The sequence below is a fragment of the Aquarana catesbeiana genome, linkage group LG01, assembly GCF_042186555.1.
Source record: "Aquarana catesbeiana isolate 2022-GZ linkage group LG01, ASM4218655v1, whole genome shotgun sequence".
NCBI classification, from domain to species: domain Eukaryota; kingdom Metazoa; phylum Chordata; class Amphibia; order Anura; family Ranidae; genus Aquarana; species Aquarana catesbeiana.
Window position 1 is genome coordinate 108,291,648 of NC_133324.1, and position 60,948 is coordinate 108,352,595.

The 60,948-nt window shown below is 42.5% G+C and overlaps 2 protein-coding genes across 2 annotated transcripts; both read left to right on the forward strand.

The window, feature by feature from the left end:
• The first annotated feature begins 21,431 nt into the window (after positions 1-21,431).
• LOC141145652 (glandular kallikrein-like) lies at positions 21,432-33,583 on the forward strand. The gene is made up of 4 exons (XM_073632525.1): positions 21,432-21,437; positions 24,346-24,606; positions 25,035-25,071; positions 32,836-33,583. Exons 1-4 carry the CDS (start codon positions 21,432-21,434, stop codon positions 32,982-32,984), a joined length of 453 nt encoding a protein of 150 aa, XP_073488626.1. The 3' UTR covers positions 32,985-33,583.
• Positions 33,584-42,159: 8,576 nt separating this feature from the next.
• Positions 42,160-60,648, forward strand: LOC141133385 (granzyme A-like). Its single transcript, XM_073622748.1, has 5 exons — positions 42,160-42,286; positions 45,330-45,483; positions 48,420-48,564; positions 55,082-55,345; positions 58,455-60,648. Exons 1-5 carry the CDS (start codon positions 42,232-42,234, stop codon positions 58,605-58,607), a joined length of 771 nt encoding a protein of 256 aa, XP_073478849.1. The 5' UTR covers positions 42,160-42,231; the 3' UTR covers positions 58,608-60,648.
• The last annotated feature ends 300 nt before the right edge of the window (positions 60,649-60,948 follow it).

The window sequence follows — 60,948 nt, forward strand, 5'->3', positions numbered from 1 at the left end:
TAAAAAATAATAAAAAACCTTCATAAACTCAAGTCTGTGGGTTTCATTACTCTAACATGTTTGATTTGATTTTCTCCAAAGTATTCATCAGTTCTCATATTGTTGAGTGCAAATGTCGTCAGATACTGTAACTAATGAAGAATGAAAAATTTGTGCTGAGGGAGTTGAGTAATTTTCTCAGTAGTTGAAATCGCTCTTCTCGGTGTGTTATAGATGTTTGTCGAGATTGCATTGCAGTGGAGATCAGGGGCGGATCCAGGGGGGGGGGGCAATGGGGAAATTGCCACCCCCGAGAAATCTGTTGCAGGCCGGGCAGGTGAGCTCCGCGGGCGGCTCCGAGAGCGGGCGGCTCCGAGAGCGGGCGGCTCCGAGAGCGGGCGGCTCCGCCGCGGGCAGATAAAAGAGCGGGCGGCTCCACGGGAGGGCCGGGCAACTCTGTTTGAGGGCGGGCAGGCGAGTGAGAGAGCAGATTGGCTGGGCTGCCGGGTGGCTCCATGTGTGGATGGACAGGTGAGACTGAGCAGGTTAGGTGTGTGTGTGGGGGCGGCTGGCCAATCAGCGAGCCAACGGGCAGGGGAGCAGAGAGATGACATCATCTCTCACTGCCCCCACATCTCTGCAGTAACTTCCGCCCTCACTGTGCAGGTAGCGTGGGCACCAGGGAGATTACATTATCTCTCTGCTGCCTGTCTCTGGGACAAAGAAACAAGAGACAAGCAAAACACCACCTTACCTGGCACGTGACAATCCACATCTGGTGGCAAGTGACAATCCGCATCTAGTGGCAGATGACGTGGCAAGTGACAATCCGCATCTAGTGCCAGGTGACGTGGCAAGTGACAATCCGCATCTAGTGGCACATGACATGGCAAATGACAATCTGCAATGCGTGGCATATGACGTGGCAAGTGACAATCTGCATCTAGTGGCAGATGACGTGGCAAGTGACAATCTGCAATGTGTGGCATATGACGTGGCAAGTGACAATCTGCAATGTGTGGCATATGACGTGACAATCCGCATCTAGTAGCAGGTGACGTGGCAAGTGACAATCCGCAATGTGTGACATATGACGTGGCAAGTGACAATCTGCATCTAGTGCCAGGTGACGTGGCAAGTGACAATCCGCATCTAGTGGCACATGACATGGCAAGTGACAATCCGCATCTAGTGGCAGGTGATGTGGCAAGTGAAAATCCGCATCTAGTGGCAGATGACATGGCAAGTGACAATCTGCATCTAGTGGCAGATGACGTTGCAAGTGACAATCTGCAATGTGTGGCATATGACGAGACAATCCGCATCTAGTAGCAGGTGACGTGGCAAGTGACAATCCGCAATGTGTGACATATGACGTGGCAAGTGACAATCTGCATCTAGTGGCATATGACGTGGCAAGTGACAATCTGCATCTAGTGGCAGGTGACGTGGCAAGTGACAATCCACAAGTTGTGGGAAGTGACAATCCGCATCTAGTGGCAGCTGACGTAGCAAGTGACAATCTGCAACATGTGGCAGGTGACGGTGGCAAGTGACACGCTCGGGGTTCCCACTGATTCTGCATTATGGTGAGTTGAATGATTTAATTTTATATTACAATGTATTAATAGAAATAATGCGCTTCAATCATCCTGACACCATAACAACCATGGTGCCGGGATGATTAAAGCACCAACAACAGCCATTTCCCTGATAAATTGTCCGCAAAAAAAAAGTATTTTCTGGCAGTGCCCCTCCCGAGACTAGACTCTGGATCCGCCCCTGGTGGAGATGTGGGCTATATAAACCTTCCCTTCCCAAAATTTTCAAAAAGGGAAGTATCTATACTGATGAAAACATGAAACTGCTCCTCCTGCTTCTTTCAGCAATGTGCTTCCTTCTCTGCGAAGGTAAGAGAAATGACAACATTTGAAATATTATAAAGAAAACATAAAGCCTTGCAACCAATCACATGGGGGTTGATTTACTAAAAGTGGAGAGTGCAAAATCTGGCGCAGCTGTGCATGGTAGCCAATCAGGTTCCAACTTTAGCTTGTTTAAGCTTTGACAAAAAAAAAATTGAAAGCTGAATGGTTTCTTTGTGGAGCTGCACCAGATTTTGCACATTCCAGTTTTAGTAAAGCAAACTTATCAGTTCAGAGCAGCCAGAACACAGAGAAGATTGCTGATTGGTTGCTTAAGTCTAAAATGCTTGCCTTTCTTGACTGGTCTATCAGTGGCAGGGCTTTCAAGGCCCACAAAGGAGTCGTCTATAAGTGTCCCAGATAAAGTTGTTGCAATTACAAAACTGTGGTACACTTATTTTGGAATTGCACCCACGCACAGGAAGTTTAGAAATGTATCCATTATAGAAAGGGATCTGTGACCTTAAAGATTTCAATTATGAGTAAATTTTTGATGACCTTTTAACCTATCTGACTGCTAACCAGCAAAACCGATGCTGGATGATTAATAATTGTTTAAAACATGCCATCTGGAAAGTTTGAAATATTTTATTATTTAAACATGATTTTATTGATGTTAACAATTTAAATTAAAATGACTTTTTCAGAAATGTATAGTTATTTTTTAGGGGACAAAAAAGCACAAGGGTAATAAAGAAGCAAAATCCACTTGGGACTTATCTGTGGAATATAATTGTAATGTAATTTAACCTTTCAAATGCTTTGCTTTTATGCCTTTTTATTTTTAAGGATTTAGATTCCCTTTTATGTTGTCTCCTAATATTTGAGTCATTTTGTTATGTACAGTAGATTGTTTGGATGTTTTTATCCTGTTATTATTACATTTTATTGTATGGTTTTAACTTTTATCTTGATGTTCAACAAAATTCACCTAACCTATGAGTCATGAAACCCCTCCGATTGCTGAGCAATCATGACCAACTCCTAAAACAATAGGAACCACTCTGCCTTTTCTTGGGTGACCTCCTACTTTTAATATACTCCTTACCCAGGACATTTATTGTGCAGTAAAAGGCAGAGTTGCTCCAAGTACTTTAAAGCTTTAAAAGTTGGAAAACTGAAAACAGGTTACGTTTTTTTTTTTTTACAACTGTCACATTATGGCCTCATTCACACGAGGCGGACTCCGTTTCCACGGAGCCCGCCTCGGTCCGCCGGCTCAGCGGGAGATCTCACTGTTGATCTCCGCTGAGCCGGCGGATGACAGGTCCCTCTCTGCTCACTGAGCGGGGAGGGGCTTGTCTGGCGCAGCTGCTGCCTATGGAGGGATCAGATGAAAACAGCATGTCCGTTTTCATCAGATCTCACCCGATCTGCCAGCGACGGATCTGGACGTAGGGCCATCCATCTGCTTTTTGCGTATCGGACCGGGTCGGATGTCAGCGGACATGTCTCCGCTGACATCCGTCGCTGCATAGGCTAACATGGAGCGCCCGTTCAGGTCCGCCGTCGAAACTGACAGACGGACCTGAACGGTCTGATTGTGTGAAAGGGGCATAGACCTCTTTTACAGCACAAACATATATTTATATTCTTGTGAAAATATCTAGTAAATTCTCATCAAATCAACACTTTAACAGCATAGAAAAACCATTGTATATATTACTTGACTTAACTTTTTACATTGTTGTCTATATGTTACAATATGTAGTACTAGGTTTTCACAAGGTTTCTCTAGGAAAAATAAAACAAAATTCAATAAAAAAAAACATAAATAAATATTTTACAACTTGCTGTTCCACAGATCTATCTAAAAGAGTTTACTTTTTTTGCAAGCCAAACTGCATCAAGGGTTTTTTTTTCCCATCCTGCGCATAATTTGAATTTTTTTTAAAACATGTAATAATCACAACGTTTAGGTTTGGATTCAATTGACATTTGTAATCTCTATATGTAACCTAATCAGTTATCTAAAACAATGCCAGTCTTCTGATCAGGCAGTCACAATTGAGTGACAATATCCTTCTGATGTAGACACCTTAAGCTGGCAATAAATGGCCTGCATCTCAGCCAGTTCAGCAGTGACCAGCCAAGATTAGAACCAACTATGGGCAGACTGAAGGTACCCAAGTCAATTGATGGATCGACTTGGGTACAACCAGCAAGTTAGATTTTCAGCATGCAATTATTGTTAGTGACTAGGGATGGGCCCGAACAAACGAACATATGGGGCCCTCACGAGATGTTTCCCCACCGCAATGCGCCCCATAATGCACTGCAAGATCGCAGTGCATTGAAGGCTGCTGATTGGCCAAAGCATGCACCTGACCTGTATGCTTTGGCCAATCATGGCTCAGGGGCTAAGTCCACGCCCCACACTATATAAGGCTGCTTACACGGCGGCCATGTATACTATTTATGAATGGAGAGAGATTAGGCAGATTAGTTTGTGGATTGAGCGTGTAGTGTATATAATCACACAGTGCAGAGTATATAGTGCAGTCAGTGTAGTGTATATAATGCAGTGCAGAGTATATAGTACAGTCAGGGTAGTGTATATAACGCAGTGCAGAGTATATAGTGCAGTCAGTGTAGTGTACCGGAAGCCCCCCGCCCGCAGGCCTCGACAACCACCAGCAACAGTTGTCGGGAACAGGCCCTTGTTCCCATCAACATGGGGACAAGGTGCTTTGAGGGGGCAATCCAAAGTACCCTCCCCATGTTGAGAGCAAGCGGCTTGGTATGGTTCAGATGGCGGGGTGCTCGCTAGTCACCCCCCTTTCCTGGCCTGCCAGACTGCCTGCTCGAAACGGGTCTGGTATGGATTTTGGGGGGGACCCTATGCCAATTTGTGTTTTCATTTTGGCATGGGGTTCTCCTTAAAATCCATACCAGACCCGAAGGCCTGCAATACATTACAGCAGCGACCAAGTTTAAATGGCATTTTTTCCTTTAGAAATGTCATTATTGCTTCATCATGTTCTATACATTGTACAGATGTGCCACTTTACAGGCAGACTAAGGGGACACCCAGGCACAATATTTAAAGGAATATTTCATTTTTATTGTTTCACTTTACGCATCATTAAAATCACTGCTCCTTTAAAAACGATAGTTTTAAAAACGTTTTTTTGCATTGATACATGTCTCCTAGGGCAGTACCCGGGTCCCCATACTTTTTATGGCAATAACTTACATATAAGCCTTTAAAATTAGGATTTTTGATTTTTCATGTTTGTGTCCCATAGACTTTAATAGGGTTCGCATGTTCGCTATAACTTTTTGCCTGTTGGAGGTGTTCTGGTACAAACCGAACCAGGGAGTGTTCGGCCCATCCCTTTTAGTGGCTATAGCTGCTAGCAATAATTGAAAACGGCCTTTGATACTGTTGACCACCCGCTCCTTCTCTATCCTGGTTCTCTGCCTATTTATCACAGCGCTCCTTCAGTGTCACCTACAACTCTGTCTCCTCCTCTCCATTGCCCCTTTCTGTGGGGGTCCCCCAAGGCTCGGTTCTTGGACCCCTTCTCTTCTCTATCTACACCTCCTCCCTCGGTCACTTAATAACTGCCCATGGCTTCCAATACCACTTATACGCTGATGACACCCAAAACTATCTGTCTACTCCTCACCTCACTCCTTCAGTCTCCTCTTGCATTACTAACTTACTAACTGACATATCAGCATGGATGTCGCACCACTTCCTTAATCTAAATCTCTCCAAAACTGAGCTATTAATATTCCCCCCCGCCCGTGCCCCCCTCCATGACTTTTCCATCAAAATCAACAATGCAACAATCAGTCCCTCCCCTCACGCCAGGGTACTAGGTGTAATCCTAGACTCTGACTTGTCATTTCAGCCTCAAATCCAATCGTTGTCAAAAGTTTGTAGAATTCACCTCCTTAACATCTCTAAAATTCGCCCCTTTTTAACAAATGAAACCACCAAGCTCCTCATTCACTCACTTGTTATCTCTCGCCTTGACTATAGCAACTCCCTTCTCATTGGCTTACCTCTCCATAGGCTATCCCCTCTTCAGTCTATCATGAATGCTGCTGCCAGACTTATCCACCTTACCAACCGCTCAGTGTCTGCCAACCCTCTACTCCAATCCCTACACTGGCTCCCAATCACCCAGCGAATTAATTTCAAAATACTAACCACAACATACAAAGCCATTCACAACTCTGCCCCGAGCTACATCGCTAATCTTGTCTCCAAATATCATCCAAATCGACCTCTCCACTCCTCTCAAGACCTCCTGCTTTCAAGCTCTCTCATCTCCTCCTGCCATGCTCGTCTCCAGGATTTCTCCAGAGCCTCTCCCATCCTCTGGAACTCGCTACCTCCATCTATCCGGCTTATCCCCTACTCTTGCTACCTTCAGGCGATCCCTGAAAACTCATCTCTTCAGGAAAGCCTATCATGTCTCCAACTAATCTCCTACCACTTCCACCAGCTCATTCCCCACAGTTACAACCTTTTGTACCACCTGCCCCACCCTATTAGATTGTAAGCTCTTCTGAGCAGGGCCCTCTTAATCCTCTTGTATTTTATTGTATTATAACTGTATTGTCTCCCTTTTATATTGTAAATCGCTGCGTAAACTGTTGGCGCTATATAAATCTTGAATAATAATAATAATAATAATAATTGTGTTCTCCCAGCAGGGACAGATTCCACTGCCCCCTAGTCTGGAAAACTTAATAGCTCTGCGAGAGGGATTCCCCTATCAACACTAGCTGTGTTGATGGGGGAAATCAAAGGATTTTCTTTCTTACAACCTGTGATTGCAGGAAAGAAAATCACACCATTTATGACCTGCCAGTTAGAGTGATATGTTAAATGTACCCCTTTTCTGTTCCTACTATTTATGAATTGAATTAGTTTAAGGGTCCACCATGTCCAGCTCCTAATTCCATTCATAAAGAGTAGGAGCACTTTGTGTTTAACTAATCATTCTAGAGACTGCACTGGGAAGAACTATGGAGGACAGCGTGATGAGAGGATGGGTGCTGAGGGGAGTGCCATCTTGAGGAGGGAGAGACTGAGCCTGAGAGGAGCCACTACTTTAAGGGAGAGAGCCCGGAGTATCGCACTGTGACCTGTGAGCCAGAGAACAGAGAGTGAAAGGACATCTAGTTAGAGGAACCGTTGTTGCTGTGTCACTGGGATTGATAAGAGGCCCTTACCTGTGACTCATACCTCCCAATGTTTTGAGATGGGAATAAGGAACACCTATTAGCAAAAGTATGTAGGCATAGCACACACCCCCTGCCATGCCCCCTTAACCACTTCCCACCCACTATATAGCAAAATGACAGCCAGGTGATGGTTCCGTTATCCTGACTGAACGCATGACGTCTTTCGGGATAACAGCCGGGTGGGGGGCACGCAGCGCGGCGATTGGTGATGCGGCGTGTCAGTCTGACACACCGCAACACCGATCTCAGTAAAGAGTCTCTGTCCAATCACAGCTCATCATGGTGTAAACAGGAAGAGCCGTGTATCGGCTTTTCCTCACTCGCGGCTGACAGATGCGAGTAGAGGAGAGCTGATCGGCTGCTCTCCTAACAGGGGGAGTCTGCGGTGATTATCAGCGCAGTCCCCCCCCCACGGATGCCCAACCAGGACCACCAGGGATGCCACCAGTACCACCAGGGATAGCCACCACTGATGACCACCAGGTATGCCACCCATGGCCACCAGAGATGCCAATTCTTGCCCAAAAATTATGCCAATCAGCGCCCATCAGTAGCCTGCCAGTGCCTCCTTTACAGTGATGCCCACCAGTGCCACCCATCAGTGTCCATCAGTGCCACCTACCAGTGCCTATCAGTGCCGCCTATCAATGCCCATCAATGCCGCATATTAGTGGCACCTTTTAGTGCCCATCAGACTTGCCTATCAGAGCCCATCAGTGTTGCATATTAGTGCCCATCATCAGTGCCTATCAGTGCCACCTCATTGGTGCCAACTCTTCAGGGCCCATCAGTGCCACCTTATCAGTGCCCATCAGTGCAGCCTCTCATCAGTGTCCATCAGTGAAGGAGAAAACTTACTTATTTACAAATATTTATAACAGAAACGAAAAAAGAAAAAAAAATTTAATTTTTGGTCTTTTTTTATTTGTTTAGCAAAAAATAAAAACCCAAGAGGTGATGAAATACCACCAAAAGAAAGCTCTATTTGTGGGGAAAAAATTATAAAAATTTAGTTTGTGTACAGTGTTGCATGGCCGTGCAATTATCATTTAAAAAGCGACAGAGGTGAAAGCTGAAAATTGGCCTGGGCAGAAAGGGGGGAAAGTGGCTGGTATTGAAGTGGTTAAAGGAGAATTATACAAAAAAAAATGAAAAAATACTTAAACCCACAAGTGCTTTTATTCCCACCACTATTCATTATACTGGCTTTTGAAATTTACAAATGCAGCAATTTAGACATTGGATAAAAGGTTTAGCACTGGGAAACACTTTTTAAAAGATAAATAGTGAATTTTTTATACAACTACATAGATCAGACCAAAATGAGGGAGAAACAAGGAGGAACGAGGGACAGAGGTTCTAAATCAGGAATGGTCTCTCGAAATCAGGGACATTTGGGAGTTATGTGTTACTGTCACTGTCATCTGTCACTGTCATCAGAGACTGAGCCACTAAGGTCTACACAGTCAGCCACATATTGGCTCTAACACTGCCTGCAGTCCTTGGAGACTGCCTCAAAGCATGCCAGCGGTAAAAGAACTCCAACATCTTAGCCGGCTGAAGAGTCAGGACTTTGCCTGTTTACTTGTTTTAAAGAAGGACCACACTTTGGACCCCCTTCCTTAAGCACTCTAAGGTAGTGTAGTGTATTATACGTCATATTGCTTATAAGGTTTAATTACATTACACTTATTGCCATTTCACTCATTGACTCTAGTTGAAGACACAGAGCTGGTTATTCTTTACTTGGGTATAGTTTTCATTCTGCATAGCTGATTGTGTTTTAATTTACTGGAGTGATTCTATGTTATCTCAGACTGTCTTTATTTAACGTGGTTTCAATACTGCAACTTGCTTATCACTAGATGGGTGTGTGTGCATTTACTATAGTAACATACAGCCAGGTGCAGGGTATTTTCCAATTGTGTCTATATCTGGGGTTGCAGAGGTTTCTCAATTTAACCAGGTGTGTCAAAGGGGCTCTGTTTGTTCCTGGAGTCAAGGACAGAGGACCCAACACTTAATCAGCGGCTCCTTCGGGGGCGGTGCTACAACAGGCACTGTGTTTTGCTACCTTTGTGAGTTGTTTATTGTCTTTTTATCCTTAAAGTCTTTTTAATTCTACACTTAGACAGCCTCTGGTGTTCCTTTCTTATCAGTACTTGAACAGGGAACTTCCTGGCAGGATTGTCAGGTATTATATTGATGAGATCTGAAGAATTACTAGACTTGTGCACGACGAAAAAATGTGTGTTTTGTTTTTATTCGTAAAATACATAATTTTGTTCTGTTATTTTCATTATGTTAATTTGTTTTCGGATAATTCGTTATTTCTGTAGAGTATAGATATTCGTTATAACAAATTGATTTGTTTTATTGTTTAATTGTTGCATTTTCGGATAATTCGTTATTTATGTATGTATATATATTCGTGATAATGATTCGTAGTTCAGAAAGTGGTTTGTTTATTGAACCCATTAACACACACGATGACAATATGCTATCTATAATAGCTATAATAATAGATAATAATAGATATATTAATCTATTATAGCTATATAATAGCTATAATAGCTATAATATGCTATATCTCCTATGCTCAAATACAATACAACACTTCTCACTCAGTTCTCAGGAATGCACTTTGCCAGTAATCCAACCTCCAGCACAAAATTAATCAGCTGATTGGACTGTAAGATTTACTCCGAGTTAACCTTTTGTTTCATTAGACCTTTAACGAATTAGTGAATCATGTCAAATTCATTTGTTATTTTCGTTATAATTTCTTTCACATTGTTGAAATTCGTTATTTTTTCTTCGGACTTCGGATGCATCTGAATGTCTGAAAGATGCAAAATTCGGTCGAATTTCGATTTGTTACGAAATGGGTTGCACTTCTAAGAATTACCAATATTGCAAATGGTTTTTGAAATTACATTAAAGTATACCTTTTAAAACAACCCATTTAGAGCAGTATGCTGATTTTGCCAGTGAGGAGCTGTGCACGAGGTTATGTTAGCTTAAAGTGGTTGTAAAGTCTTAAGGTTTTTCACCTTAATGCATTAATGCATTTTGCTGCAGCGCCCCCCCAGAGCCCTGCTTTTACTTACCTGCGCCCGATCCGTTCCATCGATGGGCACAAGCCCAACAGCTTCAGCCGCTGTCTCTCTCATCATTGGACAGATTGATAGCAGCAGGAGCCATTGGCTCCCGCTGCTGTCAATCAAATCCAGTGATGCGGGGGGCAGGGCCGAGTCCCGCTGTCTGTGTCAATGGATGCAGCAGTGGGACTCAGAAGCGCGCCCGCACGGTTGCCCCAGAGAAAGCGGAGGGGTGAGTGCAGACCTGGGGGGGAGGGGTTTGTTTGCCGCCTCCCCCCAAAAAGTTTAGCACCAGCCGTCACTGGGCATAAACAATGGTAATTATTGTCCAGGAATATCCAACTATGCAAATTATCTCTCTGTTTGCACTTGGACAAGACCTACAGAAATAATATCCTTGTCCAATTATAACTAGCCTAATCTGTCAAATGTTCTCTTCATGCTGTGGGCAAGTTTAGAATTTCATAAAGTTACTTCTGTATATACTTTATATGCTTGATGAAACCCTTGTCTTAATTCACATAGGTGCCAGGATGAAAATAATAAATGGACATGAAGCTGCCCGCTTCTCCAGACCTTACATGGCTCTCATAAGGCTTGAAAGAGAAGATGAAGAAATAATCTGCGGAGGAAGTTTAATAAGAGAAAGATGGGTGTTAACTGCTGGTCACTGCGATGAGTAAGTACACCTACTGAGTCTGACTGCATGGAGACAGTTCTGCCATCAATAGGAGGAAGGGGAGTATACTCCCTATTCATCCCATCTACTCAATTGTTTTAGAACTCTGTTATACAAATAACATAGCTCCCAACTGTCCCTGATTTCGAGGGACTGTCCCTGATATGGAACAAAGTCCCTCTGCCCCTCTTTCCTTCTCATTTGTCTCTCATTTTGGTCTGATCTATATAGTTGTATATAAAAATGCACTACTTATCTACAGCAAATCACGTGATTTAAAGTGAGACGTTTCATTTGCCTGCTTTAGCAAGTCCTTGTGGCGCAAAGCAATGCGACCGATCACTCCCACTATAAGATCATTCACTGCATGTCTCCAACCTCTGTGGTAACGTTGAGCTGTTACAGTTCATTACTCTGGTGTAGTATAATATAAGCATCCATCAGCCCTGTAGCATCACAATCTGCTGTTCCTGGGATTCTTTCATCTTACTACAGTACAGGTGGAACGTAGATATGGTCCACTGCCCTGTGGATGAATGCATAATTGTATAATGATAGGAAGTGCTTACTGGTTTAGCTCCAAGTCCAGGATAAGCTCTTTCCTTGCATCGCAAAGCAATGTGCCCAAACTCTCCCACTGTAAAATTATTCTCCCTGTTGTGGGGTGTGTGATTGGGACTGCCGTAGGACATGGGCAGGGCTTTCTGCGGAGCTGCGGCGTCACTTCTGGTTTTTGTGCCAGTGGGAAACCGGAAGTCACGCAGCGGCTCAGTGTATGGAACGCATGGCCCAAACAGTGCCTTCTCTCTGAAACTTGGCCGGATTGGTAGGTTGGGATCTGTAATGCTGAGCTATATACCCTGATCGGTAATGCTGACCTATATACCCTGATTGGTAATGCTGAGCTATATACCCTGATCGGTAATGCTGAGCTATATACCCTGATCTGTAATGCTGAGCTATATACCCGGATCTGTGAGGCTGAGCTATATACCCTGATCTGTGAGGCTGAGCTATATACCCTGATCTGTGAGGCTGAGGTATATACCCTGATCTGTAATGCTGAGCTATATATCCTAGGTTTTAGGTTTCTTCACAGTAAGAGCTGTGAAAATGTGGAATACACTCCAGCCCCAGAGGTGGTTCTGGCCAGCTCAGTAGATTGTTTTAAGAAAGGCCTGGATACTTTCCTAAATGTACATAATATAACTGGGTACTGACATTTATAGGTAAAGTTGATCCAGGGAAAATCCGATTGCTTCTTGGGGGATCAGGAAGGAATTTTTTCCCCTGCCGTAGCAAATTGGAGACTGCTCTGCTGGGGTTTTTTGCCTTCCTCTGGATCAACTGTGGGTATAAAATTGGGTATATTGGATTGTACGATATTTTTTAATTTTATTTATTGTTTTTGAGGTTGAACTGGATGGACTTGTGTCTTTTTTTCAATCTAACTATGTACTATGTAACTATGTAACCCTGATCTGTGAGGCTGAGCTATATACCCTGATCTGTGAGGCTGAGCTATATACCCTGATCTGTGAGGCTGAGCTATATACCCTAATCTGTAAGGCTGAGCTATATACCCTGATCTGTGAGGCTGAGCAATATATCCTGATCTGTGAGGCTGAGCTATATACTCTGTCCTGTGATGCTGGGGCTGTATACTCCTATCCTTTTATGCTGGGGCTGTATACTTCTATTCTGTGATGCTGAGCTGTATACTTCTGACACTATGGGTGGAAGCAAGTGGAATACAGGGGACAAAGTGGGTGTATTCTGTAAGGGGTGGGGCTTATGATAAGTGGGAGTGGTCAAAAAGGAAGGGTGAGGTCTGGAGCCCCCCCCATCCTAAAACTTCACCCGCCCGCCACTGCTTGTCTATCAAAAAGTGTTTTTCAGTGCTAAACCTTTCATCCAGTTTCTAAAATGCTGCATTTTAAATTCCAAAAGCCAGTATAAAGAAATAGTAGTCATAAAAAGCACTTGTGGGCTTAATTAATCTTTTTTTGTACAATTCTCCTTTTAAGGGGGCGTGGCAGGGGTGTGTCTTATGCTTACATATTTTTGCTAATAGATGTCCCTCATTCCCATCTCAGAAAGTTGGGAGGTATGCAAAAAACTGTAGATATTGTCTGTGACTGTTCTCAGTTAGCATTGTTTCCAGTACTCCTCTGTGAACTACCGGACACCCCGATATTATGTAGAACAAGAGCGGGAGGAGGTGTTCTGTAGGAAAGGAAATAAACGAATGCAGCCACCTCATCTAAAGACTGGTAAACTACAATATAGTACATATTTGTTCTTGAAGTGGGTCCTATTATTACAGCTCACTCTGGCAGGTTCCCTCAATCTGTATGACCAGTCTAGTAATGCCTCCTTGTGCCTCTGACCAGGTCATATGCCTGCCTCCTCTACATACAATGCAAAATAGCCCCCACTCGGCTCTATGCTCTTAGAGGACCAGAGCGATCTCCGACATCACTTCCGGTTCTCGTTTTTTTTTCTTAATGTCAAAATGCAATTTTTTTCCTTTTTTTTTTGCCTTTAAAGGTAAATAAGAGATATGGGGACCTGTCATGCTGTATTATATTACAAGGGATGTTTACAATCCTTGTACTAGGAATACAATTTATCAATAAATAAATAAATAAAGGAACAAAATTTTAAAAAAAAAGTTCAATTTAAAAAAAAATTAAAGCACCTCATCCCCCCCTGCTCACGCACAGAAACAAATGCATACTGTACATAAGTCACGCCTGCATATGCAAGCGGCGTTTAAACCACATATGTCAGGTATCGCCGTGATTGTTAAAGCGAGAGCAATAATTCTAGGACCTCCTCTGTAACTCTAAACAGTTAATCTGTAAAAAAAATTAAAGCGTCGGCTATGGGGATTTTTTCATTTTGGTGCGGAGTTCCCCTTAATATCGATACCAGACCTGAAGGGCCTGGTAATGGAATTTTGGGGGACCCCCATGCATTTTTTTTTTTCCAATGACTTTCAATGACTTTTATGTGTATTGTCGGGACCGACAATTCATTAATAGCTGGCACTAGTGCTAGCACTTTTAAATTACTTTTTTCTTTAGAAATGTCATTTTGCTCTCGGACTGTTATAAACACGGGAAACATGCGCTACTTTACAGGCATACTATAGACAACCCCCAGGTTTGAAATTTAAAGGAATATTTTACTTTTATTGTTTCACTTTAAGCATTATTAAAATCACTGCTCCCGAAAAACGGCCGTTTTTAAAACTTTTTTTGCATTGATAAATTTCCCCTGGGGCAGGTCCCCAAACACTTTTTATGACAATAACTTGCATATTATTCTTTAAAATTAGCACTTTAGATTTCTCCCATAGGATTTTTAAGGGTGTTTCGCGGCTTTTCAAATTTGCCGCGAACACCCCAAATTGTTCGCTGTTCAGCGAACAGCCAAAGTTCGAGTCGAACTCATGTTCGACTCGAACAGATAGCCCATCCCTACTTAAAAGTGGGGTATGCCTGTATAGTGTTTGGGGGTTCTGAGTAATTTTCTAGCAAAAAAAAAAACAGATTTTTACTTGTAAACAACAAATGTCAGAAAAAGGTTTGGTCTTTAAGTGGTTAATTGATTTTTGCAAAAGTTATAGCTTTCTACAAACTATGGTGTGTGTGTGTGTGTATGTATGTATGTATGTATGTATGTGTGTATATATATGTATATATATATATATATATATATATATATATAGTGGAATTTACGCAGCTATAGACACTATACTGTAATCGTGGTAATCAGTGACTTATAGTGGAACTGTGATAGTGTGGGGGGGGGCAATCTGGTGCTAACAGACACTATCTAGGAGAGTCATTAACAGACATTGACGTCGCTAGTGACACTAATACAGTGATCAGCGATAAAACTGTACACTGACATTGTACTAATGTCACTGGCTGGGAAGGGGTTAACATCTAGGGGCAATCAAGGGGTTAACTGTGTGCCTAACAATGTGTAATGTGTGCTGATTTTACTTTACTATCTGCCTGTTTTTTTCTCCCTGCTTAGCAGCAGATGCGTCTGATTGCCAGCAGAAAACTGGTTTCGTCATTCTGCCAAAATGTCCAGGTCAAGGCACAGTCACCTAAGTGGAATTCAAGGACTGCTCTTCAACCACTTGCCAACCCACCACAGTACATATACTGCGGCGGGGCGGCACGTGCAAGCACAATCACATACAGTATCACGTAGAGGGGGGGTGTTGCCCACTGGGGAGCGCAGCTCAGCCCCCCCCTCACCTGATGTGTCCGCCGGACACAGCAGATTGCAGCTCACAGTAGCGGGCCACTTTGAGTGGACCGAGGATTACGTGGTCGCTATGCGATCACATGAACATAATGTCAACAAAGCTGTTATGAATATATCTCATAACTCTGCTTCCGATACTAGTCAGTTGTGACTGGCCCACAGATACACATGGTACTGGCCCAATCACAGCACACTGTACCATGTGATTAGCTGTAGCCAATCAGAAATCACTAGTAATCGCAGCAGACATGAATGAAACTCATTCATGACAGTTCAAAGCATTGCTGGTACAATGATCTTCATTGTATCAGCAATCAAATAAAAAATAAAAAAATCCCTGATCACCCCCGCCTCAGAGTAGAGAGCGCAGCCAACACACTTAGTAAGATGAATGGATGGATGGATGCAAGCCAAGGAACAACCTCCTCCAATGGGGTCCTTTAATACATCTTTCTTTAGGGGACACCTTGCAGTCGGCTCCCAGGCAATGCTGCCTGTAGAATGGTCTCAGCTGCTGCGGCTGCTCCTATAGAGTGCAGGAGAAGAAATTAATAGAGGAGCCCCTTCTGTTCTTTCCACTAAATCCAGCAGTCAAGCACCATGGAAACTCTAGAAGTGTTGACTGCTGGATTCAGTGATTCAGGGATCACTGTCAATTACTTTCTTATATCACTTGATATAGACACCACCCCGAGGATCATGGTGATTGGTTACATTCTCACAGCCACTTAACCCGATAATTAATCAGAAATAACCAGTCAGCTGCTCCCATATATCGCTGTCCTGAAGCACTTAATCACTACTGACATCTTGTGGGCAAATTAAAATTTTAACATCCACAGATACTGTGAAATACAAAAAACTAATAGATGTAATAAAATTAAATTGCAAAACTGAATCCAGTCAGTATATCAATTTGTGCATAAGTAAAATTAACTTTAATTAAGGTCAATCGCTTCATAATCAAGGATCCGATCCTGCCAATACCTAGATCATTTCCCGGCTTATCTATGCTGGTGAGCTGGAATAACCCCAAGCGCAGACTCTAATGCCCCGTACACACGGTCGGACTTTGTTCAGACATTCCGACAACAAAATCCTAGGATTTTTTCCGACGGATGTTGGCTCAAACTTGTCTTGCATACACACGGTCACACAAAGTTGTCGGAAAATCCGATCATTCTGAACGCGGTGACGTAAAACACGTACGTCGGGACTATAAACGGGGCAGTGGCCAATAGCTTTCATCTCTTTATTTATTCTGAGCATGCGTGGCACTTTGTCCGTCAGATTTGTGTACACACGATCGGAATTTCCGACAACGGATTTTGTTGTCGGAAAATTTTATAGCCTGCTCTCAAACTTTGTGTGTCGGAAAATCCGATGGAAAATGTGTGATGGAGCCTACACACGGTCGGAATTTCCGACAACAGGGTCCTATCACACATTTTCCGTCGGAAAATCCGACCGTGTGTACGGGGCATAACAGAGGGTCACTGGCTTTCTGGTAAGAAGGATCTGAGCATGTGAGGTGTCACCAGGTTCCTATAGGATTTCTACTAATCAACACGACTGTGGGATCACTGCGCTATTTTACAATTTTTCTTGTTTTTTGGGACTTTTTTTAATATATTTGCTCATTTAAGTGATATTACTTGTGTAGCGGGGACACATAGTTGATGTAATGTTAATGTTATATCTTATCCTCTGGCGCCATCTAGCGGCCAAAGTGCAAAAGGACTGAATCTTTATTTTCTTTTCGCTTTTCAAGTTGACCTGGAAGTTTTTGTTTGTTTATATCTGGACATTAACTTAACCTGCCCACAATGCACAGTGACTCCCATGATCCTTGGGGAGCAGAACTGCATTGTGGGAAGCCTATAAAAAGGCTGGGAGCGCCCATCTTAAGTCTCTTGGAGACGCATGGCCAGCCTGGGAGGATCTGTGTGAGGTCCCCAGCCTAGTGCGGCCTACCCTGTGCGGAGCGGAACAGCAGCCAGCGATCCTGCCTTACATCACTGCATGCTGGAGCAGCAGAGTGATCATCCAGAGACCCTTGAAGGAGGTAACCGAGGACTCCCTGGTCGTCTGTGAAGTGGCACAGCGTGACGGCGCGGCCGCAGCGAACGAACTGAGATATTGCAGAGACAGAACCCTGTTCATCAGAACGGAGTCTTCTGACATCACTGTCCCGGTTGGGTGAGAGGGCTGTTGCCCACAAGTTTCTTTTTTTTTTTTCAAATATAAAATTTTCTTTATTGAAAGTTACAAAGAAGGAGTACAAAGAAGTACAACAATGGTCAAATTTGACAATTTTAACAAATATAGAGGTCTTCAGTAAAGATTCGCAGTTAGTCTCCAGGGAGAGTAACACATCTTAGTGCAGACAAGAGAAAGGGACGTGGTAACTCATCATATCAACATATTATATGTCCCATACAGGCCACAGTCCTTACTATCGATACAACCGACTATTCGAAGACCTTAATAAAATAGGAGGGGAGGAATGGCCTCCCTTACCTACTGAAAATAGGACCAATGGTTGAAGAAAGAGGGGGGGTGAAAAGATAAGGAGTGGAAAAGAAGAAGGGGGGGGGAGAGAAAATAGCTGTTCGACACGAGCGCAATAGACCTACCAAAAGGGGCACCTCACTGCTGTTCCACCGCAACGCCGTCCCTAAGAACCCAGTAAAGACTGTCCTTCGTCAGAAAAGATGAACATATTCCATAGTGACCACATTTTGGAATGTTTGTCTTGTTTGTGTTGGGCCGTAAGTACCAGATCTTCCAGTGATTTAATTTCCTCCACTTAGACCAAAAGGGGCACCTCACTGCTGTTCCACCGCAACGCCGTCCCTAAGAACCCAGTAAAGACTGTCCTTCGTCAGAAAAGATGAACATATTCCATAGTGACCACATTTTGGAATGTTTGTCTTGTTTGTGTTGGGCTGTAAGTACCAGATCTTCCAGTGATTTAATTTCCTCCACTTTGCGCAACCACAGCCCCACTGAGGGAGGCGTAGTTTGCTTCCAAGTAGCTGGGATACACGACTTTGCGGCATTGAGCAAATGTCTAATCACTGACTTGCCCACAAGTTTCTTGACGCACTTTCATACATCAGTTTATTCAAGACAGAGTTGCTGGGACCCATAGTCCTACAAGCAAAGTCAAGAGGATTTAATACTGAGTCCCTGGCATCAAAGCTAGTTATAGTGCGGCTGTACTAGTACCTTACTTCCACGTTTTCAGTCCACTTTAATCAGGAATCATTAACCCTTGATTTACAAAATTACCTTGTTGCTAGCAGAAGAAAAGAAGATAAAGAAGGACTGTTCAGTAACACATAAGGCCTTGGGTTATTTTACTATATCAGGGCGGTGTGATATTAAAGGAGGGAGCTCCCTAGTGTTGTATTATACTTAATCAAGTTAGACATTTGATTTAGTACAGCGATAAGCGCGCAGGAATTAGGACAGTGCTTAGAGTGAGATACACTCACTCTGACGGTATCCTATTTACTTTGTTATACCTCTCATATATTATTTCAGACATTATACACCTGTATTGTACCTTTGTAAAGTTTAGTTGTCTGTCAGACTATGCTGGTCTGACAGTACAACCATTGTAGTTTAACCCTTCTAATACAACTACAGTAAATACGGTTATTATTCAAGTACAACTGTGTGAGTGTTTTCCTCTTCATCACCAGCCAAGAGGAGGGTAAGGTAAGTACAGACAGGTATATAATATTGAGTATTGGGAACTTGCATTTATGATTTCGTTTTGACTGCACACTATCACACCACAGTTGTGCCAGGGGGATTGAGATATTTAAAGGAGATATAAAGCAGAGTACAGGCCCAAATAAATCAGCAGCTCCTTCGGGGGTCCGTGCTACACTTGAGTCATTCACTTCTGCACTTTATATATAAGATTGTTTGTGTTGTTGTATCTCGGCACAGTGTACAGCAGCTTTTTGTTCTTTAATACTATATCTGGCACAGATGTATGAACTTTTTTTTCACTGTTGATTACTGCTTGGACTATTTGTTTTTTGAGCGCTGCAAAAAATTTGTATTTTAGAAACTAGAAAAGATAGTATATATATGTATATATATATGCTCATCAAATACCACCAAAAGAAAGCTCTATTTGTGTGAAAAGAAATGGTATAAATTTAATTTGTGTACAGTATTGCATTACGACGCAATTGTCAGTTAAAGTAGCGCAGTGCCAAATAGCAAAAAATGCTCTGGTCATGAAGGGGGTTAATGATAAAAGGGCACATAATGTTGCTGTATATGGTAATACAGTGCCTTGAAAAAGTATTCATAACCCTTGAAATTTTTTCACATTTTGTCATGTTACAACCAAAATTTATTTTATTGAGATTTTATGTGATAGACCAACACAAAGTGGCACATAATTCTGAAGTTGAAGGAAAAGTATTGACTCAGGGGGGCTGAATACAAATGCACGTCACACTTTTCACATATTTATTTGTAAAAAAAATTGAAAACCATTTATCATTTTTCTTCCACTTTTATATCCATTTCTATCACATAAACGCCCAATAAAATACATTTACGCTTTTAGTTGTAACATGACAAAATGTGAAAAGTTTCACTGAAGGGAGGGTCTGCACTGAAGGGGGGGTCTATACTGAAGGGGGGGTCTGTACTGAAGGGGGAGTGTGTACTGAAGGGGGGATCTGCACTGAAGGGGGCATCTGCACTGAAGGGGGGATCTGCACTGAAGGGGGGTCTGCACTGAAGGGGGGGTCTGCACTGAAGGGGGTGTGTACTGAAGGGGGAGTGTGTACTGAAGGGGGGATCTGCACTGAAGGGGGCATCTGCACTGAAGGGGGCATCTGCACTGAAGGGGGAGTATGTATTGAAGGGGGGTCTGCACTGAAGGGGGAGTAGGCACTGCATGGAGGGGTATGTACCAGTGTTAATTTTGGCAGCAAATTTCAATTTAGTTTTAGTCTTAGTCTTAGGACTCAAATGCATTTTAGTTTTAGTCCCATTTTAGTCTTCTGCAGTTGTTTAAGTTTTAGTCATATTTAGTCGACTAAATCTCAAGTACATTTTAGTCGACTAAAACTCATTTTAGTCGTCTAAAACCTAATGGGTGTAATTAAATTGTAATGCATTAGTTAACATTTCTCTACAATTTCCAAACTCATTATATACTGCTGGAGTGAAAAATCTAATATGTTATTTATTATGGTATTGAGATATGAACATGCACTACAGACCAGTGTTAATTTTGAAGTCAAATTTCTATTTAGTTTTAGTCTTAGTCTTTTGACTAAAATGCCATTTTAGTTTTAGTCCCATTTTAGTCTTTTGACTAAAATGCCATTTTAGTTTTAGTCGTATTTTAGTCATCTCAGTTGTTTTAGTTTTAGCTGTATTTTAGTCGACTAAAATAATATTCATTTAGTCGACTAAAATGTTAGTCATTTTAGTCGACGAAATCAACACTGGTCTGTATTGAAGGGGGGGTCTGTACTGAAGGGGGGGTCTGTACTAAAGGGGGGGTCTGTACTAAAGGGGGGGTCTGTACTAAAGGGGGGATCTGTACTGAAGGGGGGCGTCTGCACTGAAGGGGGGCGTCTGCACTGAAGGGGGGCGTCTGCACTGAAAGGGGGATATGCACTGAAGGGAGGGTGTATGCATTGAATGGGGGGATCTGCACTGAACTGAGGGGTCTGCACTGAAGGAGGAGTGTATGCATTGAATGGGGGGGGTCTGCACTGAATGGGGGCTCTGTACTGAAGGAGGGAGTTCTGCACTGAGAGAGGGGGGTGTCTATTCTGAGGTGGGGGGGTCTGAACTGATGGGGGGAATCTGTACTGAGGGAGGGGGATCTGTACTAATGAGAGGGGTTTGTACTGATCGGGGGGATCTGTACTAATGAGAGGGGTCTGTACTGAGGGAGGGGGATCTGTTCTAATGAGAGGGGTCTGTACTGAGGGAGGGGGGTCTGTACTGATGAGGGGTGTCTGTATTGAGGGGGGACTATAGTTGGTGGAGGGGGGGTGACACCATGTTTTTCCGCACCGGGTGACACCAACCCTAGTGACGCCACTGTTATTCTCTTTCAGGTTTGGATGGAGAAAAACAATAATTCTTGGAGTTCATTCCAGAGAAGAACCAGACAGGTGGTGGCAAGAAATTAGTGTGGAAAAGTCTATTGTGCATCCAAGTTATAACAAAAAGACAAAAGATGGTGACCTTCGGCTAATGAAAGTAAGAGCATTGTAGATAAATCCCTCTCCAACCAGGCAGTCCTAGGTTGGTGGGGGGGATGCCATTACTACCTGGGATGAATGATGCTGGACATCATTTAACCTGGAAGACTGGCGGCTTCTAGTGGTAGAGATGTATTACTGCATGAGAAGCTTTGGATATGAATATGAGTATTGCAGCAAGTAGGGATGGGCATAGGCGTGTTCAGGTCCTAGCCCCAACCCATCTGAGCAACCCCGCCAGGAAGCCATCACTGCACACCACCAATCATGAACAGCGTGTGTATGTGTAGCTGTGGGCCGGGAAACGTCTCACTGCCTATGATTGCCAATGTGTAGTGACGGCTTCCTGGTGGGGTTTCTCAGGTGGGTTGGGACTAGGGTCCAAACATGCCTAGGCCCACCCCTAGCAGCAAGAGCTGTTTGCTTGTTTTTTTGTTTTGTTTTTGTTTGTTTTTCTTCTAATCTACATTTTTTTCTTGCTGGAATTTTGCATTTTTTAAATCTTATCCAAAAAACAAATCTCTACACATTTCCCATAAAGTCAAAACCTGATGTTTGGTAAAGCAGATAGTTTATAAATTATATGTGCCTTCACCATTAGTACCACTACCATTACCCGCTGCAATGCTCTATAACCAATGGTATTCCCCAATTGCATTGTTTATTCTTCATCCTATTCTAGGCACTTTTCCAAGGCTGCAGAATGTTTGTAGTTAGGGCTGTCTTTAATATTGACTGGACCCTGGGCAAACATTTTATTGGGCCCTCTCTTCCATGCAATTTTGCTCTCTACATGCTTTGAGACATACAATAAATAGCTGCTAGACTCAAAATCTGTTTACTGAATCAGACCAGGCAGCGATTGCAATTGGTTGCCAGAAGTTACAGTGTATCATTGGCTCCTAGAGGTTACAGCACACATTATGGCTCACTGTTTATTTGGTAGAGGTTACAGCACATGACTTTTGATTGTTGATTGGTTGCTAGAGATTACTGTACATCAATACTGCTCACTGATTGATTGCTAGAGGTTATTGGACATCTATACCACTCACTTATTGGTTGCTAGAGGTTATTGCACATTATTACTGCTCACTGATTGGTTCCTAGAGGTTACTGCATATCCTTACCGCTCAATGGTTGGTTTCAAGAGGTTAGTGCACAGCATTACTGCTCACTGATTGGTTGCTAATGGTTACAGCCCATCATCTCTTCACTGCCTGCACACCATGGACTGGGGAGGTGAGGGAACCCATCAATAGACAGAAAACTCCTAGGAATCCTGGGATCAGTAGCAATGCTGAGGGAGGGGGTGTGATCAGTGGCAATGCTGGGGGGTTGATAAGATCAGTGGCAGTGTTGGGGGGATGGGATTAGTTAGGAGGCAGTACACTGTGACAAATTCTGAATCATGTAGAGCAAAGGTAGAAATCTTTGGTAAGTGTAAATTCCCTATTGTAATGGGGAATTTACAATGACCATCAATGTGAGGGGGGATTTGCACTGACCACCATGTAACAGGGGATTTTACACCACCCACCAATAGAAAAGAGGGATTTCTTCACTGACGCCAATGTAATAAGAGCATTTACACCAACCACCAGTGTAAGGGGGGAATATACAATGAGCTCCATGTAAAGGGGAATTTACACTGACAACCATTGTCGAGGAGATTTGTACTGACCACCAATGTAAGGTGACACTTCTACACAAATCACCAATGTTAGGGGGGGATTTACACTGACCACCAATGTAAAGGGGATTTACACTGACCACCAGTGTAAGGACAATTCTGCACTTGCTACCAATGTGAAGGGAAATGTACACTGATCACCAATGTTATGAAGAATTTACACTGACAACCAATTTAATGGGGAATTTTACATCAACAGCCAATAAATGGGGATTTCTACACTGGCCACCAATGTAAGGGGGATTTACACTCACCACCAATTTAAAGGGGGCTTCTACATGGACCACCAATGTAAGGGAGGATTTGAAACTGACAACGATTACCAATATAAAGAGGAGTTTCTACACTGCCCACCAATGTAATAGGGATTTACACTGACCACTAATGTAATAGAAGCATTCACAGTAACCACCAATGTAATGAGAAGATTTACACTGACCACCAATGTAACTCCCACCAACCACCAATTTAGCCTGCGCTCACATTTGTGTGTTGGGAAAACATGCAAAATTGCTGTCCTGACACCACAGAAACGTGCTTTCCTTTAGAAGATACACAGAAGTGCCATTAATTGTTAGTGACACCCTCATGCATTGGCTGAGATGTGTGTGTTCACATGCATCAAAAATTCAGTGTGCTGTGGCACTATGTTCTTTTGCAGAATGGATCCACCTCCAATTTGCTTATCTATGCAGAACAGGTTGATGTTAGGCTTAATGACTATTTGTAGGCAGGACTTTCAAGCATGCTCCTTTACCTCCCCAGTGGGCAGCATTCAGCAGAAGTGAGGGTAGACATGACCTCAGGGGGACATGATATACATATGAATGCCACCTCTATTTACATATCAATGTCACGGTCCGCGACTATTTACATATTAATGTTGCCGTTATTTACATATCAATGCAGGCTATTTACATGTAAACACAGGGTCTGCAGGTGAGTCATCTGTACATGTCAACAGGGCAGAGCTAGGAGCAGCCATTAAACTTTACACTGAGATATCGGGACACAGCACAGGACTAAAACTTCAAGGGATAAGGGAATTTAAACTGGGATAGTTGGCAGCTGCTTTGGGCCCCATAATAATAATGGAGCCCAGGGCAGCTGCCCCTTTTGCCCTGCCTTAAAAACAGTCCTGTTTGTAGTGTAGTGTGCTCTATATCATATTGTATATTTAGTATTTTGTCATTATTGTTTATTTTTATTTCAGTTAAGTAAAAGAGCAATTCTAACAAAAGCCGTTAAACTTTTACCATTGCCAACAACATTTGAGGACCCTAAAGAAGGAAGTACATGTGAAACAGCTGGATGGGGAATAACAGAAAAGGCTCATGCATCAGATATATTGTTGGAAACGAATGTCACCATTTTTAATAGAGAACAATGTGCCAAGCACTGGAAGCACAGAAATAATATAACAGAAAACATGGTTTGCACCATTGTGAGGCATGGAGGTGGGAGCACATGTATAGTAAGTTTGAACCTCTGCCATCTTTCTCTTCAATTATGAAGGTTACAAATTATAGCCAGAAACTGTATTCATGGTTTGCTGTCTGTCGATCTATTGTCCCCTGTTTGTTGTACGTGTACATATTACCAAGTGATCATAAGATTTCTGTTTCAATTTTCAGTTTTTATAATAAGATCATTCAACGGCAGTGTAGTATATGACAGCCACGTATCCTCCCAATGGTGGTCAACTTAGTCTACAAGAAATTGTCAACAATCATTTTTCCCCTTTAGCATAGGCCAAGAATTTAGACAGGCAACGTCCTGGAGTTTGTCTAGATGTCACTGTCTGTTAGTGTGGGACACCCTCAGTACTGTGCAGCAGCCCTTTATTTATTCATCTCACCCCCAGGTTACTAGTAGACCTCCTGCCAGTCAAATATGTTATAGAAGGAGCATAAAAGGTCAGAAGATTGGTGCATAGGAGGTTTGGTCATGGGTGCATTCCATACATTTCCCTCCTGGGGAAGCCTGGACTTCTCCTTTACTGAAAGGTAAGATTAGGGCATGTCCCATGCTTGGGATGTCTGATCTCTATTTCTCTAAGCTAAAGATCACAGCATTCACTCAGTGGATCCCCACTCTGTAGTTTCTATGTAACTGTGTTTGCTTCATGTTATGTTGGGATGCCACCTGGAGAGATTGGCTGCACGTACAGAACCTAGTTTAGTTGAATTGTTCACAACAGTCTGGAACAGTCTAGACATTTTAGACTTTCAAAATAATGGGAACTTCACCTGGTAGGGTGCCTTTAGGGGCTTCTAGAGGGGAAAGAGCAAATATGGACCATCCCAAGAGCAGCACTCCTATGTTAAAGCATTTATGTGTTCCATTGGGGCACCACCCACTGTATGTATGGTGTGCTTGCAGTCTGTTCAGTTACCCTTTATAATGTGTTTATTTTGGTTTTGTTTGGGATATTTAACAAAAAAACTAAAGAAAAAAAAAATAGGCAGACTCGATGGACTATTTGGTCTTTTTCTGCCTTAGTTTTGCTATGTTTCTATTCAATTTAAATTTATTTAACTGCTTAAAATAAAATTCAAACTTTTTCATACAGAATCAGTTTTTTAGAGGCAGTTGAGCAGCAGATTTCAGGTGTTCAAGAGGCGATACTACAGACTTCTGAATGCCTGTTTTTTTAATTCCAATCCAATAATGGGGGTTTTTGCATTGCAATTCTGCACTACAACCACATACCAGCTGTTGTTGGTGCAGTCTCATTGACTTAATTGGTTGAGTTTGGCAAGCAGCACTTCCTGCCAAATGTGACAAGGCAAGGTAAATTTGATGGACTGTGAAGCAATGTGTATAGGCTTGAGTGTCCGCAATATTATTTTGTAGGTGTGTGGCCAGGGAGAGGGATAAAAATGCCTGTTTTTACTGCCTCTTTGTTGCCCATGTGGACTCAGCTTTAAAAAGAGGGCAAAGCATGCCTGTATGCCTGCAATGCAAAATATAGTAATTGAAAATGATATCCAGGTTGAGTAGTGATTGCAATGTGTAGCACACTTATAGCCATTAGAATGCTGGCACAATCTCACAACCCTCTAGTACTTCTGTCAGTTTGGCCAATGTTTTTGTTTATGGCCATAAAGAAGGTGAGGGAGAAGCCAAATTTTATTTGCACCTCTTATCCAGTGGAAGAACAATAGCAGTTGATCATGTCAGCCAAGGGTGATTGGGCATTGGGCTCCCTCAAGGGATCAATTTTTATGATATTGTGTCAATATTTAGTACTCAGTTGAATGGCATCTATGTTTTTGAATACTACTAAGGTGCTAACAAATATCTCTTTAGAGTCAGAATAGCAAAGGTTTGCATGCCTGTAGGCCTTCCCAAGCAGTAGACTTGCTCTGCCCCGGTCTGCATGGGGGAACTAAAATCCTTGTTTTTCTCTGGGAGATCCAGCGCTAGGACTGTCTTAAAGTGACACTAAACAGTATCCTTATATTCCAAATTTAATTCATACACATGCATCACTTCATGACCCTGTAATCTATTTTTCATGACTACATACCTACAGTGAGACCATGAATAACAAAAACAGCCACCTTCTAACAGGAAGTTGGATCATAGCAGCACATTTAAACAAAAAATGGGAATTGGAGATTTGGCTGACAGCAATAGAAGGGACATTAAGAATAGATATTTGATTAGAATAAAAAAATTAATTTAGTGTCACTTCTCCCCTGTCTATAGGAGCAATCATTCTCCTTTGCATGATATGATCTAAATGTCTGTAGTATACCTTATAGAAGAATTAACATTTTTTTTTATCCGAAAGTTGATACATGCATCCACTTTCAAAATGGCTGCATGGAATTGCATGACAAGTTTCCTGATGGTGACAGCAGTGGACTATGACAGTGTAGTGTATGTAAACATGACCACTTGCCTCAATCAGAAGCCCATGTGACAAAGCAGGAACATGGTCGGGAGTCAGGGACAGAGTGTTGTCACCCTATAACAGGAAGGGCCTTAAAGTGGTTGTAACCCTTGCTATTAACAAAACCATATGTAGCACCCTGCTAGGTAGGTGCTAGGAAGTGTATATAGTTTTTGGCTTTTCTGCCTAACAGAGAAGTAGACATGCAAATTTAGGTGCTGTCTGCTTAACAGAGACTAGTGATTGATTGGTAAGGTCTTCTCAGTGTGCTCTGGATGCGGCTCATGCTGGCTTGATGTTTCACACTGATCCAATAGCAAGAAGGCATATTGGACAGTGGGAGGAAACCTAGCAGATGAGATCATGGATGTAAATACAGCCCTGGCCAATTAGAAGGGGATGTGCCCCATGGAATGCTGTGTGCCTGTATTTAAGTCTGAGGAGAACATGGGCTCAGGGTTCCAGTCCAGCCCACCTCTAGGAAGAGAGGTTCAGGTGGGGAGGAGGCGGCTGCCTCTCCCCAGCAAAGGCGGCCATGGGGTCTCAGATACCTGATCTGAGGGCCTGAAGTCTGAGAGATACAACCCAGGGTTTATGTGCAAGCTGACTGAGGGAGAAAGTCTATGGATCTGGTCATGTGTCAGATATAGCGTGGTACTTGGAAGTTGGAAGGAGGCTACCAGCTGTCCCTGGACATTTTGTGAGTACAGACCCTGAAGGGATCCTTGGGACTGAGTGTGTGTTGCTGAAATCTCCCTCTGGTCCTAGAAGTCAGCATACTGGGTGTGTGAGCTAAAGGAGACACTGGCTAATGTCTTAAAGACTTGTGTCCACTGACAAAGTCCACTGAGTCTTTTCTGCTAGAGGGAGACTTATTCTTCCATACAGACCCTGCATTGTTCAGCAGATCATCTGCTTCCACAGTATTACCTAGTGAGTCGTCCATACCTGTGAATAGTTAATTTGGGAGTATCCTACGAATTCCCTTCTCCTATCCAAGTTCTCCAAATACGACATGAAAAAACAAATCCCCTAGACTGGTCATTGGAGACAACGAGTGGAAGAGTGTGTGCACCTGGTTGTTTGAAAAACTGTGTAAGTGGCTGCAGGAAAATCAGTGGGAAGACCAGGAGACAAGTATTCCAGCAGTTCCTGTGGGAGCAGTGCTACACATAAGTCAGCAACTAAAAGCAAGCCTGAATGCTCTCGGTTCCACAGCAATACACGGACCTGCTGGTGGCCATGGCCAGTGTCAGGGCAACTATGTCAGTACAGGAAGTGATGTTGCTGCTGAGCTTCTTCGATTCCATGACAATCAGGTCCAGAGGCAAACGTCACTTCCGCCTTTCCACATCCAAGAGCAGGGAAGAAACGGGGGGGCTGCTCTACACTGACTACAGACGATATAGGCTTGCTGTGCTCTTGTATCTTTAGCGGGATGATGTAAACTGACCACGGTAGCATGGATCGGCAGCCATGCTACTATGGTCAGTTTACTTGTGGGCGGAGCTGCACAGGCAGGATCAACCAGGTAAATGAAAGCATCGGCAGCAAGACATGTCATAGATACATGTAAAACCACATCTAAATAAAATTTTTTTTTTTTTTTTAAGTTACAAAAACTTTATAAAATAACTTCATGACAAGATCAACTATATTGTAACCATATTACTACCCATATGATTTAATAACTGCTGCAAATTTTAAAATATTTAAATTACTTTTGAAATTACATTAACACTTTCAACAAAAGCGGAGTGGCGTTTTTAGGCTTTTATGACATTTGAGTAATTGGGTTTACTTTAAAGAATCCGAAACTAATGGAAATTGCTGACCTTCTATTATAAATAATAAAAACAATCCAAGGGTTATGCATGGCAGTACTTGGGCTCTAATGAGACAGATAACAATCTAAAGCAGCCAGCATTACTTTGTTGATTACAAAATACAATTAACATAAGTGTCCATATGCAGCGCTAAAAACAGAAAAAACTGTCCACAGTATATGATGAAGGGAAGAGATGAGACCCCACACCAGCTTCAGTGTGAAATAATAGCACACCCCACCACAGTGTAAATCTAATCTCCTTACCAGAAGGAAAATGAAAACGGGCATGTAATTAGGATTTATACAATTCTCCAGCATCATGTCACAGATGGACTGCTCTACAGCGTGATGCAGCTGATGGAATTATCCACATCATTCAAAGAATCAGTGACCGGAACTCCACACCGCTTTTCCAAAGAAACGCACTCCACTACATATAGAGTGCCTTGCCAAAGTATTCACCCCCTTTGGCATTTTTCGTGTTTTGTTGCCTCACAACCTGGAATTAACATGGATTATTTGAGGATTTGCATCATTTCATTTACAAAGGATACCCACGACTTTGAAGATGTTATTTTTTTTATTGTGAAGCAAACAACAAATAGGACAAAATAACAGAAAAAGTCAATGTGCATAACTATTCACCCCCTAATGTCAATACTTTGTAGAGCCATATTTTGCAGCTATCACAGCTCCAAGTCGCTTTGGATAAGTCTCTATGGGCTTGCCACATCTTACCACTGGGATTTTTGCCCCTTCCTCCTCGCAAAACTGCTCCAGGTCATTCAAGTTGGATGGTTTGCGTTTGTGAACAGCAATCTTTAAGTCTGACCACAGATTTTCTATTGGATTGAGGTCTAGGCTTTGATCAGGCCATTCCAACACATTTACATGTTTCCCCTTAAACCACTCAAGTGTTGCTTTAGCAGTGTGTTTGGGGTCATTGTCCTGCTGGAAGGTGAACCTCCGTGCTAGCCTCAAATCGCACATAGAGTGGTACAGGTTTTGCTCAAGTATATCCCTGTATTTAGCACCATCCATCTTTCCCTCAATTCTGACCAGTTTCCCAGTCCCGACTGGTGAAAAACATCCCCACAGCATGATGCTGCCACCACCATGTTTCACGGTGGGGATGGTATTCTTTGGGTGATTTGATGTGTTGGGTTTGCGCCAGACATAGCTTTTTCTTTGATGGCCAAAAAGTTCAATTTTAGTCTCATCAGACCAGAGCAACTTCCTCCATACATTTTAGGTGTCCCCTACATGCCTTTTCGCAAACTCAAAACGTGCCATTTTGTCTCTTGCTGAAAGTAATGGCTTTCTTCTGGCCACTCTGCCATAAAGCCCAACTCTATGGAGTGTACGGCTTATTGTCGTCCTATGTACAGATATTCCAGTCTCTGCTGTGGAACTCTGCAGCTCCTCCAGGGTTACCTTAGGTCTCTGTGCTGCCTCTCTGATTAATGCCCTCCTTGCCCGGTCCGTGAGTTTTGGTTTGCGGCCGTCTCTTGGCAGGTTTGCTGTTGTGCCATGTTCTTTCCATTTGGTTATGATAGATTTGATGGTGCTCCCAGGGATCATCAACAATTTGGATATTTTTTTTATAACCTAACTCTGACTTGTACTTCTCAACAACATTGTCCCATATTTGTTTGGAGAGTTCCTTGGTCTGTGATGTCTGTCGGTTATGTACTTTCTGAAGGTAATTGGTTGCACCAGAGCTTTTTATGGGCTTCATAACAAAGGGGGTGAATACATACGCACATGCAGTGGCGGCTGGTGATAAAAAATTTTGGGGGCGCAAACCCCTCCAGGTCCTTATCTGCCCATCCTCACGGCTCCCAATACCCGAACACACTATACACAGAGCGCACAGTACATACAGAGCACACAATGCATACAGAGAACACAGAACACCTACAATACATACAGAACACACAGTACATACAGAACACACAATACATACACAATACATACAGAACACACAGTACATGCATACAGTACATACATACACAGAACACACAGTACCTACAGAACACACAGTACATACACAGAACACACATTACATACACAGAACACACATAACATACACAGAACAGACACAGAACACATAGTACATACAATACATACACAGAACACACATAACATACACAGAACAGACACAGAACACATAGTACATACAATACATACACAGAACACACTTCTTCCCAGCCTGAATGTCCATTTTGAGTTTGACACATTTTAAAACAACCTGTTGCTGTGAAACTGCATGTGCAGAAGAGACAGCCGAAGCAGTCTGCCTGAAGGGGGGAGAAGAGCAGCAGCATGACATACAGACTCTTAGTACAAGCTCCAGTAAGGAAGGCCACCTTTGCATTTCTGACAGTCAGAGTTCTGATATCAGCCGATTTGTGAGCAACACTCAGTGGAGTAAATGCAGGAGGGTTATAATCAAACTTGCATTCATTTTTTTCTTTAATGTGTAGTGAAAAGGGGGGGGGGGATCTAATCCGGCTTCACCAACAGCTGAATAGATGAACTAACAAAAATAATCCTCCGGTGACGATAAAAGTGAACACATAAAAGTTTGATCTTTCCACACAAGCAGGCTTACGGGCAAAACACTTACTTATCTTTGCATGGACCAGAATCTGCACAGTAAAATTCTTCTGGTTGGGGTGAGCACAGCTTGGTAAATTTAGTGGCGGCCTGTCCATTTCTGGTTTCTCTGCGTGTTCGGTGGAGAGGGGAGGCCACTGAACACAAGGGGAATAGTCCTCACGGCGGCCATCTTTTTGTAGCCTGCCGAAAGTGACTTTGTTCTCTCACTGAGAACAAAGCACCTGGCCTGGCGGATGCTGGTCGGCATGATCGATTGCACCGCAAAGCATCTCTAAACCCCGCCAATGAAGCACCATGTCTGCAATCTCGTACTTGCATTGACGTGGTGCTTCCCATAGTGCACTGTGTCCGGCGCCCGAACACAGTGCACTTAGTTAAAGGACATTATTTTTAAAAAAATTCTTAAAGGGGCCATTTCAAAAAAACATTTTTTTTGTGACTACAGCAGGGGGGGTTCGGCGCCCGGGCGCCCCCCTATGGTCGGGCCACCACTGCGCACGTGCCAATTATCAGTTTTTTATTTCTGAAAAATAGTTTTATGTATATATTTTTCTAATTTTACTTCACAAACTTAGACTATTGTGTTCTGATCCGTCACATATAATTCAGATTAAATAAACATTGAACTAAAGGCTGTAATGTAACAAAATAGGTAAAAAGCCAAGGGGTTGAATACTTTTGCAAGGCACTGTACCCCCTGATCACAAGGAGTTAACCACCATGATGAAAAAAGAGGAGCATAGTGAAGTATGTTCAAACCAATGAAAAAGATTTATTAAAGCTGTACTTACAAATGAAGTATAAAAACGAGCATCAATATAGACCATTCATTAAATGCCACGGCTCATATCGTGCTTGTGTCTCCAGGGGCCTGCCTAATGCATTTCATCCAATAGGACATCGTCAGAGTCCAGAAACCAGAACCTTTGTTAACTGGAAGTCGGCGGCCGGAAGTAGCTGAGGTTAGACAGTGCGTTCCAACAACCGGATTTACACTGTGGTGGGGTGTGCTATCATTTCATACTGAAGCTGGTGCAGGGTCTCACTTCTTCCCTTCATCATATATTGTGGACTGCTTCTTCTATAAATGTTAGTTGCCAGTCTGTTTTTATCCTTGTTACTTTCTGAGTCTCTAATCCAAGTCAAAAATAACAATTAAAAAAAGTCAGAGTGAAGCTGTACAATCCTGAGTTATATACTTGTTCTACGTTGTACTATGTTAAATCAGTGTAGCGGCCAGAAGGAGGACTTCTCAGCACCAGAAGCTTGACACTAGTACTTCTTTATTGTGAATCAATAGTTGCACTGTTTCTCAAGCGTACATGTAAATGTTCTTTTTTTTTTACAGGGAGATTCAGGTGGTCCCTTAATCTGCAATGGAGTGCTCACAGGTTTGACCTCATTTGGGGAATTTAAATGTGGAAAAGTTAATGATGCACCCGTCTTCACCCGTCTGACAAAGGAATACATCAGATGGATAAATGAAGAAATAACCGACTGAGTCTGGACCTGCATTATCATCACTGTTATGCTTCTTCTGTTTCACTGTTTTAAAATTTCGCTTTAAAATTTAATTGAGCTGTATATCACATAGAACGTTATTACAGAAATGCAAATTCTTTTAAGTGAAAGATTACAATGAAAACCTTAAGATAAGATCCTTTTCCACTTTAATATAAACTATCATAAATGTAAATTTTACCAGCAACAGGAGCACCACACACCGAGATGGAAAAAAAATATTCTTCTCTTATTAAAATAGCCAGCAGGAACAAGTTGTAACTGACGTTTTTTCACGCTGAGCTCATTGGCATGCGGTGTTCCTGTTACAAGTGATTGCTTTGATAGAGTGAGCCAAGCCAGACCCTGAGATGTAACTATGGAGTGTAGAGCCTACTAAATATCATGAAGGTTTACTAATTTACACACTGTTGTACTGTGGTGAGGCGCATTACAAATGCTGGTGCGATGATTTGCCATTCTTTCTGAATGGCATCCCTACAGCTGTGCTGCCAAGATTGCTGCATGCAGCATTTTTTGGTGCATTAGGCAGCCTAATCAAATGAATGGGCTGCTATTACTTACAGTGGGGCAAAAAAGTATTTAGTCAGCCACCAATTGTGCAAGTTCTCCTACTTAAAAAAAAGATGAGAGGCCTGTAATTGTCATCATAGGTATACCTCAACTATGAGAAACAAAATGTGGAAACAAATCCAGACAATCACATTGTCTGATTTTTAAAGGAATTTATTTGCAAATTATGGTGGAAAATAAGTATTTGGTCAATATTAAAAGTTCATCTCAATACTTTGTTATATATCCTTTGTTGGCAATGACAGAGGTCAAACGTTTTCTGTTATGCCCTGTACACACGGTCGGATTTTCCGACGGAAAATGTGTGATAGGACCTTGTTGTCGGAAATTCCGACCGTGTGTAGGCTCCATCACACATTTTCCATCGGATTTTCCGACACACAAAGTTTGAGAGCAGGCTATAAAATTTTCCGACAACAAAATCCGTTGTCGGAAATTCCGATCGTGTGTACACAAATCCGACGGACAAAATGCCACGCATGCTCAGAATAAATAAAGAGATGAAAGCTATTGGCCCCTGCCCCGTTCATAGTCCCGATGTACGTGTTTTACGTCACCGCGTTTAGAATGATTGGATTTTCCGACAACTTTGTGTGACCGTGTGTATGCAAGACAAGTTTGAGCCAACATCCGTCGGAAAAAGTCCTAGGATTTTGTTGTCGGAATGTCCGAACAAAGTCCGACCGTGTATACGGGGCATTAGTCTTCACAAGGTTGTGACACACTGTTGCTGGTATGTTGGCCCATTCCTCCATGCAGATCTCCTCTAGAGCAGTGATGTTTTGGGGCTGTCACTGGGCAACACGGACTTTCAACTCCCTCCAAAGGTTTCCTATGGGGTTGAGATCTGGAGACTGGCTAGGCCACTCCAGGACCTTGAAATGCTTCTTACGAAGCCACTCCTTCGTTGGCCGGGGCGGTGTGTTTGGGATCATTGTCATGCTGAAAGACCCAGCCATGTTTCATCCTCAATGCCCTTGCTGATGGGAGGAGGTTTGCACTCAAAACCTCACGATACATGGCCCCATTCATTCTTTCATGTATATGGATCAGTCGTCCTGTTCCCTTTGCAGAGAAACAGCCCCAAAGCATGATGTTGCCATCCCCATGCTTCACAGTAGGTATGGTGTTCTTTGGCTACAACTCAACATTCTCTCTCCTCCAAACACGACGTGTTGTGTTTCTACCAAACAGTTCTACTTTGGTTTCATCTGACCATATGACATTCTCCCAATCCAATTCTGGATCATCCAAATGCTCTCTAGCAAATCTCAGACGGGCCCGGACATGTACTGGCTTAAGCAGGGGGACACGTCTGGCACTGCAGGATCTGAGTCCCTGGCGGCATAGTGTGTTACTGATTGTAGCCTTTGTTACGTTGGTCCCAGCTCTCTGCAGGTCATTCACTAGGTCCCCCCGCGTGGTTCTGGGATTTTTGCTCACTGTTCTTGTGATCATTCTGACCCCATGGGGTGAGATCTTGCGTGTAGCCCCTGATCGAGGGAGATTATCAGTGGTCTTGCATGTCTTCCATTTTCTAACTATTGCTCCCACAGTTGATTTCTTCACACCAAGCTGCTTGCCTATTGCAGGTTCAGTCTTCCCAGCCTGGTGCAAGTCTACAATTTTGTTTCTGGTGTCCTTCGACAGCTCTTTGGTCTTCAACATAGTGGAGTTTGGAGTGTGACTATTTGAGGTTGTGGACAGGTGTCTTTTATACTGATAACAAGTTCAAACAGGTGCCATCAATACAGGTAATGAGTGGAGGACAGAGGAGCCTCTTAAAGAAGAAGATACAGGTCTGCGAGAGCCAGAAATCTTGCTTGTTTGTAGGTGACCAAATACTTATTTTCCACCATAATTTGCAAATAAATTCTTTCAAAAATCAGACAATGTGATTGTCTGGATTTGTTTCCACATTTTGTCTCTCATAGTTGAGGTATACCTATGATGACAATTACAGGCCTCTCTCATCTTTTTAAGTGGGAGAACTTGCACAATTGGTGGCTGACTTAACACTTTTTTGCCCCACTGTAATGTACGTTATCATGGTTACAGGTCCGTTCTATACTGATGTCCTCTTTTATCCTTATGTTTTGCTAATGGCATTTCGTGGCTGCATTTTTTTGTATAATACGTGTCATTCTGTAAATCAGCAGATGTCACAGTTTGTTGTATCTTTCTGATCCATATATCTTTAGAAAGCATTAATAAAAAGTTTGAAAGTAAAATTGAGAGTGCCATGTTTCAGAGATAACAGGTAAGCATAGAAAGCAAGAAATAAGTATGATATTTTATAAACTGTATGATATTTCATAGACAGTAAACCATATAAATAGACTCATTGCACAATATGTGAGAATTTTTACCTAGCCAGTATGTTTGAAGAAGAGATGAGGTATAAGTTATTTTGTAAAAATACATTTTTTATTTATGTAAAAAAAAAATCATGACACAGTCAAGGGTCAGAAATATTTTACCTACACACTGCACACCATTTAGTGTAAGTGTTTTCACTAGGCTACAATGGAAGATAGGATTTGATAATAAAGTTGGCAGTGTCCTCACCACGGACAGGGCCTCTGTGAACTAGTTGATTCTCTTCCTGGCAAATTATTCGGTAAGCTAAAAAAAAGTAATTGGAATCAGAAGAACTACCGCAACCAGCCTATAACATTAACTATAACCAAGTATATAGATACACACCAGTATAAAAGAGACGTACATCCAATGCACAAATAGGTGTTTTTAGCAAAGGTGCCCGATAGGAGTCCTGGTTGTATTGTGCACTTATACCCAGGTATGTATGTTGCAGCAAAGTCCAGTTGCAGGGGCCCCTAAGCATTATGCAGCATCTATCTTTGTGTTGGAGACCTGGAGAAAAGATCTGTGGGGCTTCCTCCGATCTCTGCCACACATACCGTTCTCAATTCATGGACTCTCAGTCAGAACTTATCCACTCTGAACTAGAATCTCTGGTCAAATTGCTATTTCAAATCTATAAGGCCTTTATGCCCTCTCTTCATGATGGCCTGGAAGGTTTTTATTTCAAATGGCAGGCAGATGTACCATATATAGATGGGAAGAATGGGAGGACATAGGGGAATACCCCTTCCTTCAGCTGATTGCTGTCAGGGATCCACTTATCCAATTTAAACTATTACACAGAGCCTATTTGACACCTCCAAGATTAAAAAAAATCCTAGGGCTTATCCCCATTGCTGGTAATGTGCGGGTGCCTCGGATGATTTTTTAACACATATTTTGGTCTTACTCACAGATTCATACATTTTAGTCCAAGGTCACTCAATTTATTTCCTTTCTGACCACAGTTTAAATCCCGAAGAAAACAGAATTTTGTTTTTTAGGAATGGTTGGTCTTCCACAGACCTACCAAGACTCTTCCACGATATGGTATTATTTTAGGCCAGAAAGGCCATTGTATTAAAATGAAAATCACCCGAGGCGTCTACTCTGAAATTAAGGAAAGCTTTAGTAAATTCTGTTATACCACCCTACAAGGTCACCTACAGTATTTCTCTCATGGATGCCCTAGTAAATGTAATAAGGTGTAGGACCTTTAGATAGACTCACTCACAGTTGATGTAGAATGACCCTTTAGATGTTTGTCAAACCCAAAGGGACAACGATAATGACCTATGTCTTGTAGTTCTTTTAAACTAGTGCTATAAGGGAAAGTTGATAACAGTTAACCCCCATTCCTTCTCCTCTTTCTAGTAAATTAGAGGAATATTCTGTCTGATCTATTCTGATGCCTTAACTCTGCCTCTATTATACATTTTTGAGCTTGGGTATGCGCAATCAGCTCTGTTTTATATGTACCACCTTTGTTTACAAAATGCAAATAAAAAGAGTCTTTCAAAAAAAAAAAAAAAAAAAGATCAACGGTTATGGTGAGATTCTTCAACTATTGTCCAACCAGCCTAAAAAGGAGCTTCTTACTGGCAGGAGCTGTGGTGTGGCATGGAATTTCAGAGTAGCCTGTCTACTCTGCACATTAGTCCCTCCCTAGTAGTTTCTAGTCTGACATGCAACCAGATCTCTAACATGATGATCCAGAAGTGGTTGTCGGATGCCTAACTTGGCTCTAGACCAGTGATTCTCCACTCCTGGCCTCAGGACCCACTAATAGGCTAGATTTTAAGTATTACCTTGGGGAGATGCAGACTAGAATACTGAAATCGCTGAGCAGCAAATGATATCACCTGTGTTGTATCTCTGTTATCTTGCAAACCTGGCCTGTTTGTGGGTCCTGAGGACAGGAGTTGAGGACCACTGCTCTAGACTATGCTGGTTATCAAGCCCTAAGCTAAAACTAGCTATAGAAGCACAGACCAGAAGAGACAGAGTTAACCAGAATAATAGGTGCTGCATATATACTATATTGCAATAAACAGGTTCACCTACTAATATACTGATTAAGAGGGTGCTGGATTCTCTGGGCATGAGTCTATGTGAATTGAAGATAAGCCAGCATAAAGCTATATTCTTGGCTCCTAGTGAGCTTTTTTACACAGTTCTAAACAGACCCCTAACATCTCCCCTTTGAGACAGGGAAAGGGACTAAGGACACAGATTCCCCAGTCCCTATCTCTGCAGCCTCAGCTGCACTGAAGATGAATGGACAGGAGAAAGAGGCTCCTGTTCATTCATAAGATGAAGCATCGTAAACACAGTTTTTGATGCTCAGTCATGAATGGACAGAGTCAGTGATCACTGACACTATGCATTCAGAAAAGGAAGGAGTCGGTAAATGACATATTTCCCATCTCCTTCCTCCACTCTCCATCCTGACAGATCTGGGGTGAGGGGGGCACCGGAGGAGGATACAGAGGACCCGGGGAGCTGCAGGAGGACACCTGGGAGCCAGAGGAGGACCCGGGAAGCCAAAGGAGGACCTGGGGAGCCGGAGGAGGACACAGAGGATAGTCGGGGGTGATGGGAACAGTGGTGGGGGCAGGTACAAGCACAGATCTCCCTGTAGTATCGGGATCGGTGCAACCCTAGTAACCATTACACGTACAGTAGCACAGACCTTGCTATCTGACATTATGCATTTGTCAGGAATGGCATACCAGCAGGCAAGATGGCTCTTCTAGACAGAATTTTGGACATAGGCGCAGGGGTGGCATACATTCTTACATGTTCAATAGGAAAGGTGCACATGTTCATGTACAATTGCTTGCACCTACATGTGAATCTGTCACTAATGTTGGTATAAAGCAGGTTATTTAAACTGAGCCATTGCTCTGGTTCAGTGCTGTCTTGTACATAGCATTTGCTATGTGATCCTAGACCTGTTACCTACATCTGATTATCCGATACTAACTCACCTTGTCCTGACCATCCTTTAAACTCTGCCTGCACCAACTTCAGTTTGCCTTTGACCTCTGCTTCTGTCTGTTCCTGTTACCGCTGTACTGCTAACCAATACCAACTCTGGCCTGCATAATAACAATGCTCCTGTCTATGTATTTGTGCCTGATCCAATTACCAGTCTCTGACCCGGCATATCTGATTCCACTGTTTCTCCACACGCTGCCTAGTAATCCACTTCGAGCACCTACCTGCTATCAGCCTGTGCCTGGTGGAGTAGAGGGGAAGCTGTTGCCACTAAGGGACCATCCACCTTCCTACTGGAGACTACTGTACGTAAGCTGGAGCCAGTACCAGAGCAGTCTTCTCACCAGCCGGGGATGGTGAAGAACTGGGAAAACTTCAGCAAGTGCCAAGCCAGGGACTCAGCGAGACAGCAGAGGTGATGCTTGAGGAGCATCAGTGAGTGCCAAGCCAGGGACCTAGTGGGTCAGCAGCGGTGACACTTGAAGAGTATCTGTGCGTGCCAAGCCAGGGACCCAGGAGCGGGGGTGTCGCCTGAGGAAGAACGGCTCAGGGAATCCAGTAGCGATTGGGTCCGAGAGTTTAATAAGAGACTGGGAGCTCAGTGAGTGAAGACCTACAGTGAGTGACTGTGGTGTGCAAGGAGAACTATTCTGTGTTACCAATAGTTAAGTACAATCAATGTTAGTAACTGTTACAAGATTTGTTGCCATAGGAGACAGCGGTCCTACCTATACAGAAACAGTGTCAGGCTGGAGGCCTTCCACTGTATAGCTGTCTACCTATAGAAGTCTCTGAGTCTGCCAATTATCATTGCATCTACTTAAGGGTGTCCTGGCCCTAACCCTCTCTCCCACAGTTCTTGTTCAAGAGAGTATAAATCTCTTTGCATTCAAAAAGTGTCTGGTGTCCATCACTTCAACTTGCATTGCACCCTCCATGCCTTGTAACCCACTCTACACAGAAGTATGTCAGCTCTTCCTGACCCTGGAGGTCACATTAGGCCTCTGGTGGTCCGGGACCTTGCTACAGGTGCAAAAATACTGTAACCCTACAGAAATATTTGGGCAGAGCACAGAATGTTACCTGTATAAATTATTTTACTACTTTGCAATGATGAAAGAGTTGTAGAAAAAAAATGTTTTGGGGTGTTATTTGTACAAAGCAGCATAACCCTAAATAAATATTCATGCAGACCACAGGATAATACCTGGCCAAAACATTTAAATTATTTGCACTGTTGAGACAGTTGCAGAGAAATTGGGTGTGACAAATTAAAATTGTCATTGCAACAAATGTTTGCAGGGCACTGGTGGTTCAGGGGTCGATTCACCCAAAGAGGGCATTATGAAGGAGGAGACTGCAATGTCACTATCACCATCTGTAAAGGAACAGGGCAATAAAGCTAGCTTCAATGAGGTGCCCCTTTCAGCATCCTTCCCAGCTGTCAGGAAAGTTACCAGTGGGCTGTGAATGATATAAAACGTCCTTGTCCATTGTTTCTGGACTACATGTCTGTTATCAGGTAAACATAGAAACATTACCTTCCACATGATTGTGGGTGGCAGGGATGGTCTTATGGGTGAAGAAATGGTGGCTGGGAATCTGACACAGCGGTACAAGAGAGGCTGCAAATTCATGAAAGGGTACTGAATCCACAAGTTGGAAAGGCAGGAGATATTAAGCTAGCAATTTTTCTAAGCTAGTAGTTAGCTGCCAGACATGGGGAGGCTGGGGGCATACTTCTTCTTACATTCCATCAGATGTGGTGCTACAGCTAAATATTGCAGAGTGGGTTGGCAAAACAAGAGCACGATTGCAGCCTATGCTTGCTAGCACTCTGTGTGGCATCATGCTGACCCTCTATCCCTATTGCTCTTGAGAGAAGAGCCATAAGTAAACCTCTAAAACCCCTTCAAAGACTTTCATCCCTATATCTGGAGGCTGCTGATGGGTAATCTTGTATAGTGCGGCAGAGAAGGAAAGGGAAGTGCTGGAAGGAGAAAGAGGAGTGCAGGCCTATTCCTGCAGATGGCTAGCATTCAGGTGTTGCTCCCAACAAGCTGCTTCGTGAGAAGTCATTTGTCATTTCATAGACATGGTACCCTAGACCAATGATATTGCCATATTGATATGCTTTAGGCAAAGGTTGCAAATGACTATGGTCTACAGCACATCTGGGGAGCAGACAGGGAGATAACAGTGCCCTGCACCTGTGGAGGGGTTTCATCTGGTGAAACATGACAGCTGCCCCCTACACCCCTCCCCGACCTGCCCCTGGATGACATCCTGCCTTTCTGATGTTGTGTCGTTCCTCACTTTACTCCTCTTCTATATCTGGCACCCAAGTACAGCCAGGGACCTCATCATCGCCCTCCCCTTCCTCTAACTGGAGCCAACTTGGCAAGGGCCTGCAGCTGTAGGAACATCTGCATCAGTTGGTACTGTCTGCCTGTTCTTATCTGTGTTTGCATGCAGTGAACATCTTTAAGAATATTACTGACTGAGCATTTAGTAATAAAGGGGTGTGAAAGTCATCATTAAGGAGACCACAGGGGGCAGCCATTTTGGTGGTGTCTGGATCAATCTGTAATAGCTGTGACGTGGAGACAGAAAAAAAGAAGGGGAAGAGCTGAACAGAGGGAGAGAGAAGAGATACAATGCACAGGCTCCTCCTCTATTGTTTATATCCCAGCCCCAGGTCCATACAGAGGTACAGACCTTCTGTTTTTGGGGCTGGAGGAAGTAATTAATGAACTACAAGTGCAGCAATGTTGAATTGAATGTGCTCCATCAAAATCTGCCATGGTGGCAAATGGGTCTTGTAGTCGATCTGTGCATCTATAAATGAATGATACTCTAGGGAGAATGACCCAGTGATTTGGTAATTTGGGAGGTTTAATAGTGGAGAAAGTTTGAGGGTGAGGCCATGAGAATGTGTTTCATGTTATGAGTGGTCCCAAAAGTGGGAAAGCCTTTAAAGTCAGAGTTAGCCATTCAATTAAAAATTTCAGAAGCAGATCAGCAATGACAACCAATAAACTGTATATTTGTCATAACAGGTAGCCTTTTTAAAATTATAGCCAAGTCTGGTATGGAATTTTTAAAGAGGTTAACTTTGAGAACTAGTGATGGTGATGGCAGATAAGTACTTTTCTGCAGTGTATTTTTTTGCTCTAGGAGTGATAAAGCTTTATCAGCATGTAGTATAAGATTGTTGTGATAAGATTTCTTGGGGCATATATACATTCCCAGTCCATACCATTCACACTGGTGATGTCTGACTCTCAACCATGAGACTGCAACTTATTTTGACTCTCTTTGCACTTCACCTACTCTGCTCTGATGGTAAGACTTTTTTTGTGTATTTTATTTCTCATGGTCCATGTAACTTGTGGTGTGTTCATTAAGCTCTTTGTCAACATACTTTTTTTATTAAAAGTTGACACTTTTTCTTATCTCAGAAAGTTAAGGTTATTTCTAGTTCTGTTATTGACAGCCTTTCTCAACCTTGTTACCCCAGAGGGACCATTAAAATATATTTCCAGGTCTCTGTGAACCCCTGTGAAAAGAAATGTACCCACAATTCGCTGTACATTAGCATGATCACCAAATTGTAGAATGTTTTATATATAAGGATAAATAATATGGCTTACCCAGCATATTTGACGCCCTGGGCAAATAATCTGCTCTATACAACCTTTTTAGTAATAATCTTAAAACAAAATTAATACTAATAACAGAAAAGAAATGCAGATAGTAAAAATGGTGATGTCTCCTGACATTAGTGGTCATTGTAAACATGCCCCTTCCATTGTTTGTTAATGTAGGGAGTAGATAAATTTACCATGGCTTACTGCTCATGAAACGCCTAGCAATCCCAGGGGGAACCCGGGGTGAGAAAGGCATTTTTCTGATATGTTTACTCGCAGTCCATATATTCTAATAATATAATGAACTACTAAAAGTTGCTAGGCTTTCTCGTTTGGCGCTAAGGTCAATACTCAAATGCTGCATGTTTCCCAATTTGGGGTTTTTCCTGGGCACACTGAGCAGTTTTTTTGTGCAAGCACTTTTTTGAGCTTGCTCTTAAAGGGAATGTATTCATTTTGATTATTAGTGATCATGTCAAGTTGTCTCCGTCTTCACAAAAAAAATGTCTTGGATTGGATTGCTTTCTTGACATTCTTTTTTTTTTTTTTGTACATCCACTGCAGATAATAAATTGTGTATTATTACATTTTATCATTAAAGTAAACTTTCAGACAAAATGTTTTCTTTTCTTTTTAGCGTTAGGAAGGGTCAGATTTGTATTGCAGGAATAAAAACTAAAAACTAGGAAAGGGTATCAACAAATTAGCCAATCAGCAGTAATCAGATTTAAAGAAGCTTGGGATAAAAATATGTCTACAGGCAAAAAATAAAACTAAAAAAAAAATCTTTTGCCATCACTTTGACCATTGGTTTATTACTATCTATGTCCCTCTTATGCTGCGTACACACGATCGCACATTCCGACAACATGTTGGATCAAACTTGTCTTGCATACACACGGTCACACAAACCTTGTCGGAAATTCCAATCGCCAAGAATGCGGTGACGTATGACGAGCCGAGAAAAATTACGTTCAATAGCCAGTGCGGCGCTTCTGCTTGATTCCGAGCATGCGTGGAATTGTGTACACACAATCGGAATTTACGACAACGGATTTTGTTGTCGTAAAATTTGAGATCCATATCTCAAATTTTGTTTGTCAGAAATTCCGACGGAAAATGTCCAATGGAGCCTACACACGGTCGGAATTTCTGACAAGAAGCTCCCATCGAACATTTGCCGTCGGAAAATCCAACCGCGTGTATGCGGCGTTACAAATACTGCTCCTCACATGCAGTGTTTTTTTTGTTTTTTTTTAAATATTGATTTTTCTTGAATAGTTTGCAAGGTTACATTCAAAAAGCCCATAGTCTAGATCACCTTGATCCCATATACCACAACATTAGTGGAGCTTGAGAAAGACAATCCTTTCTAATGTTTTGAAAATCATTATAAGTATGTCTTACCACCTGTTCAACAAATACATCTATACTTAGGTAACCGTTATTTCACTTGGGCAAAGATCTGCCCAAAAGCAAAATGAAACAAACAATAAGAAGAGACAGGAACCAGAAAAAGAATAGGGAAAGATGAAAAATGTAAAAAAAAACGTGCGGTGTTAGGCTGCATTCACACTACAGCGTTTTGAATTATGGGCAGATTGGCCGCGAATCTCCCAACAATTTGACAGCGCTGACGTGTGAATGACAAATCTTGGAACTCGTATTTGAGATGCCATTCATTTGAATGACACCTCAAATCGCGGTGTGGGTCTGCCGCGATTGTTACGCGATAAAACGTGCCTTAATAGCGGCAATCCACGTCGCGGGAAGCATGCCGTCCAAAAAAAGTTCAGTGCGGTTTTCACATTTCATATAGTCCTATTGATTTAGTAAATCTTTTTTTTTAAGATAGAGAATTGATATTTTTTTTGGGGGGTGGGTTGCTTTGAGGCTCAGCATGGGGTATATGTAGAATGTATAATGTCTATTTTTTGCATTTGTTGGGATACACTGAATGGGGGAAGGAAGGCTGTAGAAGTCAAATTTACTAAAGCTGGCCATAGATGGTTTGAATCTCAGCTGGTTCAGTTCAGCAGAGACCAGTCAAGATTCATACTATCTATCTCAATTGACTTGAGCATGTCGGATTTCAGCATGTGATTATAGCCTCTAGCAGTAATCACTGTGTTCTCCCAGCAGGGACAGCTCCCCATGCACAAAATCCCCCCCCCTCCCCCCCCCCCCCCAGCGGGAGAACACAACAGCAACCCGTGGGTTGCTGTTGTTGATTTGATGTTGTCACTATTCTTCTACTCACTGTTCTCGTGTTTGGAGAAAAGCCTCTATCAACGTAGTTGCCTCCACCCAGAAAGGATCAGCTGTAGGGATCCTACAGCCAACACTGGTAACTAGACCTTTTCCCTCAACCTGCACGTGTTTGGGCACAGCTTCTATTGCTCATTTTTAGTAAATTTATGATGTAAATGGATAATGCAGGAAGGTTTTATGACCACCATCTTCCGTTTAGAAAGTTTTTGAAAGGAGCTTAGAAAATCTGTACCGTTTCTACATTATAGGCTTTTTCTCATTTGAGATTGAGGAGAGAAGTTGGTTGCTTTCAGGAGTTTTCTTCTATAATTGCATTTAGAAAAGGAAACATTGTAGAACCCCATGCTTTGTTCACTTGGATTTGAACTCCCCATATATGGCTTTGCATTCTAATATTATGGTAAATATTTAATGTGTTTCATGGTTTGGTGTTTTTTGATATGAGACTTCTATGTTCATTCACACAGGCGCCAGGATAAAAATCATAAATGGAGATATAGCTAAACCACATTCCAGACCGTACATGGCTCTGATAAAGTTTGAGACAAAGTATGAAGAAATGATATGTGGAGGAAGTTTAATACACCCCAGGTGGGTGCTGACTGCTGGTCACTGTAACAGGTAAGTACATGCATAGCATAGTATTCAGCACATCCTAAAATTTTACAAAATTAATGGAATGGATTTTTTTCCAGCCATGCTTGTAGAAAAATTGTATGTGTGTGTGTGTGTAGGTTAACTTTGTTTTCCCTTTAACCTTGCAGCCCAAACTTTCCTGGCAAGCAACAAGCAGAACTTATACACTTATCCCTCCAGAAGTATTACTACTCCCTATCCTGATATGAACACTCAAAGCATGAAAGCCCCAGGCTCCATGTTGCCCCTCCATGGTTACACTCCTCAGAGACCTCCCGGTGTTCTGTCGGATAGTACCCGCTATTGAGAAGTGCCCGGGTTGTACTGCGCATGCGCCGTACGGAACAGCACAACAGCTGATTTTACGATCAGCTGTTGTGACGGCGAACCGGCGCATGCGCACAATAGCAGACGGAAGAGATTTTTCTGTCAGATTGTGCCTCGCCCTGGTGAGGCGTGTTTGTGTTGTTGAGGGGCAGATTAGATTAGACAAGATGGGGGCATATTTTTAAATGAAGGCCAGTGCTGCAGAACACATATTTTACAGACAGAAAAACCCGCCCCTCAGTTGACTAAACACGCCCTGCAAGCGTCCAGGAAGAATAACAGAAAAATGTGTGTTTTGCAGCACTGCCCATCATTGAATAATCCACCCCCATCATGTACTAATCCGCCCCTCGACGTCATGAACACGCCTTACCAGCACGAGGCACAATCTGACAGAAACATTTCTTCCATCGCTATTGTGCCCAGGTGCCGTCTCGCCGACACAACAGCTGAGTGTAAACTCAGCTGTTGTGCTGTTCCGTACGGCGCATGTGCCGTTCATCCCGGGCACTTTTTGATAGAACACCGGCTACATTTTATATATGTTTTTTTTTATACCAGCCTTTTACAAATGACCTAAGGCTAGTTAGGTAACTCACAGACTCCTCTTCTGCTTTGGATCATCTCTGGCAGTGCAGAGGAGTTAGCGCAGCTCTTTGCAACACTGTTCCCCATGGTGATGCGTCGTATCTGTAGGAGGCAGGTCCATGATACCCTGCACTCACAGGACATCATCAGTCTTCCAGGTTGAATGACACTGGTTGTCTTTCATGTCTTTATGGACCTTGCTTTGTGTACTGGTGCGCAGTCATGTTGGAACAGGAAGGGGCCATCCTCAAACTGTTCCCACAAAGTTGGGAGCATGAAATTGTTCAAAATGTCTTGATATGCTGACGCCTTAAGAGTTCCCTTCACTGGAACTAAGAGGCCAAGCCCAACCCCTGAAAAACAACCCCACACTATAATCCCCCCTCCACCAAATGATTTGAGGGGGTGGCTCAATACTTTTGGCAATATATTGTGGATGAACAAGTTTGGGGTGGAGGAGCTTGACTGGCCTGACCTCAACCCGATAGAGCACCTTTGGGATGAATTAAAGCTGAGACTGCGAGCCAGGCCTTCTCATCCAACATCAGTGCCTGACCTCACAAATGCGCGTTTGGAAGAATGGTCAAACAATCCCTTAGACACACTGCTAAACCTTGTGGACAGTCTTCCCAGAAGAGTTGAAGCTGTTATAGCTGCAAAGGGTGGGCCAACTCAATATTGGACCCTACGGACTAAGACTGGGATGTCATTAAAGTTCATGTGCATGTAAAAGCAGGTGTCCCCATACTTTTGGTAGTATAGTTTATAAGCTGGAGTTTTGCTTTAGATAAGAAATTTTATCTAGCAGAAAAAGGGATTTTACATGACCATGCTGTAAATATACACAACAGTATAGTCATGTATAATGCATTTTTGTCTGAATCTAAAGTTCTTATCTAAAGCATATGCAAAGTCTGGTCAAAGCTATAAATAAAAAATCTGTTTTGTTAGATTCTGTCTGCTATATTCCAGGTTCACTTTAAAGCAGAGCTCCACCCAAAAGGGGAAGTTCCGCTTTAAGGACTCGTTCCCCGCTCCTCTTGCACAATTGGCACTTTTGAGGAGTAGGGGGGGAGCAGGTACCCAATTTTGACAGGTACCTGCTTCCCACTTCCATTCCGAGCGCCGTGGCACTCAGAAATGCAAGTCCTCCACCCTCCCCCCTGCAGTCTTCTGGGACACTGACAGGTCCCAGAAGACTGCATCCACCATTCACAATGTGCAGCGTGACTTGCGCATGCGCAGTGGGCACCCAGCCGTGAAGCCGCAAGCTGTGAAAGCCGGGTGCCCATAATGAAGATGCCAGCGCCGGGGACTGAAGACTGCAGATGAGACCGACTGGGGTGGACACAACGCTGGATCGTGGGACAGGTGAGTGGCTGTTTTTTAAAAGTCAGCAGCTACAGTTTTTGTAGCTGCTGGCTTTTATTTTTTCCACAGGTGGCTGGAACTCCTCTTTAATAGGTTACATTCAGAGATAAAACACAATCATTTATCTGTAAATAGCTTGTGTGCATTAAATTGTCCTGATAGAGATTGGGCAGTATATGAGGATGTTGTATGTAACCTACAGAGTACTTTCTGAACTTGGAAAAGTGACAGAGTTGCTTAAAATATTTTTTTTAAATCCTGGCCTGATGGTTTAGGGGGTATACGGGCAGGGAGTTTATCGGAATGTGGAAGCCCCCATGTGGTCGTATTTGGTCGGCCTTTATTTACATGGCCATGGATTCCCAGCCAGAAAATGAACTGGCACTGGTTCCTTAACAACCATTGACTGGAAACTGTCATATATAGTAGCAGAAGAAAAGCTCAAATTGAACAAGCAAAAAGACTGGCACAGGTAAAACACAGGTTCAAAGCTCATTCCTATTAGGTAGAGCAGAATTACATGACAAAACATCGTACTGGTTATGCACAAGTCACCCAAATATGGAAGAAAACCTATAATATAATGTGATGTGCACGATATAATGACCGCCATATTGGTTATCTCTGTCTTTTAGGCCTGGAAGTGTTACAACTGTTATTCTCGGTGCTCATGCCAAGGACAAAAAGGAGAAACAGCAGCAAGTGTTTCGTTATCCCAGGAGTTATACGCACCCTCTCTATAACAACACCCATTATTTTAATGATCTTAAACTATATAAGGTAAGAATATTGGATACATACTTTATTCATTAAAATATTATTGCAAATATTATGGCCTCAGGGTCCAGCAATGTTCTTTGACTACCATCTATACTCGCCTATTGGTGATACTTATTACCAGGGCTTTTTTTCTCAAACAATAGGTGCTGGAACTCAACCACGGCCCCCCAAAACCCTCCACCCACACCATCAAATAGTGGATGCGGTCCTTCAAATTTCACGAACATTAGGAGGGTCTTAAAGGGGCATTAAATACCAAGATTGCATTACATACAGAGTGCAGAGTTCAGGGGGGTTACACACAGAGTGCAGAGTTCAGGGGGGTTACACACAGAGTGCAGAGTTCAGGGGGGTTACACACACAGAGTGCAGAGCTGTCACTTGTAAACACAGAAACCAGACTTCTGTGTGTACAAGTGATTGTGGTGAGCAGGCACCAAAGGGTCTGAGAAGAGGTGGTGGAACTGAGTTCCACCAAGTTCCCCCTGAAAAATAGCCCTGCTTATTACGTTTATTTTTATGAGCTGCCATCTATTTGGATTCAGGCTCCTCATAATAGGCTATCTTTACATTTTCTGGATCCGGCTTCTGGCTCCGTCCATTCTATTCTTCTCTTCTTTTCTTCTGCGCTGTTCCTTCCCACGATGATGGTACACTGCTTTATGGACTGAGTTTCCTGTGCTTTGTTGATGCCCTTTCTAGTTATATACCAATAGGATCCCCTGAATAAGCTATCAGGGAAATTCATAGCGATCTATTGGCACTGACACTGTGATTCCGTGTGCCTGGCCTCCAGCCAGAAAGGATCTTCTTGGACTACTTTGTTACTATCCCTTAGGCCATCTATGTGGTTTTCCTTGTTTAACATCTTGATCTGTCCTCATGTATGGGACAGTGTATCTTTAAGACATGTTCATGTATTTTTCTTATCATGTGTTTTTTAACCACTTCAGCCCCGGAAGATTTGGCTGCTCACTGACCAGGCCATTTTTTGCGATTCGGCATTGCGTCGCTTTAACTGAAAATTGCGCGGTCGTGCGACGCTTCACCCAAACAAAATCGATGTCCTTTTTTTCCCACAAATAGAGATTTCTTTAGGTGGTGTTTGATCACCACTGCAGTTTTTATTTTTTGCGCTATAAACAAAAAAAGAGTGACAATTTTGAAAAAAAAAACACATTTTGTACTTTTTGTGATAATAAATATCCCAATTTTTATTTTTTTTAAAAGCTAGATTTTTCTCAGTTTAGGCCGATATGTATTCTTCTACATATTTTTGGTTAAAAAAATCGCAATAAGCATATGTTGATTGGTTTGCGCAAAAGTTATAGCGTCTACAAAATAGGGGATAGATTTATAGCATTTGTATTATTATTTTTTTTCTTTACTAGTAATAGCGTGATCTGCGATTTTTATCAGGACTGTGACATTATGGCGGACACCTCGGACACGTTTGACACATTTTTGGGACCTTTGGCATTTTTACAGCGATCAGTGCTATAAAAATGCACTGATTACTGTAAAAATGTCACTGACAGGGAAGGGGTTAACACTAGGGGGCGATCAAGGGGTTAATTGTGTTGCCTGTGTGTGTTTCTAACGGTAGGGGGAGGGGACTGACTAGAGGGGATGACAGATCGTGGTTCCTACATATTAGCAACTCACAATCTGTCATTCCTCACAGAACAGAACAGGGATTTGTGTGTTTACACACACACGTTCCTGTTCTGCGACCATCGGCCACGAGCATCAGCACCCCCCAGTGCAGTGGGCATGTGTGTGCGCGCCTGCTATCCCGATCCCATGAGCCGACGTACAGCTACGGCGATTCGCGGGATCGTGCCGACCTGCCGCTGTATAATGACGGCGGCTGGTCGGCAAGCGGTTAATGTTTATTCAATAAATGTAATATTTTTACTATAATATGAGAACATTTCTCTTTCCTAATTGGGATTATAGTAGCAACCTTTAAAGTCCATTTTCTTTTTTTTTTCTGTTTTTGCTCAATTATTATTGGATGTGGTACCACGCTTTGCAGTATATGTCTCAAATCTCTTTTTCAATATATTCTTGAATTTAGGAATTACAATCATTTTATTGCATTGCAATACAATATTGAACAGAGTTTTAGGACAACTTTTTCCAAGTTCAAATTCCCCTAAATATTTTTTAATATTTTAAAGAACTGTCAATCAAATGAATAATTTAGATGTGGCAGAATAAAAGCAGTACTGTAGAATAAACTGAAGGCAAAACTTTTTTTTAGTTTTGCATAGAGTGGAGAGGGATTAGAACGCTTGTCAGGTTTTATTGCTGTCTGTGATCCTGTTAACCTCCCTGGCGGTATGATTATTTCGGATTTTAGGTGCTGAAAGCGGTACAATTATTTTGCATGGAAATTTGGCGTTTTATATTGTAGGTCTGTAAATCTTAACAATAACACACTTAAATCTGTCCAAACAAGAGTCTAGTAGATATCCCGGGTATGATAAAGTTTGAAACACAAAAACATAAATTATAATATAATAAATAAAAATAAATAATTAAAAAATTTTTTTAAAAATTGTAATAAAATAAATTTCCCCACAATTCACTATCGCTCAATTCTGCAAGTGTTCTAATTTACTATCGCTGTTTTCTAGCTGGTCTAAAGCCACTTTTGACGTAAAGGGACACTTTTTGGTTGCTATGGACAATCTCCAGTTTCCAGGCAGAAAGAACAGTGTATATCATGTAAAACTGCATGCAGGGCATGGGCCAAAGCACTGGGGACAAAGGGGATGTGAAATCATTTCATACAGTACTGTAATCTGTAAGACTACAGTACTGTATGTGTTATGATTTTTACTTTTTTTTTAATTTGCCGCCAGGCTCCGCCCCCATGCGTCGCGACGCTCGCAGGGAACGGAGCCTGGCAAGAAGAGGCTTCGGAGGAGGACGGAGCCCTCGGACACTGCGGGTGACATCGCAGGATCCCGGGGACAAGGTAAGTAAGGAGGCACCAGGATCCTGCGATGTAAACCTGAGTGTGGCTCGGGGTTACCGCTAATGGTCCTGAATTTTAACCCCGAGCCACACTCGGGAATACCGCCAGGGAGGCTAGAGAGGGAGTCCCACGAAAAAAAAAATGTAAAAGTCAGCAGCTACAAATACTGCAGCTGCTGACTTTTAAAATAAGGACACTCACCTGTCCCAGGGTCCAGCGATGTCGGCACCCGAGACCGAAACGTCCCTCGGTCCTCGGGTGCTGCTGCCACCATTCTCTGTAAGGGAATCAGGAAGTGAACCGCTGCGGCTTCACTTCCCGGTTCCCTACTGCGTATGCGCGAGTCGCGCTATGCTTCCTAACTGGTCCCCGCTGTCTCTGGGACCTGTGTGTGTCCCAGCAGACAGTGCGGTGGGGACGGGAAGAGGCATAGACTCCCGTGGGAGTCTATGCCGGAAGTGGGTGTAAATACCTGTCTTAGACAGCTATCTGCACCCCCCTCCCCCCTGAAAGGTGCCAAATGTGACACCGGAGGGGGGAGGGTTCTGAAAAGCGGAGGTTCAAATTTTATGTGAACCTCCGCTTTAAGGAGATTCACCCTCTCTATTTGTCCTGTTAAACATTATCATTGAAAGTGAAAGTAAAAGAAAATCCAAAATTTTGGATTGTCCCCAGAAAAGTTATAGAGAGGAAATCTACCAATGGGTACAAAAGTTCTGGTGACCTGGGAGACCCCAAGGAATTCCCTTAGTTTATGGGGATTTCCTCTCACTTCCTGTTTGGCTATGGGACAGGCAGTAAAGGGAAATCCCCCCCCCCCCCCCCCCATGGGACACAGATGGCAAAATAAATCTGACCAGGGTTATAACCCTCCCTTACTCTATCCAAAATGAAAAAAAAAAGTTTTGCCTTCAGTTGTACTTTAACTTCACCCCAGTGCTCTTTTCCACACCAAAGAATCAAGTATCAATATATCTACCATGGATAACTGGCAGTTAGCCCATGATACCAAATTTCAGTTGCATGAAATTGAAACATATGAAAAACTTTAGAGCTAGATGAAGTCTTACAAATACATAAAGTACTTATTTGCTCAAATCTCAGTTCTAGCGGACCAGAGAAAGTGTGTGGGTAAGAGCACTAAAACAGGTTACTGAGCAAGTGGGCAAGCAATCATTCATAGAAATTCATACAATTCTTAGCAATCATTGTGGTTACTGAGCCCCACTACTACCCCACATATTGCTGACATATGCCATGTATGGCCAGCTATCACTACAGGAATAGGGATGGATGTTTTGTAAATGGGTAAAAAACTAGTTTTAAGACATACGACAAAGGATAGCTGACACCAGAACATGTTCAAAAAGAACTAAGTACTGTTGGTAACAGGAGGGAGCCATTAATGAAATGACTTATTATACCCACAGTTGTCAATAGTTTTCAAGGGAGTAGAGGTTTTATCTTCCCTTCCTGTAAACCAAAACAAGAGGATTTTAGAAAAGAAAGCAGAATAATAATAATCTTTTTTCAAGCTCCGTAAATTTTAGATTTCAAATAATTACAGTAGCAGTATTGACATATTAAGGGCCGGTTCACACCATGGCCACACATGAATCATACATTCACATGCGATTCTGTGATTTCAGCCCATTCATTTTGAATGGGTTAAAATCACAATGCACTAAAGTAGTCAATGCACTACTTATTCTGTAAAATGCACTGTAACTGGATGGTATAATACAAAAGTACCATGCAATCCAGTGCAAGCAGGTGTTTGCAACCTGCTTTTGGGGTGAGGTTAACTGTCTATTGTCACCCCTGGCATGGTGTGAACCGGTGTTCTGTCAAATTCTCCAACCCAATCAAAACTCCAACCACGTCATTTCCGGTTTCTTTAAACCATCAGTAATTGTAGATTTTAACAAATTGCTGTTTGGACACAACACTGACAACGAATACAGTCCGGTGCACGATATTATGAGCGGAGATTGTTACTCCGTTCCGATACTAGCCAACAAAATGGCCTCCTCCAAGGCAGCGACAACTTTGTCCTCGTTAGCCACTGTGCTGTCAAAACAGCTAAATCTTCCTGTACCGGACTGTATTCGGTTGCCGGCGTTGTATCCTTATAGCGATTCATCAAAATCTCCAATTACTGATGGTTTAAATAAACCGGAAATGACGTGGTTTGCGTTTTTGACGGGTTGGAGAATTTTGGCAGAACACGGCCCTTAAAGATTTTGTAAACCTGGAACATAAAAAATTAACAAGCCATATCCCTCATATGCCTCAATCCAAAGCAGTCAGCGTCATTTCTTTCTGCTGCCTCTTCCCTCCACTATCTGCATGACTGTGTAGAAAGGGGTGTGTCCATTCCCTCCACTCAGGTCTCAGATTACACTGAAGCTCTGTTCTCTAGCTGTGCAGTGCGTGAGGTCACATTCCTGCCCCTTGCCTTCTGGATCTGAGAAATAGCCTTTGTTCTGTATACTTTGAACAGATCTGGAGTACAATTACAGTATGTAGAAGGATGTGTTTCATCTCTGTATATCACCTGAGGCTAGTCACTTCACTGAGCATAAGTAAGGGTTTACAACCACTTTAACCTCCCTGGCGGTATGATTATTTCAGATTTTTGCATCCCAAAGCAGTACAATTATTTTGCATAGCAATTTGGAGTTTTATATTGTAGGCCTGTTATTCTTAGCAATAACACACTTAGATCTGTCCACCAAGAGTCTAGTAGATATCCCGGGTATGATGAAGTTTGAAACACAAAATTATAAATTATAATATAATAAATATAAGTAATTTAAAAAAAATAATAATATAATAATAATAAAATAAATTTCCCCACGATTCACTATCGCTCAATTCTGCAAGTGTTCTAATTTACTATCGCTGTTTTCTAGCTGGTCTAAAGCCACTTTTGATGTAAAGGGACACTTTTTGGTTGCTATGGACAATCTCAAGTTTCCAGGCAGAAAGAACAGTATATATAATATAAAACTACATGCAGGGCATAGGACAAAGCACTGGGGACAAAAGGGATGTGAAATGATTTCATACAGTACTGTAATCTGTAAGATTACAGTACTTTATGTGTTATGATTTTTATATTTTTTTAATTGGCCGCCAGGCTCCGCCCCGTGCGTTGCGACGCTCGCAGGGAACAGAGCCTGCACACAGAGGTATCGGGCAGAGGACACAGCCCGCAGACAGCGCGGGGGGACATCGCAAGATCCCGGGGACAAGGTAAGTACACCGCTCCAGGATCCTGAGATGTAATCCCGAGTGTGGCTCGGGGTTACCGCTAATGGTGCTGAAATTTAACCCCGAGCCACACTCAGGAAAACCGTCAGGGAGGCTACTAATTTAGAATTAATTCATAACTGAATTAAATGATCAAATAAAAAAATAAATGTAACTTATACCATATTAATGTCCTTGCAGTCGTATTTTCTTAACTACCCAAATCTTTTCTCTTCATTTTATTGGTTAAACTCTCTCTCATTTGGTATATTACAGTTATCTTCTGCAGCTAAGCTGGGAAAAGCTGTTCAACTTCTACCTCTGCCAGAAACATTTGATGACCTAAAGGAGGGGACTGTATGTGAAGCAGCAGGATGGGGAAAGACAGAGATAGACGATGATTCAGAATATCTGCTGCAAGTTAATATCACTGTCCTAAACAGAGGAACGTGCGCTGAACACTATATAAGTAAAGAATATGAAATAACAGAAAATATGATGTGTACTAAGGTGGGACCTCGAGGACAGGATACCTGCAGTGTAAGTATACTGTCTATTTCTCAGCCAGTAATGTGTGCTTTACAGAATGAATGAATGTGCACTATTACCAAACTGTAGCCCTTTGTTATTCACACCCAGAGCCTGGACAAGGGGTGGGCAGAAGAAGCGGCTGCCCTGGGCGCAATGGTTTATTGCAAGGATGAAGGTGTCCTGATCCTAACCTAAGGGAAGGGGGGGTGCAGTTTGGCATCTTTGCCCTGGGCGTGGGATGACCTTGTCCCAGCACTGTTCCCATCTGCCAAATCTGGACAATTTAAAGCAGGGGCCTCCGAACTTTCTAAACAAAGGGCCAGTTTACTGTCCTTCAGGCTTTAGGGGGGCCCGAGTTGTGGCCAGTGGGAGAAGAAAATGCACCATTATTGGTTTTAGCGGGAGAAATAGTGCCTCACTGTTGGTATGAGTGGGAGGAACAATGCCCCAATGATGGTGTCATTAGGAGGAATGGTGCCCATCATTGGTGTTAGTTGGAGGAAAAGTTTCCTAAGGGATGGATAAAGGCAAGCAAAGGGCTGCATCTTGGCCGCATCTTAGCCACAGTTTGGAGATCACTGATTTAAAGGATACATCTTGTATCTCTCATAAGCTATTACAAACCTATGGATTTAGCTAAACATCAAAAAGTAAACATAAACCCAAACTGAATACCATACAGTTTGCTAAAGCACTGTGTATCATTAAAGCAGTTCTAAACTGTATCTGAGCCCAACAAACTGAAAATGCAATTCAATTAATTTTAATTCAAAGCAAACTCATCCATGTCTCCATGCCTTATTCTGTTGAGAAATCACTTTGAAAAACACCCCCTAGCATATCTAGCCACGGCCATCTTGAGTAATGGCAGATGATTTACGTAGAATTTACTTGCTGGAATCCATCTGCCCTTAGTTCAGGCACGCATACAGGAGGGTGTGCTTAGCTGAGAAAGCTCCTCCTCCCCTCCTCCAGATGAAAAAAAAAACACACAAAGACTCCTGGTATTGATATTTTGATATGGTGTTGATATCTTCTACAGCCATTTCCTGTATGCAATCAATGTATGGGCTGGACCTCCTTCTTGCAAAGTTCTCACAGGCCCCAAGGAAGGGGGGGCCCACTGCGCACTCTCTGCACACACTGGAGATTGCGTTTGGGAAGAGCTCCTCACCTGTCAATTGCAGCTGCAGCTCAAAGAAATTTGCATATGCTTGTACTGTACTCGCCCTCGGAAGGAGGCAGGTGCGATGCCAACAATACACTGATACACAAGTGGTTACATGCAGCTGGGGCCTCTGAATAAGCCTGGACATAGATGGTTTGTCCATGAGTCACTGGCTCTGACCACATACATGCTGGATGCTGAAGAGCTGTAGGAGGGACAAGCATGTCCTACCCATTACAGGCCGCCTGCAGAGAACTAGAGAAGGAGGCGGATACAGGATCAGTCACCCTGATCAAGGAGAGAGAGCAGCAATGAACGCTCTTTATGGCCTGAGGCAACGTTTTATGCTGGTTTTCCACAGACTCCATTTTTTTTCTGGGAACAGGAAAGAAGGTCCCTGTCCTGCTGCCAGAAGACAATGATGTATAGTGTATGTAGTTCTATACAGTTTCTACAACACTGTAAGCGGGCACATCTGTTAGTGATGCATCTATTATCTATAGTACCTATCCATAAACTGTTACTGTTTAACCACTTCCATACAGGGCATTTTCACCCCCTTCCTGCCCAAGCCAATTTTCATTTTTTAGCACTGTTGCAATTTGAATGACAATTGCGCGGTCATGCAACACCGTACCCAAATGAAATTTTTATCATTCTTTATCCACAAATAGAGCTTTCTTTTGGTGGTATTTGATCATCTCTGCAGTTTTTATTTTTTGCGCTATAAATAAAAGAAGAGCAACAAGCTTGAAAAAAAAACACAATATTTTTTAATTTTTGCTATAATAAATATCCCATTTAAAAAAAAAAAATTTTCCTCAATTTAGGCCGATATGTATTCTTCTACATATTTTTGATAAAAAAATCGCAACAAGCGTATATTGATTGTTTGCGCAAAAGTTATAGTGTCTACAAAATAGGGGATAGTTTTATGGCATTTTTATTATTAATTTTTTTTTTTTACTAGTAATGGCGGCGATCTGCGATTTTTATCGTGACTGCAACATTGCGGCGGACATATCGGACACTTTGGACACCATTCACATTTATACAGCGATCAGCGCTATACAAATGCACTGATTACTGTATAAATGTCACTGGCGGGGAAGGGGTTAACACTAGGGGGCGATCAAGAGGTTAATTGTGTTACCTAGGGAGTGATTCTAACTGTAGGGGGAGGAGACTCACAAGGGGAGGAGACCTATCGGTGTTCCTCTGTACTGGTCTCCTCTCACCTGACAGGACGTGGATCTGTGTTACACACACAGATCCACAGTCCTGCTCTGTTAACGGGCAAACGTGGATGCCCCGCAGACATCGCGGCCGCCGGGCATGCGCATTGCCTCCTAAGTGACACGGTGCGCGCGCCCCACAGACGGCCGGGAAGCCGAGGACGTCATATGACCCCCACCCAGGATGGGAGATCCCTCCTGCAGACGTCATATGATAATGGGCGGGATGGGAAGTGGTAATAGAGAACGAGTGTATTTTCTCCTGAAAAATGAGCTCATATTGTACATTAAAAATGATACAGCACAGTTACTTAGCGTTTGGCACTTCTGCATTACAGCAATGGGGTCCTCAGTTTGAATCACAACCAGGACACTATCTGCATGGAGTTTGCATGTCTTTCCATGCTTGTGTGGGTTTTTTCCAACACTCCACATGCTGGTAGTGTAGGTTAATTGGCTTCTGTCTAAATTGGTTCTATTATGTTTGTGTATGTACAGTATGTATGCATATCAGATAGGGACCTTAAATTGTAACTGCCTTGGACAGATGGAAAAGTGTAGTATGTAAGGTGCTGTATAAATTGTTACTGCTATACCTGTAATACAAGTAAAAAAATGTACTGCATGTATTCAGTAAAGAAATGTCTACAAAATCATAGTAATCTGCAGATAAATGAAATAACAATCTGTTTAAAAAAAAAATTCCTTTTTTCAGGGGGATTCAGGTGGTCCCTTAATCTGCAATGGAGTTTTCTCAGGAGTGACATCATTTGGGCCAAGACAATGTGGACAACCTAATGAGGCCTCCGTCTTTACTCGCCTAACCCAGGAATACATCGACTGGATACATAGAGTGATCAACAAATAGTACCAAACTTGCTTTACATTCATATAATCATTATACTATCATTTTTTCAAATGCTTTATCAATCAAATTAGGTCTTTATGGAAGAATCTTTTTTTTTTCTTTTTCTGGATTCATCAAAGAGACTCTGTCAAGTATTTTAAATGTTTTCTTGTAGCATGTTTCCTTTCCTATTTTTTATTCACTTGCATGGTGGCTTTAAACCTGTTGGAGAATTCAACCACTCCAATCAATTACCTAGCACAACCAAAGCCTTTTGCCACATCATACCTTTTTCCTCTTCTGGGAGTGTCTAATTACTGTCTGTGGTGGCCCAGCTCCTATGCCCTTCCTCTCACCTTCTTATGTAAACTTTTTTGTAGCTGCTAGCGAGAGGTGAGGAGGAATAGTATAAGGCAGTGATGGCGAACCTCAACTACACTGCAGAGTGCATGAGCATCATGGGAAATGTAGTTCCAAAACATCTGGGGTACCAAGGTTTGCCATCACTGATATAAGGTGTCACTTGAATGACAGCTCTGAGTCTGCTGTAGCTGCTGACATCACATTCTAAATCCAGCAGACGCCTCCAGCCCTTTGGATAGCTACACAAAATACATTAAAAGCATATATATTTTCATGAGAAGATTATTGGTCTGACAACAGGGTCTTTTTAAAGCCTAAATGTAGCTAACACAAAGAACAGCAAAATCAGCACCTATAGTTAGTATAATCAGGTTGATTTACTAAAGGAAAATATACTGTGCACTGCAAGTGCATTTGTTCTAGATTTGAGGGGAAGCTCTGAAATGAGGGGAAGCTCCGCTGATTTCTATCATTCAATCATCTACAAGCAAAAATGCTGTTTTTTACTTTCCTTGCATGTGATTGGGTATTCTTTGCAAAGTGAAGTTTTACCTCATTTACTAAGCTCTGGAGCAAGTGCACTTGCAGTGCACAGTATATTTGCCTTTAGTAAATCAACCCCAACGTCCCCGTTGTCCTGATTCTACAAAGCCACCCCCGTAGCCAAACCCACCCCAAACCCAACCCAGCCACCAAAGACCCCCATTTTCAGAAAAAGGTCAGCAAAGATAGCCTCCATATTTCTCCTCTTACAGGTGTCCTTTACATTTACCAATATGCTTGCATGTGCATATTTTTGATTTCTTAGTAAATGCTATGTTACACAGAAACTTAGACTGCTTTAGCCGACATTTTCAGCACAATTAATAAAATCATGTTGTTTTATTGATAAAAAAAAAAACCTTCACTGTGATGCTGCTCATGTGAGAGTGTTCATTGTTAATAAAGTTTTTGTAGAGATTCACATCGACCACCTTTATTTTGCTATTACCATGTTCAAAACTTTTTGTATATACTTGTGTTTGAAATATACACTCAGTATTTTATTAGTTCACATTTTTACAGTGAACACTGATAATAGAACAACTTTATCTGTTACACAAACATAAAACATTTTTTACTTGTGGTGATGGGACCGGGTGGTGATAACTGTTTTCTGTATGTGCGCCATATCTAGAAAAGTTTTCCTCTGGGTACCAAGAAGACAACAATTTTAGTGAAACAAATGTGGAATATTGAAGTGGACCTTCATCCTCCCCACCTATTTTCCATCATATCACTCCTACCCACCTCCTCTTACACAACTGGACTTTAAAAAAAAAAAAATTCTAATACCTTTTGGTAAACACATCCCAGCACTTCCTCTATTCTTACCTAGCTGAGAATTATGTATTCAGTTGCCTGCAGCCTCACTTCACACATCCCAGGAGGTCTCAAGGTTCCCTTAAAGCTCATGTACCACGGTGCATCATCAGGGGGCCAGCTGTATCTGTCTTGTGTTTTTTGTGCCCTTACACAAAGGCTGGCAGCAAAAATATGGAAGAGACAACTGGTACCTGATGGTGGCGAAAAAAGAAGATTGTGGCACAGAAACGAGTGAGCAGCAGTGGATCCCTATAGAACACTGTTGGATTTGCTAGGGAAGTATATCATTTGTGGATAATATTGCTTGTAATAGTAAATTCATTTGCACAGTGAATCTGCATTTGATGGAACATTCAGGCAGATGTAAATGATATCCATACTCGGTATAGGTTGTGCATGTGTGAGGCTCAGAGACAGGGTAGTGTAATAATCAGAGAACACACTGACCTCAATTTTCACTGGCTAAACCTGGCCATTAATGGAACGAATTGCGAGCCGTGGGTGGACCTGTTGGTATTCTTGCTCCCAGCGTCCTTCAAACTGAAAATTGAAGGAGCTGGGTGGAAAGCTGTTGGCTGAACCACAGCTGCATCCAAGCAAATGCAGGCATTGTTCAGGTATTCTGACCAGCACT

Excerpts from the sequence above, each read along its gene's own strand:
- LOC141145652 (XM_073632525.1), top strand. Across the intron at positions 24,607-25,034 it reads GAGGTGGGAGCACATGTATA|AAGGAGCATAAAAGGTCAGA; the intron begins GTAAGTTTGAAC and ends AATATGTTATAG. Across the intron at positions 25,072-32,835 it reads AGAAGATTGGTGCATAGGAG|ATTCAGGTGGTCCCTTAATC; the intron begins GTTTGGTCATGG and ends TTTTACAGGGAG.
- LOC141133385 (XM_073622748.1), top strand. The coding sequence starts at position 42,232 with ATGAGACTGCAACTTATTTTGACTCTCTTTGCACTTCACCTACTCTGC. Across the intron at positions 45,484-48,419 it reads ACTGCTGGTCACTGTAACAG|GCCTGGAAGTGTTACAACTG; the intron begins GTAAGTACATGC and ends TCTGTCTTTTAG. Across the intron at positions 55,346-58,454 it reads GAGGACAGGATACCTGCAGT|GGGGATTCAGGTGGTCCCTT; the intron begins GTAAGTATACTG and ends TCCTTTTTTCAG.